General features: G+C 36.9%; 1 protein-coding gene across 3 annotated transcripts; it reads left to right on the top strand.

Moving 5' to 3' along the window:
• Positions 1-14,245: 14,245 nt before the first annotated feature.
• On the top strand, positions 14,246-51,974 carry LOC137387048 (gastrula zinc finger protein XlCGF57.1-like). Of its 3 annotated transcripts, XR_010977865.1 has the most exons (9): positions 14,246-14,329; positions 25,480-25,583; positions 33,400-33,586; positions 34,998-35,071; positions 40,923-41,123; positions 48,450-48,609; positions 48,694-48,786; positions 50,853-51,778; positions 51,947-51,974. XR_010977865.1 is itself a non-coding variant. In XM_068073335.1 (8 exons), exons 1-8 carry the CDS (start codon positions 14,275-14,277, stop codon positions 51,665-51,667), a joined length of 1,689 nt encoding a protein of 562 aa, XP_067929436.1. In that variant the 5' UTR covers positions 14,246-14,274; the 3' UTR covers positions 51,668-51,855. The 3 variants fall into 3 exon arrangements, 2 of the variants coding, with proteins under 2 accessions (XP_067929436.1, XP_067929438.1); XM_068073335.1 differs by lacking the exon at positions 51,947-51,974 and having other exon boundaries at positions 50,853-51,855; XM_068073337.1 differs by lacking the exons at positions 40,923-41,123; positions 51,947-51,974 and having other exon boundaries at positions 50,853-51,855.
• Positions 51,975-72,089: the final 20,115 nt, after the last annotated feature.

Genomic DNA, 72,089 nt, shown 5'->3' with positions numbered 1-72,089 from the left:
AAATGTAACAACAAACTGAAAGAAACTTTTTATAACATCTTTGATATGAATTAATACTACGTATGCACCAGTAAATTTTAACAATTATTTCAAACCGATGGTTAAAAGATCATGCAAAGATCATGGTTGAGATGCTATATCACTCAAATTGCTTTTGTAATAATTGCTCAATATCCCAGAGCAAATGGTTAAAAAATCATACACGCTTTGTTGAGATAATGGAGCGAGCATTAGGGACATTTTATTACAGATACTTTGAGCTGCTGTATGAATGTGAGCGGAGTTGCATCAATTGGCCAACTTCCCAGAATAGTTACACAATTATAAACACTGCTGATGGTATTTTAGCATCTATTTGGGGATATCTTGTCACAATAGCTATGAGATGCTTGATCAATGTGTGTAGATTGGTAATAATTGGTCAATGTTTCAAACTAATGGAAGCAATATCATTCACAGTTGCAATAATAGTTTTGCCACAAAGTTGGTGAAATCTTCTCACACATTCGCTTTAAGATGGTTGACGAATAAGTGTGCACTTACAATTATAGATCAGTTTTTTCAAGCTAATGGTTCAAATATAACAAAAACTTGCTGTAATATTTGTGCCATTAAGTTAGAGAAATTTTACCACAGCCCAGATGCTTTGAAATGATTAGTGACTGTAAGTGAACTTACAAAAATTTGTAAAGTCATGTGCACATGTGATAATAGTTCTGTGATCAAATTGATACATCTTGGCATGATGAATTTACATGGCGTAAAACTGCACATTCTTTTATCATAATTGGTTAATGCAACCATACCAATGTTTAAAATAGCGTAAACATGTCTGAGATATTTGGCTGTCAAATAACGGCCATCTTACAGCAGCGGTTTTTAGATTGTTCACGACTGTGAGTTCACACAAAATAATTGTTCTATGTCCCCAAATTAACAATTAAAATATCATACACACCTGTGAGAATAATTTTACCATCAAATTGGGGACATATTGTTGCAATGGTGTTGACGTTGTCTATGACTGACTGTGTTCTTTTGTTCCAATTGGCCAATGTGCTCAGAAAACTGCTTAAAAAGCATATTCATTGGAGTTAATATTTTGGCATTAAATTTGGAACATCGAGCAGCAATGGTATTAGGAATGATGAGGACTGTGATTTCAAATAAAATAATCAGTCAATGTCCCCAAATCAATGGTTAAAATATCATACACACCTGTGAGAATAATTTTACCATCAAATTGGGGACATATTGTTGCAATGGTGTTGACATTGTCTATGACTGACTGTGTTCTTTTGTTATAATTGGTCAATGTGCTCAGGAAACTGCTTAAGAAGCATATTTATTGGGATTAATATTTTGGCATTAAATTTGGAACATCGAGCAGCAATGGTATTAGGAATAATGATGACTGTGATTTCAAATAAAATAATCAGTCAATGTCCCCAAATCATGGTTAAAATATCATACACACCGGTGAGAATAATTTTACCATCAAACTGGGGACATGTTGTTGCAATGGTGTTGACATATTCTATGACTGACTGAGTTATTTTGTTGTAATTGGTCAATGGGCTCAGGAAACTGTTTAAAAAGCATATTTATTGGGGTTGATTATTTGGCATTAAATTTGGAACATCTAGCAGCAGTGGTATTAGGAATGATGATGACTGTGATTTCAAATAAAATAATCAGTCAATGTCCCCAAATCAATGGTTAAAATATCATACACACCTGTGAGAATAATTTTACCATCAAATTGGGGACATATTGTTGCAATGGTGTTGACATTGTTTATGACTGACTGTGTTCTTTTGTTATAATTGGTCAATGTGCTCAGCAAACTGCTTAAAAATAGAAAAAGCATAATATTATTATGCTTTATTAGTTATCTTGAGGTGTTGACTAATGTTCTAACAAAAGAATCAAGGAGATTGACCAACTAGAAGCTGAGATATAGCCAGCCAAACACAGGTCTACCTAATAAAAAATCAGAGGAAAACCCTTCGAAAATCCTGAAAACTGTGACGTATAAAATCGACTTACCCCTTTAGCGACCGCGCGGTTACGATGGAAAAACCACTAGAGTACCGTGCAATAACTTGCGCGATTTGAGCTGCCGACATGAATGCATAGAAACTGCAGTAACTTACAACAAAATTGTGGCAGTTGCATAAATTAGTATGCATAAGAAAGCTGAGAAATTTCTCTACAAGCTGATGCTTCTTCTGTGTAGATCACTCACAAATATTTGCCAACAAAAATGTCGATTTGCTGAAGCTATGAAATTTTTATTTTTGTATGCCATTTTCAATTGTATTTTTCGAATTGATATAAGTAATTGACCATGTTGCACTAAAGACACTTGCATAGAGTCATATGTTCACAACATTTTGCAAAAAAAACTGATCGTCGAAGAGCATTGAAAGCGGAGTTACAAGCTCCGTTGCAATGCAGGAACGCCTCTCGAAATTTTCAGCGCAAGACTCTAACAACCTGCGAATAATGGAGGCGCGACACGGTCGTCTAAACTTGGCTATAACTCGCATGCAAATTCGCATGGAGCTGTAAACGAATATGCATTTGAAAGCTTAGAAATTTTTCAACAAACAGCCATATATTCCCTGTACATCGACTGGGAACACTTTAGTCACAAGCCAGATTCGACGAAGTTGTCACCCCTCTACCATGAAATTTCGATAACAAATACACTTTTAGAAGCAATATCTCTGCTAAAACCGGTTCATTCTAAGCATCTGCATGGCGTCATATTTTTACAAGAGTTTGCAAAAAAATGGGTTGTCCAAGCACATCAAAAGTGTAGTTAGGTGCCCCTGCGCATCGCGGGTGCAGACCTACGAAATGCTCCTGACGCCATGGCGATAAGCAGTGCTGCAGTTACCGGACATGGCCCCTCAAACTCTGGTGCAAATTTATATAAAACTGCAAATGAATATGCATCTAAAAGCTGAGATATTTTCCTACAGACTGAGATTTTTTCCTCCGGGCAGCTTGCAAACACTGCAACTTCAGATCTATATATTCAGTTATTTTTTTCTGTCAGATTGATATGCATTTCTTGAAACTATAGATTCATGTAACAATTTTGCAAACTGATCGCATGGATGCATGTGTGCTGCAGCAAAGGTTAACTGGTTGTGCACAAGAAGAATTGAGTGGTGAGCCTGTATTCACACAGTTGGTGAAGCAGCGAAAGACAGGAAGCAACATTTATTATGAGCAGAAACGGCAAATGATGGAGAAATCCTTCTGCCAGATGGCAGAACAATATGAGAACTGAACTCTTTGATTATATGTGGCCCTGAAGAGGGCCGTGGGCAACAAATACAACATAACAATGCACAACAACAACAATATATCATGACATTTCAGCAAGTGTATGTACAATAGCTAACAACACAACAAAGCATTTGCATAAACTAAATTATTTTAAATACAATTTGGAAATTTATTTAGCATGGTAAGGCTCAAAACAGGGTTCGCACAAAGGTACTCCACATGCTTGGCATTTAAATCTAGTTTTGTCTCGCTTACGGGTGTTGTCATTAGCTCGCTTTGGGCAGCGCCTACAAATTCTATATTTAGCTCGTTTACCTTTTCCTGGACTATTTAGCACTAATCGATGAGCGGAAGAAGTTGAAGCGCGGGGAACAGTGTTTTTGCGGCAAGATCCAGTGTATTCAAATATTTGTTCAATTAATTTCTGTCGAAACTCTAAGTCAGTTATTTTACAACCGCTACTGATTCTATAAACAATGGCTGCATTGTACACACAAATATCTAATAAATGGAAAAATAGTTTTTTGTACCATTTCATGGTTTTACGCGCAGCATTATAATAATGCAAATTTTGATCAGATTTGTCAACTCCTCCCATGTATCGGTTGTAATCCAAAATAGCAGCTGGTTTGCAAACTTTATCCCCTTTATAGTTTACTTTGCCTGTATCTACGACATCCAAGTTTTTATGCATAGTTGAAATTACAGAAATATATTTCTTATCTCTCCAACAGCCAATCATACTTTCTCCATTAGAAAAGCTTGTTGTTTCACCTTTTTTAATAGCTTTTCCATTGCAAACTTTCAAATCTTTAGGAACACCTTTTCTGTTTGCACGCAGAGTTCCGCAAACAAGAGTGTTATTTTTAATAAGTTCTGCTGCTAACTCTGGCAAATTATAATAATTATCCATATATAAACAACGACCCGAATTAAGCAAACCATTCATTAATTTCATCACTATGTTGTGAGTGATTCCTCTACCAGTTCCTTCGGCTTGTTCTCGCTCATCACCAATGTACACAGACAGCTTGTGCACATAGCCAGAGACAGCATCGCAGAGAGCAAATAGCTTTATTCCAAATCTAGATCTTTTAGATGGAATATACTGCCTGAAGCTGAGCCGTCCTTTCCAAGCCAGCAAGCTTTCATCTATAGATATAAATTTACCAGGCAGCAAAACAGAAGATAACCGGTCAGATATCATGGTTAAAACATTTCCTAACTTGAATAACTTATTGCCATCAGGGTTTTCCGAATTGTCAGTGAAATGCAAACTGTTCAAAACCATTAAAAACTTATTCCTCGAAATCATTTTACTAAACATTGGCGTTGATAATAACGGATTGGTAGACCAATACAACAACAAAGTAGGCTTCTTGACAATACCCATGAGCAAAACTAAACCAAAAACTCGCCAAATATCTTTGCCATCGACAGACTCCAATGCATCGCCATGTTTTTGAAGGCCATATCTATTTGTCTCGTTAACTATAACATTCATGATGGCCGATGTAATAAAAAGCTGTAAATAATTGAAATTACTTATCTGTCCTGTAATTCGACTTTGTACACCTGCCAAGCTCTCATCAAAATGCAGTTCTTTCGGTTTTAGATCAGCTCCTCTTTGAAATCCGAAATTACTCCCTGGTTCAACGTCGGTCGTTTCACTCTCACTTTCGTCATCAGATTCACTCTGTCGATCTTCTTTTTCACTCTCATCATCTTCCCCACATTCTTCTGACCTGAAATCCTCTTCCTCACTTTCGAACCAGTCGATATCATCCTCTAAACAAATTTTTTTAGCCGAGCTCAAATTATCACGTCCGTCCATGTTGATCAGTTTTCCATGAAGAAAGATCTAATCTTTACAACGTGTTCTTTTTGCACATGCGCATAAAATTTATTATTTATAGCGTCAAAACAGTAGTAAAAAATTTACTGAATATGCTCAAATTTTTAATTTTTAACGTTAATTTTAAAATAAATAAAACGTTTTAAAAAAGGTCTATCGAAAACGGCAAAAATGTCGGGTTTGTCGGTTTTGGTACGCTGAGACATTGCTCGTAAACCGACAAAGGTCGGTCTTGGTACGCAAAGGGTTAATGGTCATGTGCCGGAGTTGCACACCCTTACCGCCGTTATGTATAATGATTGTTTTGGCTACGAGATGTGAAACGCTTCTCGCGATAGTAAATAATTTACATACTAGCTCTGGGTTCTCAGATAAATCAACCAAACATTGTGGGGTAAAGGCATTTGCCCACAACCCCTCGCCATGATTTTTCAAAGCAGAAGAGCAGATTTTGACTATTGTGCTTCAAATTTTAACTCGATCTCCACAGATTTGCTCCGAAGATCATCTGTTCAACGAACGGCGCGTGTATAGTCTATATGCGATATCCGCGAGTTGCAGTTTGTTTAGAATAAGAAATAGGAATGGGACTTTTTGTTCCTTCATCATTTTTCTACTGTGTATCTACTGCAGCATTCTTCTACTGTGTATCTACTGCAGCATTCAGTTGATTTTCATGATTATCATCACTATTAACAGACTGGAAGTTCACTACCGCCATAATCTTAAAAAGACTAACTTGACCGTGCTGCTCTTGCTATAAGAAAAGAAAACGATAACTTTTGCTTTGATTTTTCTATTGATCTATTATCTTATCTATGATTATTTTTTATGATTTATATAATATTCATAATGCATATTATACAAAATAATAATATAACTGCGTATAGAATAAATGATGTAACTAATATAATTTGTAGAAAATTCCAAATGATAACCGAGATTGATGATTGATTTAATTGATTCCATTTATTAGCTATAATTAAAAAAATCTGAACAACGCTAAAGATGAGTCTGAATAGGGAAGCTAAGTAGGAGAACAACAAAACTGAGCTGAAATAGCAAGATAGCGAAATGTTGCGAAATAATAGATGCGTGTAATTATGTTATGCTAAAACTAATCTACACGTCAGAGGGACTGGTTCGGAATTCTAGGAGCGATGATTGTTAGGCCCAATTTGATTGTTCTATACTCCCAGGGATTAAACCAATTAAAATGCTGTGATTGTTATAGGAGGGCGCATTAGTTGGCTTAATTGACCAATGGCACACAAGTCGATTTCATACGTCATATATTGATGATTACCAAAACACTTTTGTTTTTTGGTAGACCTGTGTTTGGCTGGCTATATCTCAGCTTCTGGTTGGTCAATCTCCTTGATTATTTTTTTAAAACATCAGTCAACACCCCAAGATGAATAATAAAGCATAATAATATTATGCTTTCTATATTCTTTAAGAAGCATATTTATTGGGATTAATATTTTGGCATTAAATTTGGAACATCGAGCAGCAATGGTATTAGGAATGATGATGACTGTGATTTCAAATAAAATAATCAGTCAATGTCCCCAAATCAATGGTTAAAATATTATACACACCTGTGAGAATAATTTTACCATCAAATTGGGGACATATTGTTGCAATGGTGTTGACATTGTCTATGACTGACTGTGTTCTTTTGTTATAATTGGTCAATGTGCTCAGGAAACTGCTTAAGAAGTATATTCATTAGGGTTGGTATTTTGGCATTAAATTTAGAACATCTAGCAGCAACGGTATTAGGAATATTCATGACTGTGATATCAAATAAGATAATCAGTCAATGTCTCCAAATCAATGGTTAAAGTATCATGCACACCTGTGAGAATAATTTTACCATCAAATTGGGGACATATTGTTGCAATGGGGTTGACATATTCTATGACTGACCGTCTTACTTTGTTATAATTGGTCAATGTGCTCAGGAAACTGCTTAAGAAGCATATTCATTGGGGTTGATATTCTGGCATTAAATTTGGAACATCTAGCAGCAGTGGTATTAGGAATGATCATGACTGTGATATAGAATAAGATAATCAGTCAATGTCCCCAAATCAATGGTAAAAATATCATACACACCTGTGAGAATAATTTTACCATCAAATTGGGGACATATCGTGGCAATGGTGTTGACATATTCTATGACTGACTGTGTTCTTTTGTTATAAATTGGTCAATGTGCTCAGGAAACTGCTTAAGAAGTATATTCATTAGGGTTGATATTTTGGCATTAAATTTGGAACATCTTGCAGCAATGGTATTAGGAATAATCATGACTGTGATCTCAAATAAGATAATCAGTCAATGTCCCCAAATCAATGGTTAAAATATCTTACACACCTGTGAGAATAGTTTTACCATCAAAATGGCGACATATTGTTGCAATGGTGTTGGCATATTCTATGACTGACCATCTTATTTTGTTATAATTAGTCAATGTGCTCAGGAAACTGCTTAAGAAGCATATTCATTGGGGTTGATATTCTGGCATTAAATTTGGAACATCTTGTAGCAATGGTATTAGGAATGATGATGACTGTGATATCAAATAAAATAGTCAGTCAGTGTCCCCAAATCAATGGTGAAAATATCATACACAGCTGCGATAATTTTTCTACAACCAATGTGGGGATATCTTTTCACAATAATATTTCTACTAATTTGTTAAACTAATGGTTACAAACTTGCTGATTAAGATACCAAACATGCCCTTGTGCTCATATTGCCCTCTAAATAGTTGATGGTGAAAAGTACAGACTCCCTATTAGACTAGCATTGAGAGAATTTATGATATTGTGTGCACTTGTAATAGTTGGTCAATTGTACCTAAATAACGGATATACTTGTATACTAATACAAACACACTTTTCTTTTATGTTTACATCATACATCAGAAAAATTGTATGACAACATATTTGAGACTATTTTTGACGGCTTGCAGTTCCAATAACTGGCCAACTACTTTAAAAAACATTGACTGTAGTATCATACATAATTTGGATAACGTACACGCCTTCAAATTGAACGATGTTTATTTCAATAGTACCGAGATAGCTCAAATCAGTGTGGGCAGTGATAGTATTTATTTAACACTCCCAAGCTCCTTGTTAAAATATTCTGCATACTTTTGGTCATATCTGCACTAAAAATGGAGTCAATCTTTATTAAACATCTGAATAGATTACAATTAAATGTATGCCTTTTGCAAAGATGGGCAACTCAATATATTTTTAGGAAAATGTAATAGAAGACAAATTTTTGGTACGGATAACACGTTTTATTAAACATATAATGATATTTTTATAAGGTAAATGTTTTTGGGCTTACATTAGGCATATTGGAGATACCAATGCTTCATTTCCAAAGCTTGATTCTAATATGTCTCCGCCTATGCTTGGCTTTTCATGCATGGCTTACAAACAAAGGAATTGCGCAAAAATTTAAATTAAAACTGGTAATCATTGTGTGCAACCAAACAGAAAAGTACGACTAAAGTTAACTATATCCAAATTTATTTGGCTTCCTGATTTTAAAAAAATTACTCACATTTGCTGGCCTGGTTATTTTTTACTTTTGTTTAAAAAAGTTAACTCATGATCGTGCAATGTAAATTTTCTGATGGCTGCTCTTGGTAGTAATAAAAATTAGATGTAGCAAAATACTTTATCGATTATAGTAATTAAATTTGTTGCTTATCCAGGGCTTAAGAGTTCTATAAAAACTATGTTAAAATGTTTACCTTGAACATACTCGCGTTAAATGTTGAAAAGTCGTAAATCTAGATAGACATCAGCCTACAACCCAGGCTTGGCTGTTTGCAATTCAAAACCTTAACTTGAACAGATCGCTGTAAATTCTGTGAAGCAATTGATTACACTGAATTTATTACTTAACATAAAATTCTCAAGTCGTTTCAACCTTTGCGCATCATACATGTGCAGAATTAGTACTTTAAGTAGGTTTAATAAAGAACTATTAAACTTGTAAGTTGATATTTGAGGAAAAACTTAAGAGATGGATAACTTTTACAACCACATTTACGAAAGTGTGGGAAAAGTATCACATACCGACAACTCCAAAATGGTTGAAAAAAAAAACAAAAATAAGCCAGAGTTATCTTCTCTACGCAAAAGTCCCTGCTTATTAGATAAAAAAATCATACATGTGTGTGAGGTGAAGTCCCCAAAGTTAGTGTTAAATTCTCATGAGCTATAACTGAAAAACAGATAAGATGACAGCTCCAAAAATCAGTGCATTTGTAAACACAACAAAAAATGTTTTAATATGTTATTTTTTAAAGCTCTTAATGATAGATAAAAATTGTCCTCAAAGTGATGGTAAAAATATCGCGTCCCCAATTGCATGCGTTTACAAAACTGTGTGTGTGTGTGTGTGTGTGTGTGTGCGTGCGTGTGTGTGTAAACTATGGCCCGGCCTCGGCTATATCCCGCTAAAGGATACGATACTTGTGGCGCAAATCAAATGATTGAAATCTGACTATTTATTAAACCATACATTATGATTGTTTTATTCTGTTAAATTTACTTATTCCCTGTGTTATATCTGGTTTCGGTAGTTTTTAGTTACCTATTGAGACTTGGAGTTGTCGTCTTACTTTGGATAACTCCCGACGCCCAGCGCCGGGTTGATTCTCATTGCTTGCGCTGTACTGCGGTAAAGGCGCATATCGCATTGCATCGCAATTGCCGTTTGAATTAGCCTAAGGGTGGCGCGATTTTTCCTTAGCCAATAGATTCGCACCAGCAGGTCTGGAGTCATGTGCTATAGCCCAAGTTCTCTTTTAGTGAGACAATTTCGTGACAACCGCTCCTCCCTTGACTATAAACGGAAGTGATCCCGTCTACACTTGCCGGAGCTGAGAAGAATCTGATTCCACTATCTACGTGGCGTGCTCTCTTCTCTCTCCTGGATTCCTGGTGGATAGACGTGCGTGATCCTTCTACTGACTGACTGACCCAACAAACAAAATCCACGCTTGTCGTGGCTGGCTGTGGACATCCAAGAAGGAGTGTCCAGCTGGCCGTGCGCTTTCTCTTCAAAACAGGCATTACAGATATCTGTGTACTTTCGTTTTATTAAGTTGTTAATAAGAACTTTAAACATGTAATAATCATTTACTTACGTGTCTCTGTTAGTAAAACTAATATTAATAATGTTTTAGGAAATAAGATATTAAACAAATAAAACTCTTGCTCTAAGCGAGTGCAAATAATAATCATTGTTATACGGGATTGTGTGGCTAGTTCGCTCGGGTTGTTAATCCCCTCACTCCCTCTTGTTAACTCGAGTATTTGAGAACGCCCAGATTTCGTCATAACATTTGGTGGAGGTGCCTGTTCCTTCAAGCAGGTACTAGTTTTGTTTTATTTCATTCTGCTGGCTAAAAACGATTTTTTTTAGCTAGGCAATATTTCTTAAAACTTGAATTAAAAAGTTCGGTATTAATTGTTACTTAGTGTGATGAGCACTATTGCTAACATTGCCGTTACCTTTTATTAAAGTTTATTTACATTTCTACAGTTTAAAGTTCGGTTTGCTTTGTTACTTAGTGTGATGAGCACTACTGCTAACGTTACTGTTATCTTTTATTAAAATTTATATACATGTTTGTGGTTTACTCTGTGTGAGATTTGCTGATATCTTACATCAGGTACTAATAATAATATTGGTTAGTGCTTACCCTTACTTTGTTCGCTGTTGCAAATTTGACTGCGTGTGAGACACCAGTCTGTTTACGTCTCTTGTTGAGCGTTGTAGAGAGTCCCAGCTCTCTGTTAATTTTGGCTAGCCTTGCCTCGCCTGTAAGTTGCTCGGTAGGCCACCTTGCAATTGGCGTCGCGCCTTATTATTAGGGTCTTAGCTGGTGTTTGATCCGGCTGTTGCAACACCGGCGTGTGTTTGCTTTCATCATACTATTGTGTGGTGTGGATTCGTCCTGTCGACCCTTTGGCAGCGTAGTGCCTCGGCGTAGGTACTGAGTGGTTACTTTGCTGTGCATTTCTTCCACTATTGCTGTCGGTGTTGCTGTGCATACACCTTTAGCTGTGTCATTTTCGACTTACTGCCTGTCCAGTGTTTTCCTGCGTTCGAGGACTCACTGTTGATTTTCTGGGGGCTGCAATCAGCGTAGCTTTTGTGACAATATAATAATAAAACACGGTTTAAAATTTAAATTAATATTACTAATACGCCCTGATTGTCCATAGAAATTGATTGAAATTCAATTTGAGAACATATCAGCAAAAGGGAAGAAAACAAAAAAACAAAAGAAGTACTACGATCGGAATACTAATCCGACTAATCTAAAAATTGGTGACGCGGTCGTTTACTACACTCGTCACAGGTTACAAAAACCGCACGTCAAACCTCATCAAGCGTTGGACGGGCATTTACATTATAAAATGGATTTACTACACGGGTGCTGATATCCAGTTATTTAATGACCCAGGTCAGACACCTCCACGTGTCCATCTCAAAAATCTCAAACTTTATCGTGGACCACTTGTTCGTGGTACTAGCTCTTACATTGGAGTCGACTTCGACTCACCTTATTAATCAGATGATGATCCTAATTGCTTCCCCGACTCTTCACCTGATATTGACATTCAGAACAACGAGTCTTCACATCTTGATTCCGATCTCGATGTCCCATCTCATAGGTCTCATCTTGGTTCTGCTACTGGTAATATGCGAGTTAGTAGTTTATCCATGTCAAGCGGATCTTCACAGGAAGCCCGACTGTCGTATGCCCCTCCTCCCTTTCGCAATGACTCCCTCAGTAGTCACTCAGTAAAAGCCAGAGCTGATGGTAGATATGCTCTGTGAAGAAAACCCACCCAAAAAAAAAAAAAAAATAGGGATCCTGTGTTTGTATATAACAACTAAGGCAGGATTATGACAATATGTTATGCTATCATAATACCCACCTATACTATGCTATCATAATACTCACCTATACTATATTATGCTTAATCCAGTGTTGTAACCCTTTGTTTATGTCGGTTGTGATAGCTCTTTATCCATAAGATTGAGCAACTGTGATATTTACTGTTGCGATCTCTCATCGCGCATGTTACTATGTTGTGATACTTGTTCCGACTGCGGACAGTCGATTCTTGCTGCTCGGTCGGCATTTGTAATGATATACTTAACACGATATAATATTCAGATGATAAGAATGATAATGAATTTACATAAGTATAATATATGCACCATATTTGTGATAACCAGCTACATGCTTCTGCTTTATCAGCAGGTGTAGCATAGGCCAATTGAGACGTCGAAGACATCACCAGCCTTATTTAATCCGCTGTGTATGCTTACTCTCCAATGGTGGGTGTCTGACGGACGTTGCTCCCCTTCTGCATGCTCAAAAAAAAAAAATAGCAGGTGGTATATTTCCACACATACGGTAAGTCACATGGCTGTTCTTCTCATTGTGTGGAATAGAAATCTTAAAAAAAAAAAAAATGTTTTTGTGTATGTTAGGCACATTTCGGACTAGACACATATTCCTGGTCATCACTTGGTTTAATGGGAGATGCTATTTTTCCTCCTCATTAAATTGGTATCATAGTCACAGAGGACTGTGAATTTTAAAAGTCAGGGAGAAATGTTATATCTGGTTTCGGTAGTTTTTAGTTACCTATTGAGACTTGGAGTTGTCATCTTACTTTGGATAACTCCCGACGCCCAGCGCCGGGTTGATTCTCATTGCTTGCGCTGTACTGCGGTAAAGGCGCATATCGCATTGCATCGCAATTGCCGTTTGAATTAGCCTAAGGGTGGCGCGATTTTTCCTTAGCCAATAGATTCGCACCAGCAGGTCTGGAGTCATGAGCTATAGCCCAAGTTCTCTTTTAGTGAGACAATTTCGTGACAGCCGCTCCTCCCTTGACTATAAACGGAAGTGATCCCGTCTACACTTGCCGGAGCTGAGAAGAATCTGATTCCACTATCTACGTGGCGTGCTCTCTTCTCTCTCCTGGATTCCTGGTGGATAGACGTGCGTGATCCTTCTACTGACTGACTGACCCAACAAACAAAATCCACGCTTGTCGTGGCTGGCTGTGGACATCCAAGAAGGAGTGCCCAGCTGGCCGTGCGCTTTCTCTTCAAAACAGGTATTACAGATATCTGTGTACTTTCGTTTTATTAAGTTGTTAATAAGAACTTTAAACATGTAATAATCATTTACTTACGTGTCTCTGTTAGTAAAACTAATATTAATAATGTTTTAGGAAATAAGATATTAAACGAATAAAACTCTTGCTCTAAGCGAGTGCAATTAATAATCATTGTTATACGGGATTGTGTGGCTAGTTCGCTCGGGTTGTTAATCCCCTCACTCCCTCTTGTTAACTCGAGTATTTGAGAACGCCCAGATTTCGTCATAACACCTGTACAATACATGAACATAAGCTAAGTAACGTTGCTGTCCGATTCAGTCCAAATATTTATAAAAATTATATTTTGCTCAATTCACAACTGAATTTACATTAATTTATTTTATCCATAATAGAAAGCTCTACTTCATCTGCGTCATTCCGATCATCATCTTCTGATTACACTTTTGAAGCTTACATAACTCCCATTTGGATCAGGCCACATTGTACGTATGTAGGAAACAACGCAAAATGGAATAAACATTCGGGTTTTTTTTGCTCAAGATACCTGCAGACCAATAAGGTGCAGTAGGTTTAGCTGTGAGTTTTTTTAGCCATTGTATTGTGAACGTAATAGAACAACGATAAAAATAATGTGTCGTTACCGTATTCAAATACAGTAGTTTAGCGATATTAGCGATGTAGATCGTAGACATGTGTTCTACATGTGCACTTGTATTCGCTTTGCCACAACTGCGGAGGACGAGCGTCTCCCTCACATAAGGTATTAACGAATCAAGCCAAACTCTACGTGTTTCGTGATTAGATTATTGATCAAATATCAGTGTTCCCAGTAACGAGTCCGTTTCACACTTATTTTTGCAATGGTGTTATCTAAACGATTTTTTACAAAATACGTTGCTGAAAAAAGGTTCTATACTCAGTTGTATGTGGATGAGCAAGCACATTATGTTATATTGGCATATTTTCCTATTTCCTTGCTGTAAGAAATACTTTATACTTTGTTGAACATAGTAAATTGCCCAAAACAAATAAGGTAAAAGTTGACCTTCCTCAGTAAATTTTGTTCAGTATCTCTTCAAGTGGGTCTGGATCGGCTCGCTCTCGCGCGCAGCGAAGTTGCTTAGACGCATCTAGGAACTCACGCTATTACTAATGGTTAGCCACGAGGATGAAACTTTTACAGTCGGTATATTTCTCATTTTCTGGTCAATCGCTGGACGATCGCGGTTAATAGTTATTTAATCCACAATATATACACTTGAATACTGCTATTACCAACCACTCGTTATCCTAGTGCTGATTCTTCCAACCATTCATTCGGAATAGAAATATTGTATTCATAAGTTTTAGCTGAACGAAACACTTATACATATTTGTTGAGCTCAAAAGTCAGTTTGTTAATATTCTGCTTAATTTGTATGCATAGAACCTGTACCCAGGCGTAATTATTTACGAAAAACAATAGTTTACTGCGATGTGCAATAAACAATACATCCAATACAACGTTTATTTATTAACTTTGTAAACGTGTTAATTTGTAACTTTTTTAATTTTCCAGATGTAGATTGGGAGCATATGGCCGTTAGGCCCGGTTCAAATCAAAGAGAAGTACACAAATGTTTTTTAAACTTAGTTTTGTTTTATGGGCTCCACCAATTGGTGACACAGCCGACTCACGTTAGAGGGAATATCTTGGACCTTGTTCTTACTAATAATGAGAAGCTGGTTGACAATCTGAATATTGTTGAGCCTGGCCTGAGTGACCATTTCATGGTGGAGTTACAGCTCCAGTCAGTCCAAAGCCATCTTACTACCTCAAAAAAGTTTTTAAATTTGTACAAAAAGGCTAATACCCCAGCTGTCATAAAACATCTGGATAATACACTGGTGAAAGTAAAAGATCTAATTAGGGATAATGCAAATATAAATGTGATTTGGAACTGTTTTCAGAGTGATTTACAGATGGCAATTAAAAGGTTTGTTCCCAAATACCAGATCAAAAATTCGAAACCAAATGAGCCTATGTGGTTTAATAAAGAGGCCAAAACAGCTGTTACGCAACAAAAAAAGATCTATAACAAAGCTAAAAGATCGGGCTTGCCAGAGGACCTTGAAGAGTACAAGATACTCAGACGAACAAACAAAAAGGTTTTCAAAAAAATGGAACATGAGCATTATATTAGAACTCTTTTTGAACCGCTAAGCAAGGGGGACAGTAAGCCTTTTTATTCTTTTTACCGAAGAAAGTGTGGCCGGAGTGGTGGTAGCGGTACATCAGCTTTTAAGAACAAGTCTTGCTCAGAGACAGCTGAGATTTTTAACACATTTTTCCAAAGCGTATTTTCAAAAACAGACCACAGGCCTACCTTTTATAGTGATGGGGTAGCAAAAAGTCAGATAGTTGTTTCTAAAGATGGTGTCATAGTAATGTTGAAAGGTCTTAAAGATGCCAAAGCTCCGGGCCCAGATGGCTTGACAAAAAACGATCTTAGTATTGATATAAATAATACCGCTGAAATTTTAACACTAATTTTTCAATACTCGTTGGATATTGGAGTTTTGCCAGACATCTGGAAAACTGCAAATATTGTACCAATTTTTAAAAAAGGGAACAAAGAGCTCCCTGGAAATTTTAGACCGGTGTCTTTAACATGTATATCATGCAAACTTTTAGAGCATATTATTCTTAGCAATATAAGCCCAATACTTGAGGAGTTTTTAAGCCCTGACCAACATGGGTTCAGGAGAGGACTCTCCTGTGCTACTCAGCTTGTTTCTACATCAAATGAAATAATGGCGGCTGTTGATGATGAAACATCAGTACATGCAGCAGTCTTGGATTTTTCCAAGGCTTTTGACAAAGTCTCCCATGGTCTGTTAATTGACAAATTGCTTCGTACTACAATTGACAAGTCAATAATCAAATGGATAGAAAATTTTTTGTTTGATCGATTTCAGAGAGTGGTTATCTAAGGAAGTAACTCAAGCTTTTTAGCAGTTACATCCGGAGTCCCCCAGGGTTCTGTTTTGGGCCCTTCACTGTTTTTAGTTTATGTTAATAATATTGGAAGTTCTCTTCAACATTCTTCTATAAGCCTTTTTGCTGATGATGCTCTCTTATACTGCCCAATTACAACGCCTAGTGATACGCTTTTATTTCAGCAAGATCTTTTATCTCTTGAGCGATGGGCTAACACATGGAAAATGGAGTTTAATGTTAAAAAATGCCAGGTAGTTTTGTTTGGCTGGAAGCCACCAATCGACCAAGTTAATTTATCGTATACCCTTTATGGCGTACACTTGGAGATTGTGGAATCTTTTAAATACTTGGGAATGAGTGTCTCTAATGACTTTAAATGGGACATACACATAGATGACATTACCTCTAGAGCATATCAAAGGTTAGGGATGTTGAGGAGAGTATTACACGGAGCACCCAGAAACGTCAAAAAAATTGCATATCTTAGTCTGTGCAGGCCCGTTTTGGAATTCGCTTGTGAGGTATGGGATCCATACCTCATAAAACATGAAACACAACTGGAAAATGTCCAGAGGCGCGCTGTGCGTTTTATTGCGGATCTTACAGGGGTGGAGAGCGTAACTATGGCCAGAGACAAATTAGGGTTGGAATTGCTTAAGAACAGACGGAAGTCGGCTCGAATGGTTTTACTTATAAAAATTCTCTCCAACAGTGTGCATGAGTCTTTAATCAATAATTTTAACAATATACACAATGACACACACTCACATCATACCAGATCGGTATCCAATGACGTACCTAGGGCTGTTCCAGCCGGCAAAACATTTTATCATAACAGTTTTTTACCGAGAACTTCTCGCGACCTACGAGGAAATTTTTAACGCACTTTTTATAGTCATGATTTTACTTACTTCGAATATTACTTGACTTATTGAAAACATTTGAACTAGATCTAGATACGTACATGATGGCCCTTTTTTTCCTCGGGGATCGAGGTCTTAGGGTTCGATTGACCAAGACCAAGTGTCTAGAAACAGAACAAGACACTCATGTCATCAGTTGATAGGGACTGACTAGGCCCGAACCAGTTCCACTTCGTTTACTTCGGTCAGTCAAAGCAAGTGGTTGTGCACTGGGAAACACATAAGTGCTGTATTTCGTAGGAGTCAGTGCTTTTTTCATATCAAAGACTTGGTAAAAACATTTTTGTTAGGGCTAGTCTGGTTGCCACACACCATTATTGTGTCAAAAGGTGGCAGAGAATTGGGTCTAGGGTAGCTTACCACTTTCGGCATCTGTTTGGCATAGTAATTACTAATCCAGCACCCCACTGATTTTTAATTGATAAGCTCGGAGTAATTAACCAAATGATGGTGAGTAAAAATACACAAATTAATTTTTTTAAACCATGAGTAATTTGCCGAATAATCCAATCATATCTGTATGCCAAAAAGTAGGAACTTTTTGATCCAGGAGTTACATGCTTCCATCAACGGCAGCTAGTTTTTTTAGACTGTTTTCTGTATCATTCAGCTCACAGGTGTCCTTTAGCGGGATATTGCCGAGGCCGGGCCGTAGTCTACGCACACAAAACAACAACAAATGCCCACGTATATATGAACAAAAACAAAAGTATCCATCTAAATATTTCACCAATGCAATGAGCAGCACACACAAAAACTAGACCAATCGACAGAGCCACTCATCATGTCAAAATATTCCAAGTTTCAAATCATGTATTGTACAACTCACCTTTTGGTTTCTCACAACTTGTCCCAAAGTCCCTATTAATTTGAGACTGTCCAATTACTGTTTTAGCAATGGTCACCATTGGCCTAACCTAACATCCTAATTTAACATCTCAGCAACAATCGATGCATTGCCGATTGCTCCCGAACTTTTTGATTCCATCTTCTAGCAATGCTCCGATAGTTGAGTGAGGTGTTGAATCGAAACGTTAGGTTAGGCTAGCGGCGACCATTTCTAAACAGCAATCGGACAGTCTCAAATTAATAGGGACTTTGGGACAAGTTTTAATAAACCATAGGGTGAGTTGTGCAAGACATGATTTGAAACTTGGAATATTTTGACATGATGGGTGGCTCTGTCGATTGGTTTAGTTTTTTTGTGTGCTGCTCATTAGATTGAGGAGATATTTGGGTGGATACTTTTGTTTTTGCTGATAACTACATGGACCTTTGTTGTTGTTTTGTCTGTGTAGACTACGGCCTGGCTTCGGCAATATCCCGCTAAAGGATACCCGTGGTTCAGCTGAAGCTGTCATCCATACTAGTAGTAACAGGGAATATTTTTTATCTTTACTTGAACTGATTTTTTACATATAGTTATGATGGATTACAGAACCTTTTACCATTCGAGTATCACATCTTAACCCAACTTCCCACCAAGCTGAATCAATCGGCCGTTCGGGCTGATTTTATTTTGACTGGGGCGATAATATCGGCTGTTACAAAATTGTTCTATATTTTTTCTGATAAGTTGTGATAATTTCCGTTTTACTCAATTTGCAAATAAAAATTATTTTCAAAAAAACGATGGTAACTGCTACTCTAATTATGGACGAAACACGTTTTAGAAGAGGTTTTTGGTTCATTAGATTCTGATAGCAGTGATTTTGGGGCTGACCAGACTGATGATGGTTACTCGGAAAGTTCTTCTGAATCAGACGATCAAAAATATCAAGAAAATCATGAAGCAGTTTTAATTTTTTGTTTGGGATTTTCCAACCACAAAACGAACATTTTTTTCTTTTGGTTGTTCCAATTATTTAGTGTTTTTATGGCTTGTGTATGTACCTCTTGAGTTAGAAAACAGAGCATTACTTGTGTTGACGACATTATAGCCGATTCAGATTTTCGTGATTACACAGATAATTAAAGTAGCAACACTGATGCTGATGAAAGTAAGGGTTTTGTAAGATTAAGGAACATTGTAGAGGATCGTTTTGGAGCACATGGTGTGTAGCGTGCAAAACGGGCTGTCATTTAGGCTGTTATGAAATATTTACTCATAAGCTGTAATTACTTTAATTATTTTTAACTCTTGCAGTCCTAATTATTTTCCAGTTGACTGCCTGCCAGGCTTAAACAATTTTTCACACTCATAATTTAATAAAGTGGGTTGGATTAGATTGCGCATAAATAATGTTGCGTTTAAGATGATTTAAAATGTTTTTTTTGCAGTTTGTTGGTAGCATTCTTAGCTGCAGTTTGATACCAATATATGCGCATCAAGTTACCTTATAGTAGATGTTATTGATGAGATTCAAAACAAAATATTATTTGGAAATCGAAAAGTCTATGTTTGTTTGGTACTACCAGTGAGTTTTTTTGGTTCATAAAACTCCAATAACATTTATGAGCATGATGAAAAAATGCGTTAGGAGCAAGTTGCAAAAGTTTTTTCAAGTTCCAATCAGTAGATTCGAAGTTATCAGCCTATATGCAATATCACGGCATAAAAGAGCTTCCGATCCATAGTTCGATTGATTGGTTTATTATGTCTATTTATCATAATTGAATTCTATATAGACAACATTTACATTGTAATTACTGTAAACAACCATTTTTGCGGTTATGATAAGAAGACAGACAAGATGCAAACAATTTGTGTGCGAAAATGAAATTATCTACAAATGCATGAAAGCGAGTAAAAACAATGTGTATCAAAGTAAGTATAAAAAGAAAGTTTATTATCAAAAAACGTATGAAGTAAATGTTCATAAATAATAACTATATGTTGCTGGTAATCACTGACAGGTGTGGAAACTCTGGTCAGACCATCATTGCCACTAGTAAAAGACTCATTACTTACCCTTCCAACTTCAACAACAAGTAACAGCGTAACGATAATAAAAATTCTTACGGTCATATTTCAGCTTACAAGCTTAATGCGTTCTCAAACTGACCTCGTATGTCAATTTACTTGCATGTTGGTGCAATTTATTTATATATAGAACAATTAAATTTATATTGATTGGTTTCCATACTCTAGAAAATGCAAATAAAACACTCAAAACAAGATATTGTAACACAAAGAACATGTTGGTTGTTGTCCTAACTTACCACATGCTTTCAAAAAGCAACAAATAAAGAATAATGCAAGGAAATGTGATTAATTAAAATTTAAAATTAAATACATACAATAGCAGCTAACGCTAGCATTTGCCAGACAGGGAAAGATAAGTTGTCTTTCATTAAGACAGTTGACTTTAATAAATTTAGATTTTATCACAGTATTAAAAGACAAACATAGAAGCAAACCTAAAAGCAAACTTTCATTTTTAACATAACGCAATTAAAATTTCTTCGGCGTTCATAGTTTTAAGTTGCTGATTAGCTGATTTTTCCTTTGTTTCGCTTTTACGACCACCCGACCGTTTTAAGATAAACCTATCTAAAGACATTTGCCTTTGTCGCCCTTTCAACATGTTGCGATTAGGATGAACACAGGTGTTGTCACAAAGGGTTAATGCACGTCCACTATCCAACTTGTCCGAATGTCTATTTTTATAGTTTTGATAGATAAAACCGGGCTTTTCACGTAGCATCGTTTCAGGTACGCTGTCACCGGCCAATTGTTTGTCTTTTATCTAAAGCCTGAGCAGTCACTCCATCAGCAGTCGTGAAGATCGCTGAGCCGTATAGAAACTATGGTTAGCCCTTTTGCAAGCTAAATGCCCTGAATATAATCCTTATGCTTGATAATTGTGAATGGGTTTCTGTCATATTGCTGAGTTAGCTCAATCCCACAAACACATTTCGCATATTTTTCAATAATTTTCCGTTTAATATCAATTTTTATCATTCGCTTTTTCTTTGCATGATCTTTCATTTTACTGGCAAACTTTTGGTCTATGCACAGTACTTTTAATTCACATGATTCTGCACTTAAGATCGCGCACAAATAACACAGTACAAAAGTATTATTTGACCAGTTAAAAATACGTCGTGTTGCTGTTTTCATAAAACACTTCCGACATGTTTGGCAACTGACTCACATGCTCGTATCTCAAACATGGCTCGTATGTTAGTGCTAAAACTTGCTTAAAAGCTGGCTCGTATCTCAAGTTTCTCGTACATTGGGGCACTCGTAAGTTGAAGTATTACTGTATATAAAATCGACATAATTTTCTTGCTTCTAAATTTCTTGCACAACAATATCCAAAAGTACATGCTTTTACTATGTCATTTGTATCTAATAGGATTATGAACAGTTTTATTGGCTAAAGTTTTTTTTAAAACAAAAAAATAATTCTCTTGTAGTACATTTCAAACTTACTTTATGCTGCTAATAATTTATCGTTCTGTTATTTTGAATCGTTTTCACTGCTGAATTGTTTACCTGAACTTATAGCTACGTTAGATGGACTCATAATTCTAGCAACGACTTTCGGTAAATGTATTCAAAATGGCGACCTCCAGAGTTTAAATGTAACGCAGGATTTGCCTGGTAAATTTTTTTTATCCAACCACATTTCTGGTATCAAAATAAACATCAGACTGTTATCTTTCGGATTAAAGATAAAAAATGATACACATAAAAGCAGTATCTATAAATTTATTCATTTTGTGTCCAAAAATAGTTGAGATCAGGCCCAAGTGAACACAACCTCTCCCGAACTAGTCGGGATCAGGACTGAAAGGGTTAATTATATTAATATATTATTAATAATAATATTAATTTACAGTAATTTCCTGTCTGTGTCATCTAGTGCAGTATGTACACACGAATATTATTTCCATACTTTTCGGACTATTAGCTGCTACTTTTTCTGATGACTTCAGCCATGCGGCTTATATAAAGGTGGCGGCTATTCTGTGGCTTTTTTTCACCGATAGGGCGCATTAACCGGAATATCCAGTTAGTGCGCTTTTGGCGGCGAAAGAAAAAAACGAAACAATGCCTTTCAGTACTGTTCCGTTAGGCACTAAGTTAAAAAGAGTCGGTTAGTACGAAAAAATGCTGTTAGGCACTGTTCCGTTTTAAACAGCAAAGTTGCTGCCATGTTACGAAGCATCGTCCTGGGTTCTGCAGCCTATTATACAAAGGTGTGGCCTATGTATTGTTTTATAATCATTTTGGAAACTAAAGTAGATGCGGCTTATATAGGCATGTGGTTTATAGTCCGAAAAGTACAGTAATTTGTTTTGAATAAAATGGCTATGAAATGACAAATAATGAAAATCATCCTTAGAAATTTTGTGGATATGTTCTTCACACTTAGTCTTGCTGGATTATGTGAAGCACCTTTAAGAGAAGCAAACTACCTTTGCCTACAACTGATACATAAGAAAAGTTTTATGAAATTGCCCCCGTGATGTATGGTCAAAGGTATTTGTTACATTGTGAACATGGTTGTGAACTTGAACAATTAAAATACGCTTTTCCATCGTAATATCCTGTTTTAGGTCAGGTCAGCTGTATTTTACCATTACATAAAAACATCTAGGCTCTAGACAAGTCATTTGATGACTCATTGAAATAATTGTGGGTTATTCTATTGGGCAGATGACCATTGAATTAACACTATTGAAATCTTACATATATAATGTTTATGCTAAAGCTGGTAGCCGATTTTCTCAGTTATCTTGAGTAAAGCTAAATCATTGTCGAGGCGGATAAATGACTGCCTTCACTTTCCTCTTCTATAATAGTTTCTCATAATATATTTCTTGCAATGATTTGTGGACTTCTAAAACTGAAGTACATTAATGATGTGTAAGCGGAGTTTGTTGTTCAAGGTCTGTTGCCGCTGCAGGTACCTACCTTGGCGGATGTAATACTCAAATGTTTGCTCGCACTGCTAGCGAATTATCTCTAATCTGGAAATATATTGTGATTGGTTGAAGCATTTAAAAACTAGGACTAGCATTCTGTTTGTAAACATTCAGGCACTGTCTTTTACATATTTCATCAAATGTTTGGTCCAGGCTAGTTGTTTTTCTAGTTGTGGCCAAATAATAAGCAATTATGCATTTACATTATTTGCTCGATGTTTTGTCTTGAATTTGATAATTCTATTTGAAGGACTGCTTAACAATGTCTTGGTAATGGAGTATTTCATTTGAACATGGGCTAACATGTCCTTAAAGTTATAAAATTGTTGAAATTCATGTCATATTTTTTGTCGAGAACGAGTGAAGTTTAAACAGTTCTGTTATCAGCATGAAAACAGCAAGTTTAAAGTGGCAAGGCTGAATTTAGCCTACCCTAGGACATTTTTATTTCGCTAGTAATTAGTTTCGTGAGTAGCACACAGTAAAATTTCGCTGCAACTTAATTTCGCGGCTCTGATGAGTGCGAAAATATAGTGATGTGAAAATAAATGCAGTGAAAAACACAGATTACTTTCCTCAAGTCCAGTTCGCCAATAAAATTTTTTTTTCAATTTGGGACTAGTTCGTATTTGTAAACCGCAGGTTGAAACGTGTGGGTGAGATCGATAATTCAATTTGATCATTTCCATTCGTTTCTTGGACTATCAATGACGTCTAGGTCCCTCCTGCCATGAATTTCACATGTCTTTCGCACTCAAAGCCCAAAAAGAAGAAATTAGATAACAACCAACTTCACAACCAAAACTGTACAATGTGTTTGGACCTGGTGAGGGTCGATATTGTTTTTGTTTGGTAATGAAATTCATCACTACAATAATCATTATTCAATTTTATGACTTCACCTACCAGACTTTCATATTCATCAGTTACAAATTCGGTGACTAAACTGATATCATCATTTTAATTTGCTTTGCCATGCTGCTCAGCAGGCCTGTATTCCCTGGGGCGGCTGGCCGGCTGAGCCGCTCCAACTTTCTAGGATTTTTCAGCGACTAAGTACAGTCAAACTCAAATAACGCGCCCTCGGATAAAATGTAAAATTTTATCTCGAACACTTGGTTAGCTCGAACGGGTTAGTTTGGTCCGTTCCCAAGCGATGATAAATTGCTTTAGATAACTTGACCTCAACGTCATTAACCCAGACAGTTATATGCCCAACGGCTACAGGGACGGTTGATATCGCTGTAGAGTGTAGAATATCACTTTATTCCAAGCCATGGAGATAAACATCCACTTTTAGTAGTTCTTGGGTGACATTATTTTCATCATCGGCAAAATATTCTTGTTACCGATTTTTAAAAAAGTTTGCAAAAGGGAAAGTTTTCCCAAACATCCGTTTAGCAATGGCCCATCGAACGCGTGGAGACCTTCGGATGAACTTATAATAAAATCGGCTAAATTGATCTTTGTTGACATGCTCATAAAAAAGTTTTTTTTGAGCGCTTCAACTGCGGTCAAGTTTAGCATATTTTTATCTGAAAATGTCTTGGTAGTCACATTACCTGAAAGTAACTAATCTCAAATACCGGTAATAGAAAAATATTTCAAAAATTTGATAAATTTTTTTAAAACTTTACATTAGAGACCCGGTTGAGGCCCTACGTGAAAGAAACCTGTTGGGAGGGCTGACACCACCCTTTCCAAACACCCCCCATTCATAACTAGCCGCCTAACATTGGCCACCCCAACTTGCAACGATGGAATACAAGTCTGCTGCTCAGTCGGTATATTAGCTATATAATGAGTTTACCAGAAATTTCCCATTGAGCCAAACACACATGACAATTACCTGTATTTCTGTTATGACGATTTTATTGCGGATATCGATGAACAAAGCCATTTAACTTCGGGTTTTCGCTCATTCGTCATGTTAGTTTAGTTTCGCTCGTGAAATTTTCGTGAGAGGATGACTCCGCGAAAATGTGAAGGTTAGATGACGCGAATACATAAGTGTCCTGGGGTAATTAAAAAGGTTGAAAATGAATAAATTGATTCATGTTTAAAATAATAATTTTTTTTATAAATTAAACCTGCTGTATTTTTAAATCATTAAAATGTGACTGTTTAGGTAAATATGTGTTTTATTTCATTAGGCGTTTTTTAGCCTTTACAGAATTCTTAACAATTTGATCAATTTATCTTAGTTATCACAACATTTGCCTCTAATTGTGCCAAGTCTTCAACCCTTGAACAAACAAATTCAATTTGTATTTACAGGCATTTAGGTGTTTTCATTATTCATGGTGAAGTTTTATGTTCAAATTGTCATGCATAATTCTGTGTAATTAGACAGAAAGAGAGCACAACGATTCCAACCACCAGCCACTAACCTCCAAATGGAAATGACAGCAGCTGTCGAAAACTTTGACAAGGTATTGGAGACAGATATAATGGTATGTATGGATGAAGTTTAGCACTGTGACAACTTACCTTCGCTTATGAAGTAGTAGTTATGAAGTAGTTTCAACTAAAACAACGATGGTTTACAAGTAGCCACACACCGTTAGAGCAGCTGCATTATTGGCTGCAGGATTTTATTTGTGCTTTCTGACTCATAGTTAAATTGATCATTTGTGAAAAATCCGGCAAAATTGAACCTTGAGATACAAGTATAAAAAAGGCCACAAAAGCGCGTGTATGGGCGTGTGTGTATAGGCGTGTATGTATGTGTGTGGGTGAGTGTGTATAGGTGTGTGTATGGGCTTGTATGGCCTTTTTTATTCATTTTTGTCCATATTTCTACATCAAGTAGGGCTGGACCCTCTCATCTTCTTTTAAGTCAGTCTCTCCGCGGTCATGGGCCTGTTTGGTAAAAGCTAGAATGACACTAGAGATAGATACCTTAGCCCAGGCTTCTATAACCATTTGAAAGATAGTGGCATAACTTGTTTTGCGTATGACATAAACTCGGAAAACTTACGAAAGTGTTCTGTTTGAGTACAGTAGACGCTCCTACAGCGTGAATAATTCATTCCAGGAATGTTTACGTTATTTCATAGGAATTTCATGTTATAATAACGGTAAAATACATGTAAATTACTTTATTCATTCCAAGATCTTACCAAAATCACCCTTTTGGCCATACAAAAATAAACAAACTATATGTCACTTTTTAATTAGTTGGCTGCATTGTAATTGTAATATTATACAGTAGTATTACAGCGTATACTACTGTATAATATTAGTATTAGCAGTAGCATTACAACAGTATTATGTTGTATTACGTTAGTAGTATAACGTCGTATTGCAGTGTAATACATAGTATGTGTACACTGTACAGTGTACAGACACTTTACAACATATGTGTAATACAATATGTGTGTTATGTTGTAATACAATAGTATTACATTGTATTGCAGTGTAATACATACGGCTATTTCACAATCAGGTGTACACAACATATTGGAAAAACAGTATGGGAATATGACCATTTTGATTTTCACTAGTCTCAAGTCTTCTGTATTCCATTGCGTGCAGGACATTCCGGGCATTGTGGTGAACAAAGATTTTTGTCTCTATGTATTCTTAAAGCGATTTTATGACCGATACAAGGTCAAAAGAGGTGCATTTTTTTGAAGTTTTCGTGTGTCACATATTTTCAACGCCAATTTTGCAGGTAGTCCAACTTGTTTTGGAGCAATCTTTCTGTAGAATTCACATGGGGTCTCAAATGACCCCAATAGTATGACCAGGGTGACCCTGGTCATACTATTGTTGTTGGAAATTTTTCGGTGAAATGATGTTTGGGTCGGGTAGGCCGCAATTTACAGTTTGAGATAGACAGTATGAAATCCTATCAATTTTAAAGTTCAAGATAAAAGTAAATTTTAAAGCAGTGTGTCAAAAAGAATATGTTTGGGTTTGCATTCAGTCAAAAGCATCACAAAATGTTGTGCATGAGGAAAAAAACGGTTTGAAAGTTCAATGTTTGAGTTGCTCAAAACGGCAAAAAGAACCTATACCGGTGTTCGAACTCAAAATAGTGTAGTGCCCGTACCCCCGCCATCCTACACCAAATGGCTATTTACAAGGATGATTACAGTCTATCTTCACACACCTTCTAATGCACCCTCTTTATGTACCAGATCGCATGACCATCAATGTAATATTGCTTGATATATATGGGCTCAAGTGCCCTGACTGTAGCGTCCCGTAACCCTGTAGTGTCCGTACCCATATAATAGGAAACTTACCTAAACTGCAAATTGAAGTTCTATAGCTATTCATTTCTATGACTAAATTGTAGGGAAACCGAACCCTAAGTCAAAATGCGCAAATGTGTCGACATGCGTATAAACTTTTTGTGGTTTTACTGGCAAAGGCGCATATTCAGGTATACATAAATTATTAGTTTTGTCTATCGGTGCACAGAACCTTCCGATTCTGTGTTTCATTTTCTGTGAAAATGTTTGATTTTATTAGTTTATCATGCTTACCTATGATAACACAAAGTTTACTGATTTGGGAACATTACTGTTCAAGCTACATGCCAGTAATAGAAACCACAGTCATTGGGTACGTACACTACCAAAATGTCATTGAGTATTATTCACGCCGTTGTTGTATCCTACGTTGTGCTGTACATAACGTCATAACTCAGTGTGCATCCAAAGCAGTTCGGTCAGTGGTAGACTTCCTCACAGTAAGAAAAGGTAAGTTCAGCTTATTTGCATGTAAAAGCTTTCAGATTTTGAGACAAGATTTATGAGATGGGAATTGTATGTTACCATTCACGAAAATTAGTGGTTTTTTTATTTTTAGATGGGTAGAATTACAAGAAGTCGGACGCAGCCTGACGTGAATATTGAAGTGAGTAAAAACACATTAAAGCAACAAAGAAGACGTGCAAAGCTCAAGGAAGAAAGAGGTGCTTGACTTGCTTCTGAGCGAGAAAAAGATAGATTGAGAAAGCAGCAAGCAAGGCAGAAGCAACGACGGAAGGCTGAAAAATTCGTCAAATTAAAGGTAGAACTGCGTGTGAAAAAGCGACTAGAAATGCAGCGATACAGAGCAAAGAAAAATGCACAAAATACACCTACATCTAAATCTGCAGCGGCAAAGAAAAGAGAAGTTCAAACATCCCTTGAAAAAAAGAAAATCAAAAGGTTGGAACACAATGTTGCGAAACTTAGAGCAAAGCGAATGAGAATGAAAATTAAAATACCGGGAAGAGGCAACAGCAATGCAGAAGATCAATGTAAGTCTGGATACAACTCCCGAAGTACGACAAAAAATCAGTGAAAAAAGCCAGAAAGGCATTGCCTATCACACCCTAAAAACAGTTAGCAGTGTTTCGAAGAATTTTAACACCAACTTTTAAAAAGAATCTGGAGCAAGCAGGAGTGCTAAGCAAGACAACAGGTGTTGAAGTGTTGCAGAATTCCAAATTCCAGCAGTGAACGAAGGTCAGTTCTCAAATCTCAATCTACTATAGTCTATAGGCCTACTATGTGCTAAAGCAACTGTGTACGCTTGGCGGATTGAGATAGTGTAGTGTAGTGTCCATACCCAGCACATTTCATGTACTAGTAGCTGTTTATCTTTTTTTGTTTATTCCAGACTTGAGACTGGAGAGTGGATTGCTGTAGCATATACAGACAGCTTCTATATCGGTGTGGTCAAAGAGTGTGATAGTTGCGATGTCACTACGGATTTCATGAAATTGAAAAATGGAAGGCTTAAATGGCCAACCCGCCCAGATGTAGACACCCACCCAAAGAACATTATCCTGCAATGCATGCCAATAGTTTGCCCAGATAAGGATGGCAGATACAGATATTTCAATCCTGAAAACCTGGTTGAGATTCAGAACGCTTATAACATCTTTAAGAACAAATAACTGTAATCATATTATACGTATTGTCCGTACCCATGAGACAAGCTATGCCTACTGCCTGAAATTTTCCAAGGAGAGTAACCGCATTACAATAAATCATTTTGTTTAGGATAGCATATGTTCATTCATCGTTAATATATAGTTAAATGAGATAATTAAAGATTTTGGGTTTCCATCTAATTAATGCAAACTTTAAACATTTAAAATCGCATAAATATTATGCAAGACCCTTACACTTCGACGCCTTGGGTGTAAAAATTACAATCTCCTAAATGGGAAAAAATTACTTTGAATGTATAGTGTTGAAAAATGTCTATGCATTGTTAGGGTTGTTTTTCTATAAAAATGTTGTACAATGGAAAGAAAACATATTTACTGACTCCATCACCACATCATGTAGTGTCCGTAACCATTCCTACATAGGTCTGTTTTACCCATGATTTTTCGAAGACATTGGGAGTGTTGTGCTTTTCCACATGGATATAATTAGCAAGGCTCTTCTGCTGTCCAAAATTAATCAGTATGACAAATTTGGTTGAGGTTGATATTTTGACCTAATATGACACACTATGTGTACATTTGATTGTGAAATAGCTGATAGTACGTGTACACTGTATGGCTTATGTGTAATACAATATGTGTATTACGCTGTAATACGATTGTTAGTATTATGATTAGTATTACAATGTAATACTACTGGGTAACAGTAGTATTATGTTCTAATAGTACTGTAATACATATATCACTAGTATTACAACATAAACAATTGGTTCCAGGAACATTTACTTTATAGGTATTTACGTTATAGTATTCGTCAAAAGGGTTCGAGTTTATTATAGAAGATCACTTTCAATGATCCTTAAACTCGGGACGTTCAGATCGAGAGACTAATACTCTAACCACATACACTGAATAATTGAGCAGCAACCTCGTTTATTATCTGTGCTTTATCGACACTTCTGACGATTTCTCACGGCAAAGTAGAATGTTAGGGTTAACATATGTAACAAACAACCATATACGTTGTTTTCTCACTAAAAAGCGGCAAAATAGAAAGCAATATTTCAGAGGCCAGCCACAAGACGAGTGTTGTTCAAATCAAATCTGGGAACTTCTGCTAACTTTATGTTATGAATTTTTTTATGTGGACCGAAGCAAATACTATACATAAGTTCCTTGTGTTATGTGGATTTTACGTCATCGGAGGTGAACATTATAGGAAAATTTACTGTATGTTCAAAAGATACCTTCGCATCTAATAGTAGTCTGGGCTGGATTATAACGATGAAGTTTAATACTTCAATAGAACTATAACATAGCTTTGAGGGTGTATTCAGTGAGCTAAGTTCATTTAAGTTAAAGTCAAAGTTAATGTTATACGTCTGTCTCAAAGGTAACAACTCCATATAGTACGTTCTGTATAGTGCTGAGCACGAGTAATAAAACGCGTTGAACTCACCGGTTTGTCTTCTTTCGAGTATCGGGTAATAGAATATTCGAGTAATTCGGTCTGGCGGGTTCGGGTCTTGACTGGCTAGTTTGGGTTTTGGTACACGGATCCGTCGAGTAGTGTCAACTAAAACCTGATCTATTGCGCCCTGCGCTTTCGATTGTTTAACAATCCATCCGCCTGTTAACGCTGTGAGTACGAATGTCAGTCAATAAAAACAGTGAAAACTAATAAATAATTGGAATAGAACTATAATTGATTTTTAAGTTTTAAGATTTGTCTAATGTTTAGAAAATTTAAACGTAAAATCTGTAACAACAAACCCGATACTGGATAAACTCAAAAAGTATTCGTGCCAAGCACTGCCATTTACCCGATACTCAAAAAACTGGAACGGAAAGGGACGAGTCTACACCCATTGGCCAAGAAGTACTTGTGCCTAGCACTAGTACTGTATACATTAATCTTACATTGCTTTGCCTACCATAACTGCTAAATACACAAGTTACTGTAGATAACTGTAGTTAATAAGGTTAATACAGTATTTTTAAATTTTTAATATCTTCAGTATGTATATAAAATTTTGATGTTTTGGCATTAAATGTTAAATTAAATTGGGAGTGTTTGCACTACGGTTTTCTATACCACTCTTCGATATTTTTGCCTTACGACGCCAATGCTGGAATGAGTTAATGTCAGATGGCAGGGTCTACAATATTTAAAGTATTGATTGTAAAAATATTAAATTATCTGTAAATGGAATTCAGTAATAACTAAAATTTTATATATCTACTGTACACTAGAGAAACAGAACTAGGCTTGGCAAGGTAAAGTTGGCAGAAAGGATGGTGAAGTTTAAACCAGCTTAGCTTATGCAGTCCGACCTCAGTTGTTGATCACAAGTGGTTCCATAAGGCTGTTCAAAAGACGACTCATTGAAATTTTGAAATGATTTCTTCCATTATAAATAATGTTAATATTTCAAGTCAATTCCAGGACTAGAATATGACTTTTCTAAGATTTTCTTCCAGTATAAACTAGAAATTCCCCTGTCATACAGCCCATGACCAAAATGATATTGGACAAAAGAAAGGGTACGGATGGTTGAGAAATGCAATATTAGCAGTCAAATGGCGCTGCAGTGCAATAGGATAACTGCAATGGGAGTTGTAATGTACTGGGTGTTATTATATACAACAAACAGCAATAATGAAAGGAAAATATAATATGTTTATATCCTCTCCCCGTGATAGGAGAAATGCAATATTAGAAGTAAAATGCACCGATATTATTAGATTAACTAATATTATTAATATAGTAGGCTAATACAGTAATAATAGAAAACCAATGCACAATTTTGTTTATATTTCAAAACGTTATAGCTAACAATAACGAGAAGTTGTGATATTTATATATATTTTTAGAAAATCTATTTAACAGAACTATTTAGAAACAATAATAACAGTAATGTATTGCCCAACATCGGTCACTATATACTTCGATCTTGTAAATTCGAATTCTTATAATTAAGTCTTCTAAAATCGAATAATTATTCTTATAATTAAGTTTTATAAAATCGAATAATTCTTCTTATAATTAAATATTGTAATAATCTCATAAGAATCGCTAGAAAAAATATCATCGTCATTTCCTTTACTTTCACTGCTTTGGACATCAGTTGGAATACCAAAGTACTCATTGTAAGTGTCCAAAATGTCAGTTTCTTTGAAATCGCCAAAAAAGAAATGAATACTTTTCAGTACTTCTACGTTAATTACAGAAACCTTTGGCAATTGGACAACGCTATAGACTGGTGAAATGTGCATGTTTTTTCGTGAAATGCGCATGTTTTTTCGTGAAATGCGCACGACTTAATGGTTCTATTATCTGTCGCTCGGCGTTTCGTTTGCCGATCTAAATTGTGATAAAAATGAGGCTTGTCAATTTTTAACAAGAATTTTCGTCCAAATTAATCTGTCTATTTATGTATAATCCAATCTGATGGGTAAGGTTTAGGAAATTTTCGACAACTAATAAAGACTTGGTAACATAGTTAAATGGGTTTATATGTGTTTTGTATTGTTATTATACTTAAACGTATCCATTGAAAAATGGTTAAATTTGTTGATGAGCTTTTGGTACTAGGGTTTGTGACGGCCATTGATGAATAATTTCTGCGAGTTGTGTGCACATATGCATTTATCATAAATCTCCCAAACAATCGCTTTGCTCGTGCTTGGTCGTGAGATAATGTTAATATTTCAACTCAATTCTAAGACTAGAATATGAAGACTTTGCTAAGATTTTGGTATCATTTTACACCACAAACTGTATACTAAGGCAACAGGTGATTTAAAAATACTGCAAAGAATTAGGCTCAGCTGAGGAATGAATTGTTGTATTAGTAGGAACTTTTACCCCAGACTAAGTCCTTATACTTTTTATTAAATGTAAAGTGTTAAGATAGTCTGTATGTTGTATTGTATTGAAGCATATCCTTTAAAAGATTATGGCATAATAGAAGTTCACTTGTAGCGCAATGTGTAGGAAGGGCCATGTCTCCTTTCCCGCAGCTTATGTACTTCTTTTGCTAAGTCCTATAACTTTATTAATTTCTCACAACTGCTATGACCTTTCATGTAACCAGGTGTCTCACAACCTCAATCATACAACATTTTCTGTTCTCTCTTTGTCAAAGGAAAAATCGTTCATTAGGCAGTACTGCATGTAGATCTACCAAAGAGCTTAATGACTACATTAGTAAGGATTCGCCTTAACTACCCATGTCACCCGACTCTGTTTAGGAATCTTTTCCTACGTTGGAAGATTTGTGTCCTAAAGCCATCATAAGTAAATCTCTGACAGTATGCCTTCTGTTTAAAAAAAGGAGAAATAAGCATAAGTGAGTGCTCGACTATTTTAGGTTGATGACATTGATTCCCTTGCAACCTTGAACGTTGACATAAAGCTTGAAGCGGATAAAAATTTTGACCCTAACAGCTTTGATTGTCATTCTGATGTATCAGATGAGAGTGATGAGGACTTCAAGCCACACAAAAACAGCAAGAAAAGAAAAACATCATCAAAACGCAAAGCCAAGCCAAAAGGTTGTGAGTCTCACAGAATTTCTATGATAGATTATTTCCATAATTTGAAATTTGCTTGTCTAAAATGAATTTTTTTTGGGCTGGTCAAATCAATTCATTTACTTGAACTTGATAACCATTATGGGAAAGTCTTCATCTAGAATAGTTTAATTATTCAGGCCTCTCATGTACTGATATGTTGCTTTCAAGCTGCTAGCTGTTAATATATGAAATCAAAAATCAGGTGATCTCTGTCATTGCTGATATTTCTGTAGGAATTATTTATCCGTAAAAGGTTATTTAACAGTTATATAAGTAACTAGCTCAAATGCAAGAAATACTAAGATGGTTGGACTGTTTACTGAAACAATATCATTATTGAAACCAGATCTAAACCATCTAACCTAAATATCTAAACCAGTTATTGACAATTTAAATTGTGAATCACTATTCTTGGAATGTTGACATATGTAGTATATTAGCCGAGGTTGTGACATATGCGAGGCTTGCATTTTTTCAGGCGACAAGGTTTCTCGAGTTTCATATACACCCCTGAACACCATTAAGATGATTGTAACGAAAAAGAAAATATTGCCGAGAAAGTGTCTCAGCTGTTTACAATTGCGCAAAACTGATTATCGAAGCGAATGATGTTTGTACTGATATTATTTAAATTGTTGAATTAAAACTGACAACGAAAAAAGATTCAAGGAAAATCTACAATACTGTTCGGACAATAAACCTCACCCCTATATAAGCCGCATCTGCTTTATTTTCCAAAAAACGATAATAAAACAATACATAAGCCTCACCTGTGTATATGCCGCAGAACTCAGGACGGTGCTTTTTAACACGGCAGCTACTTTGCTGTTTAAAACGGAACAGTGCCTAACGGCGCTATTTTGTATTAACCTACACTTTTTAACCTAGTTCCTAACATAACAGTACCGTTAGGCATTGTTTTGTATTTTCTTTCACCGCTAGAGGTGCACTAACCGGAGATTCTGGTTAATTCGCCCTAGCCCTAAAAGAAAAATTCCCAGAATAGCTGGACCCTTGTTTTAGCCGCAGGGCTCAAGTCATCAGAAAAAAGTAGCGGCTAATAGTCCAAAAAGTACAGTAGTAGAACTCTTGATAATAATCAGATAATGATAGGATTTTGGGATAATCTGCGCTACTTGTTTTCCCATTTCGTTTCATTACTTCACGGTGACACATATAAGTGAAGAATCTGCATAGAACAGAGTCTACACTAATCAATGTTTTCATTTGTATGCTAAAAGTTGCGATTTACTGAGAGACTTCTATAGTAAGTACTTTTTTGCTGTCTCCTCAAATGGTCATCTGAATGCAGAAACGTTTTGTTTGGAATTGCGCAGCACACAAGCTTGTTCCACATTTGATTTTAACCCCTTTTAACGATTTCATTTTTTAGACTGTGAAGATTGTCAACTAGAGACTATTGGTGATTCCATTTTACACCCTCTTCTGCCCATCTATGATACTCAGGTAATAGCTTTTTATCAACGGTATAAACCCTCCACAAGGATAGGCAACGGCTATCATATGAGCAGGGTTAAATGATCGAGCTCTGTTGGGATTGTGCTAGCCTGGGTTTCGGGGCTAACACAGTTCTCGCGGGGCGGTGGCGTTGCCTTGTTAGGTTTTTGGGTATATGTCGTTATTGCAGATATGCGTCGATCACGGATATCAAACCATGAATCAGCAAACCTTGAATTCCTACAGTGTATGGGTAATACCTAACAAAAAAGGGATCCATAGAAAATCAAACATTTGAAATTACCTATTTGGACCAATTTTGAGAGTGGTAGGGTCATAATATATTCTTAAAGGTTGACTTGCAACAAAATTCACATTACCGTTATTTGATATGAAAAGATTGGCCGTGTCTTACTTCTGTGTGTTGTAGGTGCAAAATATGTGGAAAGGTGATTACAAGCTCTTAAAAGCTCAAAAATGAACAGAAAATCGCAGCCACACGAGACCGCCATATTTTGGATTCCCTTTCCAAAACGGCTCAAATGTGATGTAGTCGTGAGAGATGGTTTCTGTTTACATTTTCTTGCAACCTTATTCGTCGAAATATTTTCACAAATATAATTCACGCATTCAATAAAACTATGTCTATTGTTCTTACGCGTCTGTTTTATCGCCATTGTAATGCTGTCACTTTTAGCAGTGATATATTAAAACTTACCGTAAAATTCGTATAATTTTTTAGCCTTAGCTTGAAGGAGTACATATCTTTGTCTGATAATCATGACAAGCCTGTTGGTCACTTGTGATAATCGAAAGGTGCTGCAGAAATTATTTGCGAAGTATTGGGTCACATGATCAGATTACGACTTGCCGATTAGACCAGACCGAAAAACAACTGTAATGTAGCGAGCATCTATATTTGATAAGGGGTCTTCGGAAAAACCCGAAGTGTTCATCATAAACTAGTACTCTGATAAGTTTTATATTGAGCTTTGTATTGACCTTTCAATTCACGTGAGAACATACGTGACAAGGCGATTACCAAATTTCGTGGCTACGTCAGAGAAATAAATAGATTCCAATCTACGGCGTTTTTTTTGTTATTGAGCTTTTAAGAGCTTGTAATCACTTTTCCACACATTTGGCACCTACAACACAACAGAGTTAGACATGGTAAATCTTTTGAGACCAAATAACTGAAATGTGAATTTTGTTGCGAGTCAACCTTTAAAGTTAATTATATAATTTACTCGAAATCACCCGAACAACGTCCTTTTTTTTCCCTAGTCTTCGATTAATATTTTGCCAACCTTAATATAAAATGAGAAAGTATTTCATCGTTGTCACATTGTTTTACCTGGCCAATAAGATGGGACAGCAGGCAAAGGTGTGCAGTATAGTTTTTATAATCACAATCTAAATATAAAACCTAATTTGGGCCATTTCACAATGGTGACTATTAATATTGTGAATGGCAACTGGCTGATCATAACAGTGACAATATTGTGCAACTATATTTATTTGACAACAAAATGAAACCAACGGATCAGTAAATAATCACCATTGTTCATAATATTTGTAAACTCACAAGAGGCTTTATTCAGCATAGTTTTTGTTCTAGTGCCATGTTCGGGTTCATTCCAACAGAGCTTGATCATTAAACCCCGCCCATATGATAGCCGTCACCTATCCTGTGGAGTTTTATATCATTTCATTTATGCACACTGTAGGCCTATCAGTGTAGCCGGAGGTGCGGATCATGTGGAAATCTTGATGTATATCAAGCAGTATATAGTTGACATTATATTAGAGCATGCATTAATTTGCCTGACAGAGGATTACTTCATCATCAATTGGGCGGTTTCCATAAAACCTCTAATTTAACGCCATGGCGCTCTATTTTCACCTTTCTTCTATACTGGATTGGAAACGATCAATCGGAGGCGGCATTCAAATAGAGGCTGGCGGTCTATTTTTCAACTGGTTCGCCAGATTTTTGGAAAATAAATTTAGCCCTATTATGAGCGAAGCGAATGTTACTTATATTTTGCTCTATTTTTGGTAATATTAAACTTTTGGATGCCATAAATCTGCTAACTCACCTCTAACTTGTCAAACATCTCTTAATAAATGTGCATCGAGAAACCGAGAAATGTCTCTATCAGCTGATATCTATCGCTTGCAATTGACCGACGATGATATTATAGCCAATGTCCTTCTTTGCATTTGGTTGGCATTTTCAATTTTTATTTCATTCTAAATTTGAAGATGTATTTTCATTTTATATCTATATCTAACATTGTTGAATAAAAACTCATTTCAATCACCGACATGTTTGCTACAGTTTGGAGCCAATACTAGCATTTTATGTGCAATAGAAGTGGAGTTATGAGCATCGATCTATTGTAAGCCGTGTTAAGTTTGCCGCAAGGATGCTAATAAATAACATGCTTTAAATCTGCATATTTATAAGGTATACAACAATAATCTACTAAGTTATACAAATATGTATTTATGAACAAGTGACATAAACATACCGTGTTTATATTACCTGCAGAAACAAAAATTAAAGTTTTTTAAACAAAAATATTTCACTTGTTTGCTCGGATAGCTGTGTTCTGATTGTTACTTTTGATGGAACAAACATCCTCTAGTTATCCAATACCTTGCAAAATATCTTCTACCCTAGGACACTTATATTTCGCTAGTTTTTAGTTTCGTGAGTAGCATACAGAGTAAAATTTCGCTGCAACTTAATTTCACAGCTCTGATGAGTGCCAAAATATAGTGATGTGAAAATAGATGCAGTGGAACAAACATCATTAGATTCCTCAGGTCCAGTTCACTGGTACGAAAAATTTTTCAATTTTGGACTACCATACTTTTCAGACTATAAACCGCACCTCTATATAAGCTGCATCTGCTTTATTGTCCAAAAAACGATAATAAAACAATACATAAGCCTCACCTTAGAATAGGCCGCAGAACTAAGGACTGTGCTTTTTAACGTGGCAGCAACTTTGCCATTTAAAACGGAACAGCGCAGAACGGCACAGTTCTGTATTATCGACACTTTTTAACTTATCGCCTAACGGGACAGTACCGTGAGGCATTGTTTCGTATTTTATTTCACCGCTAGAAGCGCACTAATTGGAGATTCCCGTTAGTGCGCCCTAGCGGTGAAAGAAAAAGCCACAGATTAGCCGCACCCTTTTATAAGCCGCATGGCTCAAATCATCAAAAAAAGTAGTGGCTAATTGTCTGAAAAGTACGGTAGTTTGTATTTGTGAACCGAAGGTAGAAATGTGTAGGCGAGATCAATAATGCAATTTGATCGCTTGCTGCCATTTGTCTCCTGGACTATCAATGACGTCAAGGTTCCTGCCACAGTGACTGATGTGGTACCAATATTAGAATTCAAGTATTTATAGCACGTGGTGCCGCGGTGGCCATGGCTCCGGGTTGTTATTGTTTTTGGTTGGTAATAAAATTCATCACCACAATAATTATTATTCAATTTTATGACTTTCTCTACCAGACTGTCATCGTCATCAGTTACAAATTCAATGACTAAACTAATATCATCATCTTCCTTATTTGTCTAGGCTTTTCCAAAAAAACTTATCTTAATTTGTTTTGCCATGCTGCTCAGTCGGTGTATTAGCTACATGTATAATGAGTTTAGCGAAAATTGCCCAATGAGCCGAACCACACACGAAAATTGGCTGCATTTCTAATATGACGATTTTATTGTGGATATCAATGAACAAAGCCATTTAATTTTGCGTTTTCGCTCGTTCGTTATGATAGTTTAGTTTCGCTCATGAAACTTTCGCGAGAGGATGTTGCCGCGAAAATGAGAAAATTAGATGCCGCGAATACATAAGTGTCCAGTGGTAGTTTCAACTCTTCTTCTGCACAGCTGAACTAGTCAGTGTTAGCGTTCAAACAATTCTTAGCAGAGCAAAACTTTCACGTGCTACGTTCAGCACAAATGCAACGTGTAAAGGTTTTCCTCACAATAAACGTAACATTTGGTCCTAAACTTGCGAACTAAAAATAAATTCAGTAGCGAAAGAGTTAAGAACAGTAGTTTTAAGACTATTCGTAAAATTTTTAATTAAATCCTCTGAAACTAATTAATTCAAACTTCAGTTTTTAACTATAGTTCATTCCAGAAGGTTGTTCGAAAAGCGACTAGAGCGGAAAGCAAAACCTCGTTTTTATTATAATTAATGTAATTGATTTTAGTCTGTTCCAATTCTAGAAAACAACCCTTTTAAAGAAGATTTTTATTATTTTACACCATAAACTATATGCACACGTAGTAAGAAAACAGGAAATATATAAAATGCGATGACTGTCTCACAGACGCTATTAACAGTCTAGACTAGGTTGGGAAATTTATTTTGCCGCTGTCTCTGTAGCAACTCTCACCCTGCCTCATTTACTCCCAAGTCTCATAGACTGTAAAAGATAAATGCAAGTGTAGAATTAAGCTGTATTTCATTTTAATGGAATATATTCTAAGTAGATGTAAGATTGTGCGTAAGATTTTAAAAAAAATTTAAGTTATATTTTTACCAACTTTAACGTAGAATAAGTCTAGCCTATGCTAAGGTTAGTCTTTCATCCAAAAAAAAATTGGATGAAAGACTACAGTAGCGTATCTTATCAAATATTGTATAAAATGAAAAAGATCAATCAAAACATTACTTGTTTTCTATTTTCACAATTTTGAAATAACAAAATTTGAAATTCAGTTTTCAACTGTCTCTGATTTCAACTATCTCGGATGTTAGACCATAACTGTCACGTACAACTTTTATCGTAGTTTCTAGGTAAATCAGCCACGCTGATTCCGATTTTGTACTCAAAATAAAGATTGGTCCACTAACCTTCAAAGTCAAGTAAGTTTTCTTAAAGCGTTTCAATATCCGTTTCGAAAACAACACAATTGGCATTACAAGCTCTGCCCATAAATATGTGACGAAACCTAGCTTTTTCAGTAACGGAAGTTAGGAATGTTTAGTCCGATTTAGAATAATAGAGATGGGTGTCTTAAAACCCATTATTATCTAAATCCAGCATGTAAAATTATCGCAGTATTTTATGAAAGGTATATAAACTATGTAAAATTGCTTTTAGCTTGTTCCATGATGTTTAAATAGACTGAACGCCGAGAAAAATGAGCTCAAAAAGCGTGGTTTTATTACAAGCTGGCGTTGTTATTGCGCTTTTTTAAATATTCATTGTTATATAGCTTATCTACCTTTCTGAAAAGACTGAGATTATTTTTAAGGCTGAATTTAGATTTTAATGGATTTTAAAACAGCCATCTCCATTGTTCTAAATCGGTCTAAACATCCCTACGTAACTTCTATTCCTAAAAAGCTAGGTTATGTCAGGTATTTATGGGCGGAGCTTGTTGTGCCGATCGTGTTGCTTTCAAGACCGATATTAAAACGCTGTGAAAAAGCCTTCATTACTCTGAAAGTTAGTGGACTAATCTTTATTTTGAGTACAATACCGGAATCAGCGTGTCTGATTTACCTAGAAAATACAATAAAAGTTGTACATGACAGTTATGGTCTAACATCCGCGATAGTTGAAATCAGAGACAGTTGAAAGCTGAATGATAACTACTTTAAATTTGGAACCTTATCTACACTGGGTTAATTTGTCAAAACTAGGAATTTTGGACACATTCCTCCAATCATTTCTACTAAAGGATAATCAGAATTGGTTGAAGCTAAACATCACCTAATAACCTGATATTTTGAGCGGTTAAAGCTTGCTAGGATTAATTAAGATTGATTTGCGTGACCTAACACAGCACTTTTTCATTCCTTTCATTAAGGTAAGAGTTGGTGAACCGGACAGAGCTAAAAAGACACTCCCTCAAGGACTCTCATTGTCTGACTCCAAAATTAAAGGTGCTGGTAAAGGAGTGTGGACTGATATAAAAATACCCAAATTCTCTCGGTTTGGTCCGTATGAAGGCGTGCAGCGAGTGTGCATGGATATTAAGAAGGAGGAGATGTCTGGCTATGGTTGGCGGGTTGGTATCTCTGAGCACTCCTATATTTTTAAAATATGGCATATGACGCCGTGATTCTTTCAGCTACTAGTCGCAAGTGACTAAATTACCTGACAGTTGGGATGTGTTGGACTTTTATAGTCTATGCAACCAGTTTTCTGCAATCAGTTTCTGTTTTGTGTTTCTGGAGAAAATTTATGTTTTGACGTCTGTTTAACGATCTTAAGTGCTGCTGCTAAACAGTCAACAGATATAACAACATAGTGGCTGGTGGCAATATTCATTTGAATTCTGTATGTGGATGCATTTCCTTAGACTGTCCGTCTCACAGGAATAGAAACAAATAATACAAACAAAAAATAGAAAAAAAGAATAGAAAGCTACAGCTGAGAGTTGGAATTGTAAATATAGAAAGCAGCTTCATTTACCTAGCTCCAATTCTCACCTGCCAACTAATTGAATTATTCAATTTCTATAGAAACTGAATTATCCATTGAATTCTCAAATTCACTTTGAAAATGCTGTGAAACCTTTAATTGAATGCTATGGCGCTCTATTATTATACCCTTCTTCCTTAGTGGCAGTCAAATCAAAGTGGCGTTTAAATAGAGTTGATGTTTAAATAGAGGTGGCGTTCGATCAGAGGTTTTACAATAATTGCATTTAATGTTACATAAATTGAGCAACTAATTTTCACTCAAAATGCCTTAAATTGTCAAATAAGTTTACGTGAGTGATCACATTGCTAATTAAATTGGCAAGCTATTGTTACAGCTAAATTAGGCATTAAAATATTATTTGATTTTGTAAAATAATTAAAACATTTCTTGCACCGCCTGATGTGGCATACATTTGCTTTATTTTATCATCATACAAGTATTATGTATATATAAAATATTTGTATTTAAATTTCTCTTTCGTATAGAAATATACCAGTGGTATGCCCGACATTGCCTGCATAATAAAAAAGTCTTTGCACAAAAAATTATTTTTCATTTAACATATACCCTACAGGATGAATTTATTTGCGGAGTTAAGTTTCGCGGATTAGTTTATTTGCAACTGTACATTGTCACTCTATGAAGAGTTAACTCTATTGCGGCTAGCAATAGAGTTAACCCTACGCAAGCGCAAACCGCGTGTTTCGGTTTTTATTTAGCTTACAACTACAGGTCGATCGTGCTAAGCTATAATTTTTTTGCTGCGCTAAAAGGGTTTCACAAATAATCATCGATTTGGCGGCCTCTGATGAACCAAGAACTTGTGGTAAGTAATGAGTTTTTTCAAAACCATTTACTAAATTTGTTGAATTTTACTTTGGTTCTTCGGTAAAACGCAATATTTATTTTTTCCATCCCTACCGCTTCGTTATTTGTTTTACTGTGAGAGATTTTTCATCATACACGAAGGCACAATGACTGCAAGGGTGGTAGATGTCATTTCTAGAAGATCACCAATCATTCAGGGAGGTCTTGATGCTGAGGTAGAAGTGACTGCAGCTGCTAACAAGGAGAATGTATCTGTTTGATACAAAGAACGAAAGCGCCTTTACGAGCACAATTTTTTTGCCAACTGGCAGAACTTTCCAATAGTGAGCCACGAGGAGAGTTCTGATGATAACTCCCTTACCAGCCCTATAGTAGCGAGAGAATCGCCTTTAAAATCTACCCAAGACACTGACAGCGATATAGAGCTGCTATTACCAAAGTAACTAGTCAGAGAGCACTATAATTACACGCTAGTATTTACTTACCAAGAGTATCAGTTTGATTTTATTGTCAAACAACAGCCACATGGGTGAAACTGTTTTATTTACTCCGGTCATCGTTTGTAAAATTTTATTTGCATTCTGTATATTTTATTTGTACACTCAAGTTTGTAATAAATTATAATATATCTATACATGAAATAAAATATATAGTATAATCAAGTTTGCCACAGCGATATCAATAAGTTGTTGTTGAAGAACGGGTCTATGTTGATTAGTTGCTTCTCTGCTTATATTCCTGTCACAGTGAATATTACTACTTGTCTTTAGTTTTTGTAATCAGAATACCGGTAGGAGCTGTTTCATTCTCAATCTGCAGTAAACACAAAAAAAATTAACATGTGTAAAGGAAGTACAAAAACAATAACTGAAGTATTTAATGAACGCGATCAGTTTTTAAACAAAAGAATTAACTAACGCAGTTAATTATGGAAAAACGTATCTGCACTGCAAATCAAATACATATCATAAGGTCCAGATCAGAAAAATTATTGTTCTCAACTTTGGTATTAGAAGTTGATGGAGTTGATTTCGATGCAAAATGACTAGGAGAGATTTTTGCGATGACGATACCATGCCTAATAACTTGTAAAAACCTTGAATAATTTTGTAAAGAACTTTGATGCATTGGCAATGGGCCTAACTCGAAGCCCCGGCGATGATTTTTAAAAAGTTTTGGAACTCGGCTACATTTAGTACATAGGCCTAGCGGCTATTTTGCGATGACACCATTCTGCATATCTTGTGACACCTTGAATGATTTTGTAAAGAAATGTGATGTATTAGCAATGGAGTTAACTCAAAGCCCAGGCGAATATTTTAAAAAGGTTTTGAAACTCATCTACATTTAGTATTTATGCCTATCGACTAGTTTTTAAATTTAAAACAGTAGTTATTCTCCCTCTTGATTAAAAATAGAACTATTTTTTGCGGAGTTTAATATTTCGCTGATGTGACTTTTCGCGAAATCATGAATTTTTATATTCATCAAATATTTTCATCATGTAGAGTAACAAAAGTTTCTATTTTAACTTTCAAAATTCATATCACGAAAAATGTTCTTTGTGTAATTCAGATGAGTTGTGAGAAGAAATAAAACGACTGTAAAGGTTTTCATACTTTTTTAAACAACTAAAGGTTAGCAAGCTTTTTTAAACAACAGTAACTTTTCAACTTCATATCACGAAAAACATGTTTTGTTGAAATAAATTAAGAGAAAACATAAAACATCTGTAAAGGTGTTTAAATGTAAATGTGAATTAATTAGCAAGTAATGGCTAACTAAAGTCTGTTTTGCTACAATTACAATGAAAATTTATTTGGCATACAATCAGATTGTTTTAATTTGTTTCAGTGTTGGCATGGTAAGGCGAAAATATTGTATAGCTTGGATAGAAAGCCATAGTAATTATCTAATACAAACAGCCCCGAGTAAAATCATCAAAACTTTATGTACATTTGGTATATATTAATACTTTGTAATAAAACAATATGTTAACTTTATTAGCTATAGTTATTTACAGTAATTTTAGTGTATTTAGTGGTTTTGCTCTGCAAGAAAATGTAACATTACAACATGCTACACGCAGGACTTACCGTAGGGAGTTCGTACCTTTGGGACAGACGTGTAACATAAACATTGAATTTAACTTAAATAATTTTAACTTTCTAAACACATGCTTGAGGACAAGTCTTAGTATGTATTTTACTAAACTAAACTTCAACTTTGGTGTAGGCCAAAATTTTATTTTTGGTTCTTTTTTCGATTTCGTTTTTACTATAACTTATAACGAACAACACTGAACTGGGATACCTAAACACATACTAAAAGTTAGTTATAGTATGTATGTTGAAAAACTTCAACTTGGTCATAGTCTAAAATTTTATCACTCATTTGTTTTCACCAAAACTTAGAACGAATCACGCTGAATTGAGATAGCAAGCATCGTATATCTCTTTTAGGCGTGGTAGGAGAGATTTTTGTGAATGGCGTATCAACATTTATGTTGCAATCAGTACAGCAGCTGCCAAAGTATAATTTTGAGAGAAAATTCTGTTGATACAGTCTGGTGAAAAGGAAATTTGTGCTAGTATGGCAAGGACGAAAATATGTGTTTTATAGAGTAAGGCAAAACTATCTTATTACAGTGGCATCGTGACCTGTGGGCACGCTGTATTAAGTGGTTAGGCGCGTGTCTACAAACTTGTAGTTGCAATCTTTGTGAGATCAAGTCCAGTATGGAGCGTGTTTTTCATTCTTAGATTGCAATCGCTACTGCTGGTCCGGCGAACGACCACAGACCAACATAGAGATTTATATATATATATATATATATGATGTATATATATATATGATATATATATAATTATATATATATATTTATGATGTATATAGTTAAATGAATGTGCGTATTTGACAAATTAATTTGGTATTGTAATGCATAATATAATTTGAATATGAATTGGTTGGCAAATTTTGTTATAAAATATGTAATTCATCTAGAAACACAATCCAGGATCTGGTTACAGGTATAAAGCTTATCAGAATTTGAGCTTTATGCCGTTTTAGGTAGGACTTCTGCTTTGACTTTAGCTTAAAAAGGGATAGCTTGTCTTAAAGATGTCGAAATGTCAAAATGTCGATTTAATGAAATTAAGATCAATAAGAGTCTAAAAATCTCCCAACCAATCGCTTTGCTCGTGTTTGGTCGTAGGTCTAAATGCAAAGTAATCCATTCCCATACTATGAAAAAACCACCTTAAAGATGTGGTTACGTCAAAAAATTTGATTTAATAAAATTAAGACTCATAAAAGGCTAAAACATCAGCTACAATTTGATGTCATTTTTGTCTTTGTAAACCAATCCTGTCCAGATATATATGTGTTTGAATGAGGCCATATTTTCAAAAGCTCACAATCCAGCGGGTGCTTCATTCGCTACGTAACTAGTGATACATCTGAAAAGAGTCCCAGAGCGATAAATATAAGGTAGCTTCATTAGCCAATCATCAGCTCGAAATTTTTGTATAGGTTGTAATTAATGTTCTCACTTGTAAATCGTGTTGTCTGCCATCTCAAAATTAAGGGATTTTACTCTATTATTAAATCGCATGGACATCGATATTTACTAATTTAGTTAACATTGTTTCTTTAATGAATTACTCGATCGACACGTTTTATTGACGAACAACAGAATTGTAAAAATTGCTGTAAAGTTACTGCGAAGGTCTCTTCGAGTTTACTGTGTATCGGGTGATTAAAGTGCTACGGAAGAAGCTAGGAGAATGGAGGTAAATTTATCTTTTACTTTGAATCTCTTATATATATATACATATATATATATATATATATATATATATATATATAACCTGAATGTAAACTCAACAGTATATATATATATATATACTGTTGAGTTTACATTCAGGTTATATTTCCCTGTTTGAGGTTGTAATGTCATTTCCTGTGTGTGCGCTATACGTATGTACAGTGAGTTCTTGACGACTTCCTGTTAATCCATATCAACTAGCGATACAATGGCTAAGGTTGATGGATATACTAAAGGTAATATTTTAGTATTCATTAATACATGTACTAACTAATTAATAAAATTTTAACTTTTTTCTATCACGAATCATTGTTTTATAATTTTTTATCGTTTCACCGAGCTATATTTGCTTCATTTTTTCTGTGGCAGTTTTATTTAGTAAATTAGATTTATGATTTGACTTTAGATGTTCACTTCTTACTTGTAGAAAGTGAAGAAAATCGGTTGATCAATGCAAATCTTTAACTTCCAGAATCAAAGCTTCGAATCGTCGGCTTGGCGTACTTATGCTTTTGTTAAACATTTATTCATTTTTAAATTTACACTCGCAATCTATCTAACTCCCAAATTGAAAGCTTTCAATAAATATGCGTTAGAATGACATATCTATGAATGGTATATATTTATTGCATTTGTTTTATTGATTACAGGATGTGGTCCCACCAGCCTAAGCAGTTTTATCAGTTTGGAAGCTGCCATAAATGATAAAGAGAGACTTGAATGTGTGCTGCATAAACCATGTTTTGTTTGAGTTTGCTGCAGTAGAAGAATTTTTCTCATTGTATCAGCTGAAACTATGTGAGTGGCCACGACTAGACGGATGTTTTTAATAAAAGCTTGATGCTGAGAGGACAATTTTTTTGCTTGTAAAAATTTAAATAATAAAATAATATTGTTTAAGATAACGCAAAACATGATTTGCAGATTGTTGAATACATCATAGCTCCATTTTGCATAGCTCGACAATTTTTTTAGTACTTTAATCAAATGCGACTCGTGAATTTTTTTCTACACATTGATACCAATAATTACACGATAACGTTGACGTCGACTATACAATTTACATGACATTTAGGGATGGTAGTCTGTTTCCCAATCTATTCCATGGTGTAACTAGTTGGACAGTCTAGTGAACTGAAAATGTGGATTTCCGCAGAAGTGAGAATGGTTTCATGGAGAATGTGAGTTCAAATCTAGTTTGCATCAGATTTCTCATCCTTAAAACTCTATCCCTGTATATATTCTTTTCAAAGACGCAGCTGGCTTATTTTACTTACGGTAGTGAGAAACTAGTTTTCGGTGTGGGCAATGATATACAGCCCCACCCGAGGATAGGCATTGGGCATAATGTGGGTGGGGCTTTTGGGAGGCTTTATATCGTTAGTGTTGGTAGCGACGGAACTGTGCCGATACAAAGACCTTGTTCTACATAGTTTGTTTGACAGAATCACCGTAGACCGGTAGAATTGGTAGTCGGTACTAAGATGTTTACACAACATTCAGAAGAAGCTAATAGGACAAGTTTTTAATTTTTCTTGTTTGAGGCCTTTAAGACATTGGTATTAATGTATCTGTAGGTGGATTTAAAATTTTATTCTAGCCATCACAAGCAAATACAAGATAAATAATATGCCAATAAAGCCGTGTAGGACTAGACTTTTATCGCAATAGCCGATGTGAATACGAGAGATGGAGACATGTTGTATCACGCGTTACATCATTTTGGGCAAGTCTGGATATGTTTTTTTGGCCTGAGCGTTTTTACCGGGATCAATTTTTCTCGATTTTAATCTTCAAGTATTTTGACAATGAGATTGCCTAACACATCAAACAACATATCAACTGATATACAAAAAAAAGTCTTTCTTCTAAAAAACTTTCTTCTAAAATCAACACAAATTTGACGCAACCACATCGTTAAGTTATAAAATTATTGCCATCACCCTGTAGGAAATGTTGTCTTCTTTCTTATGGTTTACTGATTCAAAAATCAATTTTCAAACAACTGAAAGTGAAAGTTTTATTGTTTATGTGGTGGTCCCTCCATTAGAGATGATATGAAATGCTCACTGCTCATAATAACTTTTTGAGTTTAGCGTTTGCTGCTTGTACCATTTATAGTCTGTTGTACGATGGCATCTGGAACATTGCCTAGCCGTGTGCAACTCCTGCATTAATCGGGTGCTCATTAAGTACTCCTAAAAACTACACAGCTTCCATCTCTGATAATTGTAATGTTTGCTCGGTGTTAAGGTAACTGGTCAAGTGCCTCATTACATTGATGGAGAAGATATTGAAAGAGCCAACTGGTTACGCTATGTCAACTCTGCTAGATTCCGACAGGAACAAAATCTTGAAGCATTTCAGCAACAAGGAAAGATTTACTACAAAGCGTTATTTGATATTTCTAAGGGTGAGGAAATTATTAATTGAGTTATATCTGCGATGTAAGTACCATTTTTTCCCATATATTCATACATATCATTTAATACTATAGGGAATGAGTTACTCGTATGGTATGGAGATGACTATGCCACAGATCTGGGAGTTAACAAAGAAGAATATGCTGCCATCTCAACTCCTCCAGTCGGTAGGTTGTGTACAGACACTTCACAAATGCATTGTAGATATTTGTTTTCCATTGCAATGTTTGAATTTTATAGTTACCTATCTTACAGCAGTGTAAATTAATTGGTGTTTGAAGGTTGTGCTTTGTGTTCTAGTGCTTTTTGACTCTAAACCAGGAAAGCTTCAGTACCGCCATAGTCAGTGTCGATTATCCACATCATAAAATTACTATTAATGTTAGCTGTAGCTTTGAACCTTTGGTAAAATGTCCACTTCTGAATGGTTGTTCTTTTTCTCTAAAAGCGAGCGGAGAAGAGCTTGGCAATGCTTTTATATTTGCCTCATAAAATTTTTATGAATTGACAACATGATTATGAAATAAATATACAGTTCCCTAACATAGTCAAATAGCTTTTTCTCAGAATTGTTCTTAAACTTCTTTTACATGTAAATGTATTAAAAATAATAAAATTAAACGAGTAACTTTCAAAAATTAATTTTAGTGAAAAATTCAGCTGATCACATTAGGTAGAACAGCACATATTAGACGCCTCACTATACATACAGGCGAAATATATTATCACTACATAATATAGGTGCTTGCTGTGGCTTCATGCACAAACACAGCTAAATGGTGCATTGTGATGACAAATAGATTGACCAATGATAATAGCCCTCAGTTGAATAAAGACCATGATGTCTTGTTGTGATTTTTTTGTACCATTATTGAAATATTTTGTGGATATGAAGAATATAACATAAGCGATCAAATACAGTCATGCTTCGACTTACGAGCTTAGTGCGTTCCGAGACGGAGCTCGTGTGTCAATTTACTCACATGTTGGTGCAATTTATTTATATATAGAACAATTAAATATATATTAATTGGTTTCCATACTCAAAAAAATGCAAATAAAACACTCAAAACAAGATATTGTAACAGAAAAAAAACATGTTGGTTATTGTCATAATTTACCACATACTTTCAAAAAGCAACAAATAAAAAATAATGCAAGGAAATGTGATTAATTCAAATGTAAAATGAAATAGGCCTACGTACATACAATAGCAGCTAACGCTAGCGTTCGCCAGAGAGGGATATTTAAGCTATCCTTCATTTACAACAGTTGACTTTGCTAAATTTAGATTTTATCAAAGTCTTAAAAGACAAACTTAAAAGCAAACCTAAAATCAAACTTTCATTTTTAACTTAATTAACGTAACTGAAATTTCTTTGGCGTTCGTAGTTAAAAGTTTCTCGCTGGTTAGCTAATTTTTCCTTTGTTTTGCTCTCTAACGGTAGCTCATTATGCAGTCCTTTCTGCGCCTCCTTCTGCTTCAAAACATTGTTACAAACCCAGGTTTAGGCACAGAACCACTTTAGCATTTACTTGTAAAACAAGACTCACATTTTATATTCAACTTAGATAGCATAACGAGTCAATTTTTTGGTATTGAAACATTAATTGTAATGTAATTTCCATTATAAAAGTTTTTGGTAGCTTTAGCTGGGCAAAAAAATACTCCATTACAAAATTCCATGGAAATTGATCAATGCAGCAGCATTGAAGTCATTTCATGTTCAATGTATGAATATCTCCTTTTTAAACTCTGGCTATTTAATGAAACACTAAGTGCAGATGCTTTTGCTCGAAACGTTACATTAACTTTGGCCGATCAAGTAACTATGCTTTAAGAGAGAATGAGGTTACAATATATTTTTTCGAAAAATAAAATTTTGTGGCCAAAATTAACTCACTGGTAGTCATGCATGTGACTCAGCTGACCTTTTTTATGGTTTTCGGTTTTTTGAGCTCATAATGTACATATTTACATTGTATAACAGGCTTTTGTTGCAATAATAAATTTGTAAGCAAATAGTTTGTATTTTGCTGGAAATAGTATGAAGATTTTTATAATGCAACTTATATTACTTTCCATTAAACTTGCTACCCAAATAAGGCCTCATTGCTGTTCTACTTATCACTCTGCTTCTCCAAATGTTGCCACAAGGTTATTCATTCGATTTGAACATTGGTCAAATTATCATCATGAAGATATTCTTTCAATATTGTCGTACTATTGCAGATTCTCTGGATTGTATGAAGTATGCAAGAGATATAGCAGCAACTCTGAAATGTGAAGAATGTGACTTTAACTCTACCTTCAATCATCAATCGACTAATACCTGTACGGCTCACACATCCAGTACTGAGAAACCCTATGCATGTACTCAGTGTGACTATAGGTCTGTGCAGCGTGGTAGTCTACAGTCACATATGAAAGCTCATACAGGGGACAAACCCTATGCATGTACTCAGTGTGACTATAGGTTTGCGCACCGTAGTAATCTACCGAGACATATGAAAACTCATACAGGGGAAAAACCGTATGCATGTACTCAGTGTGACTATAGGTGTGCGCAGAGTGGTAGTCTACAGTCACATATGAAAGCTCATACAGGGGACAAACCCTATGCATGTACTCAGTGTGACTATAGGTTTGCGCACCGTAGTAATCTACCGAGACATATGAAAACTCATACAGGAGAAAAACCCTATGCATGTACTCAGTGTGACCATAGGTCTGCAGATAAGGGTGATTTACAGAGACATGTGAAAACTCATACAGGGGAGAAACCCTATGCATGTACTCAGTGTGACTATAGGTGTGCGCATCGTTGTAATTTACAGAGACATATGAAAACTCATACAGGGGAGAAACCGTATGCATGTACTCAGTGTGACTATAGGTGTGCGCAGAGTGGTAGTCTACAGTCACATATGAAAGCTCATACAGGGGACAAACCCTATGCATGTACTCAGTGTGACTATAGGTGTGCGCATCGTTGTAATTTACAGAGACATGTGAAAACTCATACAGGGGAGAAACCGTATGCATGAACTCAGTGTGTACTAGGTGTGTACTAGGTGTGTGCAGAGTGGTATTCTACAGAGACATATGAAAACTCATACAGGGGAAAAACCCTATGCATGTACTCAGCGTGACTATAGGTGTGTGCACCGTAGTAATCTACAGAGACATATGAAAACTCATACAGGGGAGAAACCTTATGTATGCACTCAGTGTGACTATAGGTCTGCTTATAGTGGTAGTCTACAGACGCATATAAAAACTCATATAAGGGAGAAACCCTATGCATGTACTCAGTGTGACTATAGGTCTGCACGGAGCGGTAAACTGCAAACACATAAGAAAACTCATACAAGGGAGAAACCTTATGCATGTACCTACTCAGTGTGACTCTAGGTCTGTACATATAGTGGTAGTCTACAGACACATGAAAATTCATACAGGAGGGAAACCTGATACACTCCAGCATTAAACAGTCTGTGAAATAGCAGTACTATTGAAACTCTGGTTTAAAAGTAGCTTTTTTCTGTTCATGAGCTTGCATGTCAGTTTGTAGCTTATATTTATTATATAGTGACTTGATATCTCAGCTCATTGCACTTACGAATGAATGATTCACTGTGGAATATTTTCTCATATTTCTTTTATCAATTATTGAATTTATTAGGATTTTCTTACATTTTTCATGATAATAAATTATGTATATTGCATATCTGATATGTTCTACCTATGCATTACTTGGGTGCCTAAAGCTTGAGCTCACAAACTGTAGCAGTTATGACTTTTATTTGCTTGCTCATTTTTCGAATGTTAGTTAAATATTTTGCTTCTTAAGTTTTATTTGATTTTTTTCGAACATTGGTGAATTTGACTACATGCACAGTTTAATAATCATAACATTTATCCTGCACACTGAGTGGTTGGGAGACCACCTAAGTTGACGGAATGTAAAAAGCTAATGATTAAGCTTACTAAGTTAGTTGTCATTATTGCATTAAACTCATTCTCACTGTCATGTATTGTAGAGGTCCATAGCTTGATATTCAGTAACTATACTATATCTACTACTAGCTGTGTTACCCGGCGTTGCCCGGGTAATAAAAAAGTCTGGACAGAAAATTGATTTGTCTTTAACATATAACAACATTTACTATTCCAACTTTTAAACAACATATCATGAGAGAAGTGTTTTGTGTAGTTGAAATAAATTAAGAGAAAAATGAAAACAACTGTAAAGGTTTTACAACTTTGTCAAACAACTGCATCTTTCAAGCTGTTAGCCTGGCACATTGCCAATAGAAAATTGCAGTAAACTGCTAGGCTTCTAATGACGGTACTCCATGACATTGCGTCAGCATTGTTGTCCAGCTGCAGTTATTCTAATAATAGTTATAGCCGGAATGCAGACAGACATACGACATACACACAAACATACTTTGAGAAATGTATATCTACTAGCTGTGCCACCCGGCGTTGCCCGTGTAATAGAAGAGTCTTTTGACAGAAAATCGATTTGTATTTAACATATAACAACATTTACCATTCTAACTTTCAAACTACATATCATGAGAGAAGTGTGTCGTGTAGTTGAAATAAATTAAGAGAAAAATAAAAACAACTAAAGGTTTCAAAACTTTGTCAAACAACTGTACCTTTCAAGCTAGTAGCCTGGCATATTGCCAATGGAAAACTCCACTAAGCTAGTTAATAAGGTTAGGCTTCTAATGACGGTAAGCCATCACTTACCATTCCGCATGGTTGTCCAGCTCCATTGTTCTAATAATAGCTATAGTCGGAAAACCAACAGATATAAAGGTATACGATGACAGACCGACTTTGAGAAATATATATATAGACCATACTATAAAAACGGCAATCGTTGTCTTTATGTGTGTGTATGTGTCTGCCTTATAGAGTACCATACTTTTCGGACTATTACCCACTACTAGGTATCTAAGGCGCATTAACGAGAATCTCCGATTACTACACGCCTCTATACATAACCTATTTATAGTTATTACACAAAAATCACGTGATCTCTGGTTAGCGCGTAGTAATTTACATGCAATTAATATTTACTGCCAACGTGTACCCAGAAGGTCCCGTAAACGTTCGTTTCTTGCGGTCACTAGAAAAAACGCAGTTCACACCTACTGAATTTCCACATCAGAAAGATAAAGTAGTTCTTATTCAATGTTGTATTGTCTATGAGTTGCCACACTTCCAATACATAACCCTTTCACTAGCGTCGATGTACAAATTTAGCTATCGGCCTTATGCCTGCCATTTTGGCGATATTGCTTCATGATATTTTTTTCAATTTGAAACTCCATCTAGAACGTTTGTTTTGGTTATAAATTTCATATTGCCGACATGTTAACAAGCACTGTTATGCAAAAAATTCATTGTATCAATACTCTGTGCATTGATAAAGCGATGTGAAGCTACAAAGCAAAGCGATCCTCTACAATGTTCCTTATTCTTACAAAACCATTACTTTTATCGCCATCAGTGTCACTGTGTGGCAGATTCGTTACTCATCATATTATACAGCTCATTGCAAGTGCATGCTTACTTACATTATTAGTCAACCCCACATCATTAACCCATATATGGTCATTATTACCATATATAGTCATTATGCCCTTATATGGGCGAGCTGCAACCTATATAAAGGAAGGCATAGCCCGCAGTGGGGGCAGTTGTTTTGTAGTCTAGTCAATACAATTATACACACACACACTCTCTCTCCTCATTTCTCGCTTGAGCGGTCTGCAAGAATTAATGCAGGATAGTTGACCAGTATAGGCATCATCGGTCAGCTGGTTGACTACGGGGGTCAGCAGCTAAAGGTGCCCTGACTGGGTCGTCCTAATTAGTAGCAGAGAGGTCGACCTAAGCTAATCAGACGACGGACCTTAGGGTTGACGAGGTCTTCTATAATCACATACAGTTATAGGCACGGCAAGCTAATGTAAGCCGACCTGTCGGGTCGCCATTAGGTACACTGGTAGACCAAGACAAAAACCAGTACACTGGTGGCAGCGGTGGGATCGTCTGACCATGCCTGGAAGGCGGTCAACTAGGAGAGAGGCAGCATCAAGCTGATCAGTATGGGCGGATGGCTGACGCCATAACTGAGGCTTTACGGCAATCTCGACCAGAGAGGGACTTCAAGCCCCCTAAGTTTGATGGCAGTGATGATGTTGAACTGTTCATCAGTCAGTTTCAGGAAGTAACTGAAGCTAATCAATGGTCTGCAGGGTCAGCACGTCTGCACCTCAGAGAGGTGCTGAAGGACGGTGCTAAAAGCTGTGGCAGGGGAGAAACTACAGATGCCATCTTTGCAGCCTTGAGAACTAAATTTGGTCTGACAGTTAGAGAGGCCAGGAGTCGATTAAACCTCAAGAAGGAAGTCAAGGTTAGCTTGCAAGATCATGCTGCAGAAATAGAAAGACTAGCCAATATAGCTTATGCTGATCTGCCTGAGCACCATCGTGCAAATATGGCATTAGATGCTTTCTCCATGACATTGGGCAACACCTATCTACAGAGGCATCTGTTAGCGGTGGGAGCACAGACTTTGGGAGAGGCAGTGCAGGCTGGAAATGACTTTCTGCAAATTCAGCCATTTAATCCTCGGTTGACCCAAAGGTCAACCATCATGGCTATAGAAGGGGAGGAAGAGGATGACCCCAAGGCAGCCCAGGTCGACCTCCCACAAGCTACAAAATCGGCTACGTTGGAAGATGTCCTTGTAGCCCTAAAGGAGCTGACCACCTTGACGACAAGACTGGCGGTCAATGGTAGCCGACCCAGAAGCCAAGGTCGGACTACTCCAGAGCCGCAGCAGATCAGAAGGGCGACCAGCTGTTGGGAATGTGGAATAGTCGGACATGTCAGACGACAGTGTCCTCAGATGACAGCTACCCAGCCAGCAAGAAACCAGCAGCAGGGAAACGGACATCGTCCACAGCAGTAGGGGGACATACTGACTGTGGACCCTCAAACCAGAGAAAGCCACCTTGGCAAACTCCACGTCGGACAGGTCGACCTCAGATCCCCCATGGGTCGACCTCAGTCCTACTACAAAACTTCTTTGACTCACTAACTGAGCAGCAAACAGAGGAAATCCAAACCCTAAACCCAGTGGTTACAGAAAAGCTCCAGACAAGGAGACGGCGTAAGAGGTGGCAGCACACCGGTCGGACGACTCAGCAGGTCGGTCCTGAGAGAGTGGCTGCGGACACCCTTTGGAAACCGTACAGTAGTAGCTATTTCTTACCTGGGAAGATTATGGGCCGACCTGCTCATTTCCTGATAGACAGTGGATGCACCTCCAACCTACTCAGCCGTCATGTCTTTGACCGGCTTCCCGCGGGGTTGAAAGCTCAGTTGGTAGAGAGAACAGACTATGGCACGATGGCTGACGGGTCTCGCCTAAACTTTCATGGCATGTTGACCGTACCCATCCGGGTCAGAAGTGTACAAGTGACTGTATCACTTCTTGTATGCCCCCTAAAAGAAGATGCCATCATCGGGATGCCATTCTTGACAGACCAATGCTGTGAGATGAATTTCCAAGAATCCACATTGGTAGTGAATGGTCAGAAGCTGATCTGCACAGATCGGGACGGACGACCCTTGGTGAGCAAGGTGCAGGTTGTCCGTACCATGACACTTCAACCTCGGTCAGAGATGGTGGTTACATGCCGCCTCACGACCCACACCTACCAACCCTTAGGAATGGTAGAGGGATCAGGAGATCGGTACATGGTGGCTGCCAGCCTCCACCTACCTGATGAGAAGGGAAGAGTGGCCCTGCGTTGTTTGAACCCGACAGATTCCCCTGTACAGGTAGCGTCAGGAACTGTGATTGGCAGCTACACAGGAGTCGATGGAACTGAAATCGGCCAGCCCTGGACAGAGGGGGGGGGCCAAAGGGAGTGAGACCAAGCCAGGATACCCGGCCTGACCCAAAGGTGGCTCCTCACGTGAAAGAGCTGTATAGCCAAGCTATAGTGCACTGTAGGAGTGACTACGACAGACAACAGGTAGTTAGGCTCCTTGATCAGTATGCCGATGTTTTCAGTAAAGGGGATGGAGATGTGGGTCGGACTACCTTGGTCCAACATGAGATACCCACGATAACGGATGCTCAACCCATTCGGCAGACCCCATACAGGGTTGGCCCTGAGAAGGAAGCAGAAATAGATCGGCAGGTCTCTGAGCTGGCCAAACAGGGAATGATAGAGCAGGCATATGGAGCTTGGAGCTCTCCTGTGGTCCTGGTCAGGAAAAAGGATGGAACCTGGAGACTGTGCATTGACTATCGGAAGTTGAATGCGGTCACTAAACAGGACGCATATCCACTTCCTCGAATCGATGACAGTCTGGATGCTCTGTCAGGCAGCAAGTTGTTCAGCACTCTCGATTTGATGAGCGGCTATTGGCAGGTACCCCTGTCGCCGGGAGCGCAGGAGAAATCAGCCTTCATCACGAGAAGTGGGCTTTGGAGATGGAAAGTGCTGCCTTTCGGGCTGACGTCAGCCCCTGCCACGTTCCAGAGGCTTATGGAGCGAGTGCTGCAAGGGCTCCACTGGAAGACGCTCTTGCTGTATCTGGACGACATCATAGTCATGTCAGCCGACCTACAGAGTCACCTGTCTAGGCTGTCAGAAGTACTAGACAGGCTTCGACAAGCCGGCTTGAAACTAAAACCATCTAAGTGTACCCTCATGCAGACAAAAGTGAAGTACCTCAGACATGTGGTGAGTTCGACTGGGGTAGCCACGGATCCGGAAAAAGTGGAAGCGATCCACAGGTGGTCGGAGCCAACCGATGTGACTCAGCTGAGGGCTTTTCTCGGCACTACCGGTTACTACCACCGATACGTGCCCGACTACGCTTCGGTTGCCAAGCCCTTGACACTATTCACGGCAGAAGGGTCCACCTGGAAGTGGGGTCAACCTGAACAAGAAGCTTTCAGTCACCTCAAGTGGCTCTTGACGCATGCCCCTGTACTAGGCTACCCAGATCCGACCTTAGAGTACACCCTTGACACAGATGCCAGCAACGTCGGAACTGGGGCCATATTGTCCCAGGTCCAACAAGGACAGGAGCGAGTTATCGCCTATCACAGCAAGACGCTCTCCCCTGCGGAGAGGAACTACTGTGTCACGAGGCGAGAACTCCTGGCGGTGGTGTTAGCCGTGAAACATTTCCGGCCCTATTTGTACGGTCGAGAGTTTGTCATCAGGACCGACCATGCTTCCCTAGTCTGGCTGCACCGGAGAAAGGAACCTTCCTGTCAGATAGCACGGTGGTTGGAAAGCTTGTCGGAACACAGATACAAGATCGTGCACCGAAAGGGAGAGAAGCATGGAAATGCTGATGGCCTGAGTAGGCAACAGTGTGAAGACTGCAAGCAATGTGCCTCAATAGATAGACGAGATGGTGGGCCTCCCCGCTCGGAGATCTGTAAGGAATTACAGGAGGAGACGATTCCATCAAGTCGAGTTCCCACGGGAAATCTGGATGAGATTGAGTGGCCACTTCTGCCCCAGCAACCCCAGAGATGGAGGAACCAAGCAGTGGGCGTCCCGGCAGATGTGGAGATCGATCAGGTCGGACCCAACAGCGGGCCTCGGAGGGACAAAGAGGCCGGCTCCAGGCCAATCCAGGAGGGCGACCCTAGTGTAAACAAGAAGGTCGACCAAGGCTTAGGTCAGCCCCCCCCCTATTATAGAAAAACGGCCCTCTGCACAGACGAAAGCTGGCGAAATTGTTGCGCTACAAAAGAGAGCAGAGACGGCAATCGGGAAAATTTACCAGGCAGTGTTGACTGGTAGACCCATAGATGCCCAAGTTTTACAACTAGGCGACCCAGAGTTGAAGAGGCTAGCCAACATGTTTTCACAGCTACTGATCGATCCCGACAGGGTCTTGACAGCGACAATCCCAGGAAATGGTAGAAGCAAAGCAGTCACCGTCTGCCCTTTGCCTGTGCGGCAAGACCTAATCTGGGAGACACATAGACAGGCCCACAGTGGCGTAGATCGGACACTAAAAAGGGTCCAGTTGGACTGGTATTGGCCAGGAATGACCAGTGACGTACGTCGGACGGTAATGTCCTGTGAAGTATGCCAACAGGCCAAACATGGCACTGGTGCAACAACCTCCAATAGACAGAGGCTCTACGCTGGTCGACCGTGGCAGAGATTGGCTGTAGACCTGGTCGGCCCTCTACCCTTAACTACCCGAGGAAACATCTGGGCTCTTGTGATGACCGACCACTTCACTAGGTGGTCGGACGCTATCGCAATCCCAGATGCCACCGCGCCTACCGTGGCCAGTACGCTGGAGGAAAGGGTTTTCAGTTATTTCGGATTGCCAGAAATAATCCATACTGATCAGGGGGCCTAGTTTGAATCCGACATATTCCAGGAGCTATGTCGACTTTGGGGAGTCGAGAATTCAAGGACGACTCCATACCGACCTGAAGGTAACGGTATAGTCGAACGGAATAACAGGATACTCGGAGACTCCCTGCGAGCCCTCCTTACTGGAAGAGGACAGGAGAAGTGGGATCTCGTGTTACCACATTTAATGAGAACACTGAGGGGGATTCCCCATTCAGCCACCAAAGAAACTCCAAACTACATGATGCTCGGTCGGGAGTTGCGCCTCCCTGACCAACTCCAACATGGGAGTTCAGTGGAATCTTTTCAGAGTACAAATGAGTACACTATTGAAATCCAAGATCGGCTCTTACGAGCCCATGAGATTCTCAGGCACAGGCAGTTAGAAATCGTGGCTGAAGACACCTCTGAACCACCACTGTTCAAGGCTGGCGACCTGGTCTGGATGACCCGCAGACGTCGACGGAAGGGGGAGAACTCCAAGTTGTCGGCCAAGAGAGTTGGGCCTTACCGGGTAATCCAAAGCTTTCCAAATCACACGTACACAATCGAACGCCGGGGACAGCGTTCTGTACAGTCTGAACACCGGTTGAGAGCTTACAAACCCTGCAGCAATTATCATGGAAAAGCCCCAGTCTTGCTTGAGCCTAGTAGAAGGCCTAACATGCGTGGAGTAAGGAAAAACAATGGAAAAACTCAGGCAGAGCCTGTCTTAGAAGCTGAAAATCCAGAAAAGGCAAATAGGAAGGACAACTCCGCAGGTGGCAATGGGACAACTCCTAAGGAAGCTTTTGACAACCCAGAGAGCCAGCCTTCCAGTGGACAATGCCGAGATACAGAAAACTGCACTCCAGCAAGTGCGGAGGCAGGAGAGTCAGCTGTCCACCGACAGCCAGACAATGTTAGCAGGCCTCAGAGGAGTAGGAATCTGCCTCCGCACCTGCGGGAGTATGAGTTGAACAGTATCCAATTAAACAATTCGGGAGCGATTACTTCATCGGCAGCGGCTAGTTTAAAATGTGCTGCCATGCCCCAATCATTCAGTCAACACCAGCCTCAGATTTCCGTTCGGACTGTGAGTGTACGTCCAGAGAGGTTGGAAATCTCGATGCCAAGGAAGTCAATGTCAGCCGCTGACCGGTTGAGGTTAGAGGCTCAGCAATTGCGTAGGACGGCCGCATATTTAGAAAAGCTGGCCGACCAGCAAAAGGCCAGACCGTAGCTACGACGGTAACAAGTAGTTGGAACTCATTTCCTTCGCTATTTTATCACCATTACTATCCTTTTTTTTATTATTATTTTATATATATGTATATATAGACGGATAGCCGTCTATAGGGGCGGCGTATGTGGCAGATTTGTTACTCATCATATTATACAGCTCATTGCAAGTGCATGCTTACTTACATTATTAGTCAACCCCGCGTCATTAACCCATATATGGTCATTATTACCATATATAGTCACTATGCCCTTATATGGGCGAGCTGCAACCTATATAAAGGAAGGCATAGCCCGCAGTGGGGGCAGTTGTTTTGTAGTCTAGTCAATACAATTATACACACACACACTCTCTCTCCTCATTTCTCGCTTGAGCGGTCAGCAAGAATTAATGCAGGATAGTTGACCAGTATAGGCATCATCGGTCAGCTGGTTGACTACGGGGGGGGGAGGGGGGGGGGGGGTCAGCAGCTAAAGGTGCCCTGACTGGGTCGACCTAATTAGTTGCAGAGAGGTCGACCTAAGCTAATCAGACGACGGACCTTAGGGTTGACGAGGTCTTCTATAATCACATACAGTTATAGGCACGGCAAGCTAATGTAAGCCGACCTGTCGGGTCGCCATTAGGTACACTGGTAGACCAAGACAAAAACCAGTACAACTGCTGCTAATTCATATTTTCTGCTGTGAATCATCTTTTAATGTAAATGTAGCAAAACCGACTTAATTTAGCTATTACTTGGTAATTATTTCACAATCCCTTTTACAATTGTTTTATTTTTTTTAATTTATTTTGCTGACACAAAATATTTTCCTCCTGATATTAAGTTGGAAAGTTAAAGTTGTTTGACAAAGTTTGAAAAACTTTACAGTTGTTTTCATTATCTCTCAAATTATTTCAACTACACGAAACACCTTTATCATGGTACGTAGTTTGAAAGTTAGAATGGCAAACGCTGTTATATAATATGTTTAATGCAAATCATTTTCTGTGCATTGACTTTTCATTATTTGGGCAACACAAGCTCTACTAACAAGGACAGCTTATGGTGCAAAATGTTGAAAAAATACTTTACCAAAGTGGTTATCTCGTCTTGGAGCAGATTAAAATTTACATATCTTTGTTTTAATGGGAAAATTGTTTTGGATCTTGAACAACTCGGTTTTGAACATCCTTCTGGAACGGATTATGTTTGAGAACTGAGGTTCAACTATACGTTATTAAAAGATATAAGTCGCTGAAATTTTTGAAGTTTCAAATTTACATTGGTTTCAAAACCTTTACAATTGTTATATTTGTTTTTAAATCAGTGTTCCTGCGCAAAACCTTTTCCTCATGATATGAAGTTTGAAAGTTATAGTTGTTTGAAAACCTTTAAAGCTTCTTACTTTCCCTATTAATTTATTTCAACTACACAAAACACTTTTCTCATGATATGTAGTTTGAAAGCTAGAATTGGAAATGTTGTTATAATTATGTTGAATACAGATCAATTTTCTGTTCAAAGTCGTTTTTTAATACCCGGGCAATGCCGGGTAGCACAACTAGTGACAGTATATAACACTACTATAACTACTACTGGTAGTAGTAGTGGTTTTACTAGTAGTAGTAGTAGTGTTACTACTACAATAGTAGTAGTAGTGCTACTACTAGTTAACTCTACTACCCTAGTCACTGGGTGAGTGAGAGTCGATTAGTGTCACTACTGAGTGCGCGAGTGTGACTGTATGTTGTCAGTGATTAGATGAAATTATAAGTCAGTGCACTTTTCCTCCTGACATGAAAATTTTTTATTATTTAAATTTAAAATCTTTATTACAATATTTAGAAAATACAAATCATACAGTATTTCTTGACAGATGTTTGAGAAAAATGTTTATAGTGCTCGTACTATTATTTATTGATGTATCCGAATATAGCTAACTAGCAGTGAGGAGGTAAGAGTAATAATAGTATTACTATTATTACTGTTGCTAACTAACTAATTCAGTTTTATTTTACTTTTTGATTCCCAAACAAAGTGAGGGAATCAACTAGTCATTTACAATGGTATCGCAAACGCAAAAGAGCAAAAAACTCTGATCCTTGGGCCCTTGTCTGCAGCCAACATTTTAATGATCCATATTTTGACAGAATAGACCAAAATCTTTTACTGAAACCAGATGCTGTGCCCACAATGTTTACACTGCCCAGTCGTTTAAAGGTTTGTGTTTTCAATGTTGGTTTTTTTTTGTAAAAATAATAAATATTTGCCAAAAAAAATCAAGAAAATAAAATACTAATCAGTCAAAACATATATTACTGCTTAGCATAAACAATAATTAAACAGGTGAATTTTTTCTACGACTTATGGAACTTAAGATGTGATTTTCTGTCTTGAAATACGAGTAAAATGGTGATACTTATTAGAGAGTTACATATTCCCTTCGTGTTGTATATAAATACTATCAGCTTTTTGATATGACACATGAAGCCTGAAAAATGCAGATACGCTCAAAAATGTCCAGTTTTTTGTTGTACAAGTTTTGAATTTTCAACATATTTTTTTAATTTCTCCAAGTTGTATATTTTCCACTTTTGCGTTGTTTAAAATACTTAGAAAACATGTGTATTGTTGTATCTTACATGTACTATGTGTTGAACTACTAGTTGCCATAGTCTATATTATTAGTTTTTAGAGAGAAATAGAAGATGTTATGACAAAAGATTTTATTTTGCTTCTAAATAGCGTGAATGCCAGAAGCGTAAGAAAAGACTAGACACAAAGGGCTGTTTGTAACATTTACGACATATACATTAATATTTCTGTGAACATAAATAATATCTGTAACGTACAAAGTGACACATTCCAAGGTCTATTAGCTACGGTTTTATGAAAGAATAGAATGGAGTATAGTTGCATGCTAAATAAATAGAAATAAGTGGGCACACAACTCTAAAATCTATGGTTGTATATATCGACACCATGTTCTATATGAATAAGACATTCATTTTTATTGATTGTACTGCATGTAATCGTTAAAACTTATGCTTTTGTTTAGGTGGTTGGAATCATAATCCTACTGATACTCATTTTAAGGCTACATTTCAAAAACTTATGAGGATATGTGGTGCAGAATCAAATTCTGGTAAGACAAGTAATGTTACTGCTCAAGACAAGATTCTCAGAATACAGGCTATACCAAGAGTTGATCTGTTTGTGGAGCCCACAATAATTTCAGATGCATAAACTTATGTTATCTGGTAACAGTATAGTTCATATAGCTGGCTACATTGTGGGAAAACTGACTAAATGGCTATAATTTGCTGGCAGTTGCTGGTCACCACTAAGTCAAGTATCCAGTACCGAAGTCTTTATATTTTACTCGAGCTAAAGACCAATGGAGGACTGGTGCTGTGACCATCAGAAGGTGTCATCAGGATCCTGCTAGCTGCAGATTGATACTTTCATATGAATGCAAAGCCAGATCCGCTCCACTTGGCGGTGTATGTTATCAGTAGTGGAGGATCTAGTGATGTGTTATGCTTTGGGAAACATCTTTAAAACACAGCAGATGGCATATCCAACCAGTGTGCTTCATTGATGAGAAACCTCATTCAATAATTGTATGACTTCCGACAGCATCATTATGCTAAAAATCCTACATTCAAACTGCAAGGTGCATCTTTGTGGCATAAAATACTAAAGTAGTACTTTTAAAAGGCAGTAACAATATAATCACTGTAATGTTTATCTGTAGCTGTTGTTGTGCTGCTATTTCTAGCCTGATTTAGTTCTAAAAAATTCTGATGCGCCTTGGCAGGTATCCTAGTGATATACAAAACTCGTTTTACACATTTTCTATAACGTGTATGCATAGACTTAATCATCTGATTACACCCAGTCCTGCATTTCGTTGTTTACATTATTTGTATTATCCACTATTGCACCTGTTTTTAGTTTCCGCTTAGTTGTTGCAGTAGTTTTCTCTATATTTTACAGATACTGTATCATACATTCATGAGCTATTATCACTTAAATCATGCATACAGTTTCGGTTTTTGCTGCATGTGTGGTTTCTTTATCGAAATACTTCATGTGCTAAGTTTCTCCATTATAGTCTATGTATATGTAATATAATCCGCAATATAATGGAGCAGTTGTTATTTGCCTGAATATATCAATTGCTGGGTTTGTGCATCTGTAATACAACGGTTTGTATGATTAATATGGTTCAATAAAACCTATTTTACATTCACTTATCATATCTATTTTACTCCATATATTATAAATAAGTTTTCTTTTATTAGACACTCTAAACGTTGCGTAGGAGTTGTCATTAACAAACAAGTGAAAAATAAACATTCAACATGTACGTTTCTGTAATTTTTCACTGTTTGTTTACATACGTAACTAGTACACGATTAACTCTCCAATATGGCGCATGCATTACATAACGCTATCAGTGGAAAAGTCAAGTGATTGTCATTCCAGATGATTTAAGTTCAATTGGAACTAAGGTATATTTTTCTGCTTGCTAAAGCTGTTCTGGTGCTCTTTGCCCAAGTTCCTAAAACAAAGTGAGAGATGCCAGCATAAAGAAGAGCTGAATAGCTTCACGTGAAACTATATGGCTCTGGCATGATCACCAAAAATAATCCGATAGTAATGAAGCGACTACAAACCTCCGAGAACAAGTATTAAGAATAATGACTGAAAGACAGATAAAAACAATAGAGTTTTGTGCAATAGCAGTTGGAATTATTCTACAGAATCTAGAGTACATACTACAGCCATTTAAGCTTTTGGTATATGGAAACAAAGTGAAAACAGAGAACAAACATATGACTGTACTGTCCAAAATGAGGACATCATAAGTCCAACAATCAATTGGTGTTGTTTTCTCACCTTGTATAGGTGTGATGTTATTCTAGTGTCAACTTCCGAGTGTATGTATTTCGAGTGGAACGAGGCTGGCCAGCCTGAAGATATATTAGCATTCATTTATAACGCACGTCTTCATGAAATCCTGTTATTTTTTTGTGATACCAATTCTGGCGATAATAATAATCATATTTATAGTCTCAAAGCAAAACATAACATCCTCCTTTTCTCTTGAAGAATAATATTATGTAGGGTAATGTATCCTTATAAGGATGTTGAGAATGAAAGTTAATACAAACATATATACAATTTTATGTATAGTCTGTCTGATGTGTTGTCTGATGTACTGTTTAAGGCAAAGCATGTCAATTTGACTTTCCGCTGACTACCTGCTACTGCGGTCTTTTGTATTAAGCACTTCCATGAGAACCAGCTTTATTCGACTAAATTTGGGACAACTACAAGATTAAGGGTGAATGAGTGAGAAGTTCCATTCCATGATGGTGTGGTACCATACAGCAAGAGGGCATCATCAAACAGGTAAACCTCAACTGTAAATGATACACAATTAATTTTAAATCAATGTTAATAACAAATATAGTTAATTCATAATTTAAATTAATAAGTATAATGATTAGAAATAAGACCATGTCGCTAATAATCACAGGAGTTTCCAGGACACGACAAGTTCATCCAATGCTCTTATGAACTAATTGATCCGTGAGGGATGAAAAATATATCATTTACACCCAATTTTGGCATGGAAGCTGTATGTTGAATCTAATAGTATATTCAGAAATATCCATGCATGGGCAGACATGTAATATAAAATTGTATACATCACTCACAATGCAGATACAAGAAGATGTAGTCATTTATTGCATATTAATACTAAACAGTGAAGCGGACGGGTAGAGTACCTCTAAACTGTCGAACGGCCTTAGTTCTGGCTGTCCTGGATAGTGTAGTAGGCTGCAGTTGACGTTGAGGTGTCGATGGTTTTGCAGGCGGTTCCATGAGTGAGCTGTTGAGAGTAGAGTTATCAGTAGGTGTAGACGGCTCTGTATCATTGAAGCTAGATGTTGATGTGGTTGTTGTGAAATCTTTGTGTTTGTCTATCACTTTAAAGCTTTGGTTATCGCAGTAATTGAAAAGCTGTAGGCCAAAAGTATTGGTTTTTCTGACATTCCAAGCCAGGTGCTTTACATTGAAATCCCTAAGTATAGCTAGTTCTGTGTACTTGAGATTAGATTTTAACTCTGGCTCTACTAATTTGTTCAAGAACCGTATCTAGTTTTGTTGTATTTTTAGGTTAAATATATGTTGATCCGATTATGAATCATTCACCATTTACGTTGATGGCAATGAAAAGTAGTTCTGAATCTTGTTGTTCCAGACTGTGTAGTCTATCAGAGCTTATAGCGTTGTGCACTAATATAGCACAACCGCCTTATCTAGAAGGGCTCTTGTTGTTTGGTTTTAAGTGAGCGCTGTGGTTTTGTATGTAAGTCCACAATTTAAAATTTGCAATGCTTCAGTTTCTGAAATGAATAATAGATCTGCTTTGTTTTTACTGATGTAATTATCTAGAGATAATATTGAGGGGTGAGAACAACCATTTATGTTAATCCGCATCATCTTAAGCTTGTCGTTAGCCTTATTAGCCATAGTAGTTGATGGCGTGTAATTCTTTAGTACAACAACGTCAAACGCACTTGATATATTTTTTAGCCACGATCATTTAATTACAATGAGTAGAGGCCTCTTTGCTAGTTGCGAATCTGACACTAGAAGCTTTAGCATAACTTTTTTTAAGTTACCGTGTTTCAGTTGCCAAATTTAGCAAAATTATGGCTGTCGCAGGCAAAGCGTGCCAATTTGACTTTTCCCAGACTAACTGTTATTGCGGTCATGTGATTTTGGCACTTCCAAGAGAACAAGCTTTATTCGGATAAATTTGGGGCAACTACAAGATTAAGGGTGAAAGAGAGAGAAGTTCCATTATGTAATGGTGTTGTACCATACAGCAAGAAAGCATCATCAACAGCAAGACATCATCATCAACCTCAACTGTAAGTAATTTACAAATAGTTTCAAATAATTACTAATAAAAAATATAGTTATTTTATAATATAAACTAATAAATATGATAATTGGAAATGTCAATAATATTCACAGGAGCTTTCCAGGATGAAAATATATCATTCACGTCCAATGTTGGCCTGAAAGCTGTATGTTGAATCTAATGATTTATTCAGAAATATCAAAGCAGGGCAGATGTGTAATATAGTATTTTATATATCACTTAAAATGCTTTTGGTTTGTGATATAAGAAGATGTAGTCAACTTTTGCATATTACTAAAAAGAAATTATACAAATGGTAAATATTCTGCGCCTAATTGACATTTGGATTAACAAAATCTGCAGATTTAACAATTATATTGAAAAATAACAACGAATAATTTGATCTTTACAAACAAATGAAAAAAAAGTAAAATGGTTAATTCAAGAAAGTGCAGGGCACAAAGTCCTTTGTGATGTGTCAGGGCAAGCGGGACTGCTAAACCCATTGCGTCCGTTGAACCATGGTCAACACACGGGTGCTTTAGAAAACTTCCACAGCCTCATATTAAGTTATGCACCAAAGCGAATAGACTTTGATCTTCCAGGATATTTTAGGAGAATCAAACTAGCGGTGATAGATCACAGCGCGATTATGGGGAAAAGAAGTTCTGACTGGTAAGCTGTATCTACAATAAAATTATATATGGATTACACTACTTTTCAGCAGGGATAAAACTTTTACTGTTTGTACAACATGAAAGATAAACTTATGCTGAAATTGTTTTACCACAATGGATAGCTGACTTTAAGTTTTAATTACTATAAAATTATTTACTAAAGATAGTGATGAGGAAATGAATATGACAGACTTTCACTCTAAAGTAGCTGAAAGCTTTGGCACAAGAAATGTATAAGCTGGAAAGACATTTGAAACTCGAATAGAGCTTTTAAAGATTATCTGTAAGGTATGATTATGATTATATGAGAGGTATGATTTATCAGTGACCAGTGTCAACAGCTATTAATAATTTTCAACAAAACAGATTTTACTAAAAGTTTTCTTTTGGAGAAACAACCCATTGAAAAGATGACAGCTGGTATGACAGCTGCAGAAGAGACTTTCGATAAAACAGCCTCATGATTGGCCAGCGAACAGTAACACAAATTATATAAAATTTTCCGCCTGAAAACGTCAACTGCTAAAAAGACTTTCTTAAAGGTTGACTTTCACAAAATTGACATTAGTTATTTGGTATCAAAAAATGCACCACGTCTTATTCTGTTGTGTTGTAGATGCAAAATATGTGGAAATATAATTACAAGCTCTTAAAAGCTCAAAAACGAACAGTAAATCGCAGACACGCGAGACTACCACAGTTTGAATTCTCTTTCTAAAACGGCTCAAATGTGACTTAGTTGTAGGAAATGGTTTACACTTTTAAGCAAACTCATTCGTCGAAATATTTTTACAAATATACATTACACAACTCCCTGATTCCACGACCAAACGAGCAGATGCGAAGTTTGGGAGTTTTTATGATAAATGCGTGTGCACACAACTTACGAAACCTATTCATCAACAATGAGACGAACCAATATTTGAAAACTTCGTTAACAAATTTAACCATCGTTTTGTAGATTAGTTAAAGTATAATAACAATACAAAACACATATAGGCCTATTTAAATATGTTACCAAGTCTTTGTAAATTGTCAAAATTCTCTAAAAACCTACCCATCTGATAGGATTACACACAAATAAACAGATTTATTAGGATCAAAATCGTCACAAAACGCTTGAAAAGCTTAGTTTAATCAAAGTTAAGACCGGAACTTAAAACGGCGGTCGGCAGAGAATAGAACGATCAAGTCGTGCGCATTTCGCGAAAAAATAACTTGCACATTTCACCAGTCGATGGCATTGTTTAATCGTAATCAAATTTATTCGAAGGTTTTTGTAATAAATGTAGACCGTTTGAGGCTTTGACCGATTTATAGGTACAAAATTGCGGTACACAGTTTATCAGCTTATGTTTTTTGTCTAATCACCAAAGGCTTCATTACCTATTTAAAATGTTAGCTGAAATTCTTTACAACTTATGTACAAGCTAGGGCTGAACTACACCGCCCATTTATGACGAGAACCTTTTTTTATTTTGCTCCAGTTTGCAGCAAACTTCCAGACGCGTGAACGCTCATACTTGCTTTCTGTTAAAGATCGCTGCAAAATTGTGCATTGATTTTCTATTATTACTGTATTACTATTACTAAGTTTGGATATTATTTTTGATCCTTCTTGATATTGTTAGCTATGAAGTTTTTAAATATAAACAAAATTGTTCATTGGTTTTTTATTTTTACTGTATTACTAAATTAACAATATTTGTTATTATAATAATATCAGTGCATTTTACTTCTAATATTGCATTTCTTCTATTGCAGCGGGAGAGATATAAACATATAATCTTTTCCTTTCATTATGGCTGTTTGTCATGACCAAACAATTTTTTCAACAGATTTTCTAAAAAATGTATATAAATATCACTTCTTGATACTGTTAGCTATGACATTTTGAAATGTAAACAAAATTGTGAATTGGTTTTATATTATTACTATATTGAAAATATTGGTTATTCTAATAATATCAGTGCATTTTACTTCTAATATTTGCCAATATTACATTTCTCCTATTGCTGGGAGAGAGATATAAACATATAACATTTTCCTTTCATCATTGCTTTTTGTTGTATAAAATAACACCCACACCCGGTACATTACAGCTACCATTGTAGTTATCCTATTGCACTGCAGTGCCATTTGACTGCTAATATTGCATTTCTCAACCATCAGTGCCTTTTCATTTTTCCAATACCACTTTGGCCGTGGGCTGTATGACAGTGGAATTTCTAGTATTAGCAAGGATGATCATAGACCATTGAACTTAAAACCCCGGGAATGGCAATCACGTGACTTTTACATTGACGGCGATACGTAATGCATGCACCATATTGGAGAGCTATTTGAATACTAGTTCCGTTTGTAAACAAACGGTGAAAAAATGATAGAAACATACATGTTGAGTAGTTATTTTCAACCTGGGTGTAAACAAAAACTTTTCCTACACAAGGTTTAGAGTGCCTTGATAGAAAAAAGCTTTTTATAACATATGGAGTGAGATATAATAAATGATAAGTAGATGTAAAATAGGTTTTCGTTGACCAAATTAGTTATACAAACTGTTGTATTACAGATGCATAAACCCAGCAAATGATATATTCAGGCAAATAAAAACTGTTCCACTATATTAAAAATTATATTACATATGCATAAACCCTAATGGAGAAACTTAGCACATGAAGTATTTCTATAAAAACAACCCATATTCTGCCAAAACAAAAACCGTTTTTAAGATCTAAGTGATAATAGCTTATGAATGTATGACATGTATAATACAGTATCTGTAAAAGATGGAATAAACCACTGCAACAACTAAACGGAAATTAAAAACGGTTGTAATAGGGAATAAACAAAATAGTGCAAACAAGGAAATGCAGGAATTAGTGTGATTAGATGATTAAATTTATACATGCATGTTACAGAAACTGTGTAAAATGGAGATTTGTATACCACTGAATATTGAGCCAAGGTGCATCAGCGTTTCTTAGAACTAACCCATATTAGAAATAGCAGCACAACAACAGCTACAGATGAATATTACAGTGATTACATTGTTACTGGCTTTTAAAAAGTACTACTTTAGTATTTTATGCCACAAAGATGCACCTTGCAGTTTGTATGTAGGATTTTAGCATTTTAGGGAAACGACTAACAAGAACATGATAATAAAGTCTGTGCTGTGTTAGATTGAATGGCATGAGCCGGTATGACACTAAATGAATGCAAATGTCAGTTTGCCTATCGGAGCATTAAATTTTTAGGCCCCGTAATAAGCTCCAATGGCGTTAAACCTAACCCTGACGCCATCCAGGGCATCCGAGATTTTGCGACGCGAAAAGATGTGAGTGATGTGCGGCGCTTTCTTGGCATGGCCAACCAACCCAGTAAGTTCACTATGCGTCTAGGTGATCTCAGTGCATCGCTCCGGGACTTGCTCTGCAAAAACTGTGGTACTGGGGAGACCCGCAAGCTAAAGCCTTCACCAACATCAAAGATGAGTTGTCCCAATCTGTAAAGCTTGCGGTATACAACCCAACCCGCAACACTATCATCCAGTCAGATTCATGTAGGAATGGTATTGGTGCTGCATTACTACAAGTACAGCCCGATGGTACACTTCGTTTAGCCTACACTGCATCACAATCACTCACTGACACTGAGCAACGATATGCCATGATTGAACAGGAAGCCCTCGCCATTGTATGGGTATGTGAAAAGTTTGAAAATTACATTTTAGGCATGACTGTTAGTATTCAAATTGAGCTCGTCTTTTTATTTAGTGACGCACAACTCAGCAAAATGCCTGCTCGCATTCAACAACGTGGCATGCACATGTTAGGCTTCCGGTACCGGATGGAACATATTCCTTGAAAGCAAAACATTGTTTCTGATGCTCTTTCCCGTTCAAAGGCCGCTCCTACTGTGGAAGACATAGCATTATTGGAGAAAGTAGAAAATCATGCTCGCAGTACTCTTCTTTACTCCGTCTCCAATGAGAGACTCGGCAAACTCATAGAGTCACAGAAAAATGATGACATATTGGCAAAAATTCACAAGTTTGTTGATACGACATGGCATGCGTATATGACTTCCAATGATTCATTAGTACGTCCTTTCTTTGAGAATTGTTCTAGGACAACCATAATTTATCTAGTACTTGTTTACGACGATCAAATAATCATTCCGCTCGCTGACCGTTTTGA

This window comes from Watersipora subatra, chromosome 2 (genome assembly GCF_963576615.1).
Source record: "Watersipora subatra chromosome 2, tzWatSuba1.1, whole genome shotgun sequence".
Lineage (NCBI taxonomy): Eukaryota > Metazoa > Bryozoa > Gymnolaemata > Cheilostomatida > Watersiporidae > Watersipora > Watersipora subatra.
Note: the sequence above shows the minus strand (reverse complement) of the source record. Positions and strands in the feature narration are given on the sequence as shown.

Bases quoted from the DNA above. Each gene is read 5' to 3' on its own strand.
- LOC137387048 (XM_068073335.1), top strand. From the start codon at position 14,275: ATGTGGATGAGCAAGCACATTATGTTATATTGGCATATTTTCCTATTT. The intron at 25,584-33,399 runs GTATGTATGGAT...CGACTATTTTAG, and splicing joins TATTGGAGACAGATATAATG to GTTGATGACATTGATTCCCT. The intron at 35,072-40,922 runs GTAATAGCTTTT...CCTTTCATTAAG, and splicing joins TGCCCATCTATGATACTCAG to GTAAGAGTTGGTGAACCGGA.